The following is a 72,089-nucleotide window of genomic DNA, read 5'->3' on the forward strand; positions in this document are numbered from 1 at the left end:
CACATGAATTCCCAAAAAGGAGAAATGTAGAAGCAGAACATTCATTAGTCATGTGTCTCTTAACAACAGAGATACATTATGAGAAATGTGATATTAGGTTATTTTATCATTTTATGAAGTTAATAGAGTGCACTTACACAAACCTAGATTAAGTAGCTTACTATACAATTAGGCTATATGGGATTTCCTATTTCTCTTAGGCTACAAACCTATACCGAATATTATTGTACTGAACACTATAGGCAATTTTATCACAGTTGTAAGTATTTGTGTATTTTAAAATATCCAAATTGTACAGAAAAGTTACAATAAAATATAGCATAAAAGATAAAAAGTGGTACATTCATATAGAGTAACTTATCATGAGTGAAGCTTTAAGGACTGGAAGTTGCTCCAGGTGAATGAGTGAGTGCTGAGTGAATATAAAAGCTAAGGACATTACTATACTGAAAACATTATAAACACTGTACACTTAGGGAATACCATAACATAATATTTTTTCTTTCCCCAATAATGAATTAAACTTATCTAATTGTACCTTTTTTCTTTTTTTACTTTTTAAACATTTTGGTTAAAAAAAATGGGACAAACACACACACTGGCATAGGCTGACATAGGGTCAGGATCATTAATATCACTGTTGAACACCACCTCCACACCTTGTTCCAGTGAAAGTTCTTCAGGGCCAATAACATGCATAGAGCTATCATCATCCATGATACCAATGACTTATTCTTAACTACCTCCCAAAAACCCTACCTGGGGCTGATTTACAGTTGACATTTATTTTTTATTAAATCATAGCTGTGTACATTAATGTGATCATGGGGCACCATACACTAGTTTCATAGACTGTTTGAGACATTTCCATCACACTGGTTAACATAGCCTTCCTGGCATTTTCTTAGTTATTGTGCTAAGACATTTATATTCCACATTTACTAAGTTTCACATATTCTTCTTAGTAAAGTATCCCAAGAATGGAAGAAAAAGTATCCAATGTACTCAGCCCTACTATGAAACTAATTTATGGCTTTCACAGTTAACATTTTTTATATAAGTACATGGAATACATTCTAAACTAACGGTAAAAATACAGAATAGTGCTATTCTGTAGTAGTACTATTCTGTATAGTACTATAATACTATTCTGTATTTTTACATAAACCTGTAGAATAATTGTTTATTATGAAATCATATGTATTTTACATAGTTTTATGCAACCAGCAGTTTAGTAGGCTTGTTTACATCTGCATCGCCACAAACATGTGAGTAACGCATTGGACTATGACCATAGCAAGAGCTATAATATTACTAGGTGATAGGATTTTTCAGCTTTGTTATAATCTTATGGGCCCATTGTTGTATATGCGGTTTGTTGACTGAAACATCGTTATACAATGCATGACTGCACATTTATTTTCTGTATATTTTCCAATTTTCATTGCACTGCTCTTGATCTCTAAATTGATGAACTCCAATGTCAAATAGGCCCTCAGAACATTTTAATCAGTAATAACTTTGAGGTTGCACATACTCCTTAGTTTAAGTCCTCCAAACATAAGTTTTATTTCATCCATCTGCTACATCCTATTATCTGACAGTAGATTCATTTAGTGAATATCTAGCAGTGTGTACTAACCAGTGTTCTTTTTTCATTCAGTTTCCCTAACAGTGGTTATCACTTTATGTTCATAGACTTCCAGTATCTGCCATGATGTTTTCATCTCAAAGTCCAAATAATAGTCTATTATCAGAAATTCTCAGTTATTTCCTTGTTTTCCAGCCCTGAAAAGGCATTAAAAGAGGCACTAGAAAGGGTGAAGACAGAAGATATGTCTGTATCTTCTCTTCCTACACACATTGTTGGGTTTGATAATTTAACCAAAATTTAATTAAGGGAGACTATTGTGCTCCCTAGTCTACTACGAATGCTGTGTCATACAAACTGTACCCTTATTGTAGGCCTTTAAAATTTGAAAAATATAGACTGAACAGAGGAAATTGGGAGAGTCCAGGTCACATACATTTTTTCCTTTGGCCCTAGAGGGTGGGCAGTAACAAAAACAACTATTTCAGAAAAAAAAAAAAAAAAGCACAGGTAATATAAGCAAAGGATTCTGACTTCTGTAAAGGCCTAAATAGTAGGCCTACAATCTCACTACTGTGAGAGTTATAGAGAAACAGTACCTTTTATAATATTGTATTACATTAGTGATAATATATTTTTGATTTTATGACTTATAATTTAATTTTTTAATTTTCTTACGTTTTTCTTATCAAAGAAATACACATATTGCAGAAAATATATAATCAACAAAATTATGAAGAAAAATTCACCTGTGATTCCACCATTTATAGATAACTCTTATCACTTTCATATATTGGCTTTACGCATCTATTCAAGCCTTTCTCTGTATATACACAGGTTGCACTATTTTCATGGTTGTTCTCATGTTTTGTTGAAATTTTTATATTATTTAGAGACATAATACTAGTACACCACTAATAATAATAAATTACAAATATGTGTCATTCTGATTATTGCTGTATTTATGTTATCTCAATCACTTAATAACATCGGGAGATATATAGTATTATTACTTATACCAATTATGCAAATGAAAACAATGGTAAATGGTTCTTCATGATAAGTACACTTGCTCAAAGCTACAGTTCTATCTAGTGATAGACTCAAGTTATGATTCTAATAATTAATAGTCTGCTATACTATTTCATATCATCTAATTTTTTTCATAAAATTATTTTTTTGTTTTTTTTTATTAAATCATAACTGTATACAATGATATGATTATGGGGCATCATACACTCACTTCATAAACCATTTGACACATTTTTATCACAGTGGTTAACATAGCCTTTCCGGCGTTATCTCAGTTACTGTGCCAAAACATTTACATTCTACATTTACCAAGTTTCGCAAATACCCCTGTAATATGCACCACAGGTGTGATCCCACCGATTCCCCTCCCTCTACCCACCCCCCACCTTTCCCACTTCCCCCTATTGTTAAGTTGTAGCTGGGTTATAGCTTTCATGTGAGAGTCCCAAATTAGTTTCATAGTAGGGCTGTGTACATTGGGTATTTTTTCTTCCATTCTTGGGATACTTTACTAAGAAGAATATGTTCCAGCTCCATCCATGTAAACATGAAAGAGGTAAAGTCTCCATCTTTCTTTAAGGCTGCATAGTATTCCATGGTATACATATACCACAATTTATTAATCCATTCGTGGATCGATGGGCACTTGGGCTTTTTCCATGACTTAGCTATTAAAGATTTAAACTTAAGACATGAAACTATAAAAATACTAGAGGAGAATGCAGGGAAAACCCTTGAAGAAATTGGTCTGGGTGAGTATTTCATGAGGAGAACCCCCCGGGCAATTGAAGCAGCTTCAAAAATACACTACTGGGACTTGATCAAACTAAAAAGCTTCTGCACAGCTAAGAACACAGTAAGCAGAGCAAGCAGACAGCCCTCAGAATGGGAGAAGATATTTGCAGGGTATAACTCTGACAAAGGTTTAATAACCAGAATCCACAGAGAACTCAAACGCATCAGCAAGAAAAAAACAAGGGATCCCATCGCAGGCTGGGCAAGGGATTTGAAGAGAAACTTCTCTGAAGAAGACAGGCGCACGGCCTTCAGACATATGAAAAAATGCTCATCATCTTTAATCATCAGAGAAATTCAAATCAAAACTACTTTGAGATATCATCTAACTCCAATGAGACTAGCCTATATCACAAAATCTCAAGACCAGAGATGTTGGCGTGGATGCGGAGAAAAGGGAACACTTCTGCACTGCTGGTGGGAATGCAAATTAATACATTCCTTTTGGAAAGATATACGGAGAACACTCAGAGATCTAAAAATAGATCTGCCATTCAATCCTGTAATTCCTCTGCTGGGCATATACCCAGAAGACCAAAAATCACAACATAACAAAGATATTTGTACCAGAATGTTTATTGCAGCCCAATTCATAATAGCTAAAATTATTTTTAGTAGTCACATAATTTCCTTTATGTCAATGTGTCATATAATAGTTAATTGTTTCTATAGCAAGGGCCATTTAAGTTGTTTCTATATTAAGCAAAGCCTTTGAAAATAACTACATAAAAGGGACTGGGCCAAATTTTCAGAAGCCTTTTAGGCATAGTTGGTAGAAGTTTAACTTAGCTTCATTTATTTTATATATTAATTTATTTTTAAATGTTTACCTCTATTTTATTTATAATGGAATTATTCTCTTAAAATTTATATACACATAAAGCAATAAAATAAATGACACAATATTATATATATTGAAACTTAAAAGTTTTCTTCCTAGGCTTCCATCTTATTCTCTGTAACTGAACACTTATGCAATTGGATTTCAGCTATTCCACTGATTCTTTATTCTAAATAAGGGATACCTTTATTACTGATATTTGTACTTCTTAAGTACCAGTTTTTTTATAAATAAAGATTACCTATTCTTGTACCTCAGACTTCTTAATTGACTTAACTTTCCCCAATTTATGATATATATTTTTTGCTGGTATTAAATTAGAGGAATTTGAAAAAGTGAAAACTGAACACTTTTTCTCTCCACATATTTCTTTCTTCTTTATTTCCCCCTTACCTAAGTGATTATATATATATATGTTTGTGTGTGTGTGTGTCTGTGTATGTGCATGTTCATGTAATTGTGTATGTGCATATATATTAATATTTATATATACATACTTATATATGTGTGTATACACACATACACACACATGTAATCTTTCAGAATAAGAGGAGAAAGAAAATTATATGTAGTATAAACACACACATGAAAACAATTCTTCTTGATACTTGGCCATAATTTTCAAGTAGAATTCTTAAATATTTCTTATAGCTTTAAGAAATTTTCTTTCCCATTATTTTTTCTCTTCAAAAAAGTAAAACTTTCTTGATGCTTTTTTTAGACTATGTCATATGATTTCTTATTGGTTTCTTATTTTTTTAACTTATATTTTCCACATTTGTTTTCTATGATTTAAGGGATTTTTCTATGCTTCTAACATTCATCCAGCTCATTTAATGTGTAAAAGAATAACAAAACAAAATAAAGCATTTATGTTGTATCAATTTTTGCCTATTTTAAATAATGTGGCTGCGAACATTCTTTTACACATCTTTTGCTGTACATTCTTTTATGTGTGTAAATAAAAGTGTAATGTTAGGTTTATGCAGTATGAGTATGTTAGCCTTTTGTAGACATGGTCAGAGTTTTCCAAGATGGTAGTCCTTCTAATTAACTTTTTATCCACCTGAGTATTTCATAACTTGCCTAATACTTGGTATTAAAATAAGCTTGACTTATGGAAGATCAAATAATGGTTAGCAGCTGGGTTCATCTCTTGGCTCTCTATTCTGTTCCATACATCTACCTCTCTGTTTTTGTGCCAGTACTATGCTATTTTGATCACTATTGATTTATAGTATAGTCTGAGGTCTGGTAGCATGATTCCTCCTGATTTGTTTTTATTTCTGAGTAATGTCTTGGCTATTCAACGTTTTTTTCTGATTCCATATAAAATGAAGTATTATTTTTTTGAGATCTTTAAAGTATGAAAGTGGTGCTTTAATAGGGATTGCATTAAAATTGTACATTGCTTTGGGTAGTATGAACATTTTAACAATGTTGATTCTTCCCAGCCATGAGCATGGTATGTTTTTCCATTTTTTAACATCTTCAGCTATTGCTTTTCTTAGAATTTCATAGTTCTCTTTATAGAGATCCTTCACATTCTTTGTTAGGTAAACTCCCAAATATTTCATCTTCTTTGGCACTACTGTGAAAGAAATAGAGTCCTTGACTATTTTTTTTTCAGCTAGACTATTGTTGGTGTATATAAAGGCTACAATTCATGAGTGTTGATGTTGTAACCTGAGATACTATTTTCGATAAGCCAATTAAAAATATTCAGTGGGGAAAAGACACCCTATTTAACAAATGGTGCCGGGTGAACTGGTTGGTGACCTATAGAAGACTGAAGCTGTACCCACACCTTTCACCCTTAACTAAGATAGACTCACTGGATTAAAGATTTAAATTTAAGACATGAAGCTATAAAAATACTAGAAGAAAGTGCAGGGAAAACACTTGAAGAAATAGGCCTGGGAGAATATTTTATGAGGAGAATCCCCCGAGCAACTGAAGCAACACCAAAAATACATTACTGGGATCTGATCAAACTAAAAAGCTTCTGCACGGCCAAAAGCACAGTAAGTAAAGGAAGCAGACAGCCCTCAGAATGGGAGAAGATATTTGCAGGTTATGTCTCTGACAAAGGTTTAATTACCAGAATCCACAGAGAACTCAAACATATTAGCAAGAAAAGAAAAAGTGATCCCATCTCAGTGTGGGCAAGGGATTTGAAGAAACTTCTCTGAAGAAGACTGGTGCACAGCCTACAGATACATGAAAAAATGCTCATCATCTTTAATCATCAGAAAAATACAAATCAAAACTACTCTGAGATATCATCAAACTCTAGTAAGATTACCCCACATCACAAAATCCCAAAACCAGATATGTTGGCATGGATGTGGAGAAAAGGGAACACTTCTACACTGCTGGTGGGAATGCAAACTAATACATTCCTTTTGGAAAGATGTTTGGAGATCACTTAGGGATCTAAAAAAAGACCTGCCATTTGATCCTATAATTCCTCTACTAGGTATATATCCAGAAGACCAAAAATCACTTTATAACAAAGATATTTGCACCAGAATGTTTATTGCAGCCCAGTTCATAATTACTAAGGCATGGAAGAAGCCCAAGTGCCCATCCACCCATGAATGGATTAATGAATTGTGACATATGTACACCATGGAATATTATGCAGCCTTAAAAAAGATGGAGACTTTACCTCTTTTACGTTTACATGGATGCAGCAGAGATACTCTTCTTAGCAAAACATCTCAAGAATGGAAGAAAAGTATCCAAAGTACTCAGCCCTACTATGAAACCAATTTATAAACACCCATACTTTCATATGAAAGCTATAACCCAACTATAGCTCAAGAAGAAGAGGAAAGAGGAGAGTGAGGGGAGGGGAGGAGGGAGGATGGGTGGAGGGAGAATAATTGGTGGGACCACACCTGCGGTGCATTTTACAAGGGTACAAGTTAAATCTACTAAGTTTAGAACATAAATGTTTTAACACAATAACTAAGAAAATGTGGTAAAGGCTATGTTAACCACATTTGGAAGTATTTCAAATTGTATACAAAACCAGCACATTGTACCCCATAATAGGATTAAGGTACACAGCTATGATTTAATAAAAAAGTAATAAGCTTGAGCATGCATAAATAAACTATCTGTGAAAACTATTATTTTTGTTTTTCCTTACAATCTGAATATTTTACTTTTTTCTTGCCTATTGCATTGGCTAGTATCTTTAGAAAAATATTGAATAGAAATGATGATAGTGAATATCGCTGTCTCATTTATGGTCTTAGTGTAAAATCTTTCAATATTTTATTACAGAGATGATATTTTCTATAGGTTTTTTATATTCTTTATCAGATTAAAAAAATCCTTTCTATTAATATCTTAATAAGAGTTTCCTTTAATTAATAGGATTAATTTGAAGCAGTTTTATGCTTCTAGAAAAGTTAGGCATAAAGTACAGGACATATCAGCACTGGGTGCATGGCTCACTCCTGTAATTTTAGCACTCCCAGAGGCCAAAGTGATAGGATTACTTGAGCTCAGAAGCTCAAAACCAGACTAAGCAAGAGCAAGACCAGGTGTCTACTAAGCATAGAAAAATTAGTTGTTCACAGAGACATGTACCTGTCATCCCAGCTACTTGGAGACATTGAGGCAGGAAGATCTCTTGAACCCAGAAGTTTGAGGTTTCTGTGAGCTATGATAACACTACTGCACTCTAGCCAGACCTTATTGGTATTTTTAAGGGGCTGTCACATCATATCTATCTATAATTTTGATAGCACAATAAAGCTGTTTATGAAAACAGCAGAATAGATTTCGATGGCCCAAGGTTATAGTGAGATCATTTAATAGAGCAACATTCCTCGAATCAATGACATCAGCACACAAAGTTTGACCTATATTCATAGAGAATGACTTTCTTCCATTTCTGAGAATACAGACTGAGGAAATCATGTCTCTTTCTAGTTTTTTTAACCCTGCCTGTTTAATTGACACAGTGAAAATTAATTTGATACAGAAGGTCAAGTTCAGAATTTTGGTGGTTTAAGTGTATCAATTAAAATCATGTAGTTATTTTCAAGTTAGTTTTTATCTTCCCTTCCCCCTATTTTCAAGTGTTCTTAAAATTTGCCTTGCTGAATCTGTAAATACTCTTAGAAATATTGTGGAATAGTTTGTCCTTTTCAGGATTTAGTAATGTATCCATATATTCTTATTGTGTCATTATGTTCTGATCTTTTGAAATAGAGATATATTTGGAAATTTTGTAACCAAAAGTAAAGAGTATTAACTGAAGGCAATATTATAGTGTTTACATATATGCAGAGAAGGTTAGAATACTCTGTCCAAAATATATCTTAACTCTCTAGTGAAATTAAAATCTAGTTATTCAACAATCATATTAGTGGTAAAAATTACTTTGGAACTTTGGTAGAATCTACATGCATAATGTATAACTCCAAGAGGAAATCTCTATCATATACTAGTCTGTTTACCTGTCTAATGAAATCACTTGAGAACTGTGAGCATAGAATTTAAATTAAGTGAATAAATTTTGTCCATGTTTTAACAGTTGTACAAAAGTATGACCACAGCCAGCAATTCACTGACTGTTAATGAAGCTTTTAATAATCCACTGGCTGAACTCTCCTTTTAACTAGAAAAATATAACCTTTAAGTGGGTACTATCCTTTTAAATTGTTTTATCTTGAAGAAAAAATAAATTATTTTATCTTGTATTTTTATAACACTGTTTTTCATTCTTGCCACATGAAGTACTTTCTTAGTTTTAAAAAATACATATGTGGTTCCTAGAAGATAAGCATCAAAATTAAAAGTAAAACATATACGATTAATTTCAGTTATATTAACCATAAAAGATATGGACCATAATCATTAAAACAGAATCTTGTTTGCTGGATTTATTATCTTTTCCTCCAAGCTCATTAAGAAAGAGTCTAGCAAAGGGCTAAGGTCTCAATTAATTTTAATGGGCAAAACCAAGGTTTAATAGAGCATTTTAATTATCTTGAGATCAGGTGAAATTGTAGCCTTAGTTCCTTATTGATAAAAATGAGATTTTCATCAGAACGTACAAGAGAGTTTTCCAAGAGAAACTGATAAAAATTTGTCACCAATGTAATAGCATTGTTTTACCTAGAAACTATATTTATTAATATAGAATTCTAAAATAAATGAAGAAAACTAGGCAGGCAATATTATAGAATTGTTTTTCAAATGCAGGTGCTGATCCAGATATAGCAGGTGGTGGATGCAAAAACCCATCTGCCATCACATTGTCCATGACTATATTGGTAATCCATCCAAGGCTCAGAATATCTGTGTCATGGATAGCAAACAGTATAATTTGAAAACAGCCCCAAATGTATTTCTTATAGTCTTCAAACTAGGCAGTCAAACACTGGGGTAGTATACGAGTGTTTCTTTTACAAAGCAGCATTAGGTAAAATAATCTTTAATTGTAAGAGGTTTGAAATGTGGGTCAAGTACTTTTGGCCCATTGCCAATGAAATTAGTGCTGTAATGAACAAGTTCATCTTAAGTGCAAGTAGCTAAGCAAAACTGCCTGAGCATTTTAGACATTTTGGAAAGCTCAACCTCCATGAATAATAGAAAAAGAAAACAACCTACTCACAGGAATCCTACTTCTTTCTCAGTAGATAAACACATTAACTGTAATATGATTTTTTTTGTGAAAGAAAGAGCACATTTATCATAAAGAAACAAAGGAAAATTCTGTATTTTCTAATAATTGATGAATTTGCACATTTAAAAATTAATTATTTAAAAATGTACTTAAGTATCAAAACATGATTAGCTCATTTGTTTAGAACACAATGATAATGAAAACAGTGTTGCTAATGCTGGGTGCATTATGTATGTGTATTGAGGGACAGGTGATGTGTAACTTTATTATAGATAGGTTATGGTGCCTACTTGTTTGGTCAAACATCGGTTTACATGTTGTGTTTTTATAAGTGATTAAATTTATAATCAGTTCACTTTAAAGTAGAATACACTCCATAATATGGGTCGCTCTTATCCAATCAACTGAAAGTCTTATGACCAAAGGTTTGGCTTTTAAAAAAAGAAATTCTGCCTTGACACTACAGAAAAAAAATCATACCTAAGTTTCCACTGTACTGGCTTGCATGACAAATTTCAAAATTGTCAGCCTCCACAACTTTGTGATCATGTGAGCAAATTCCTTAAAAATAAATCAGTCATGGCGGCGCTTGTGGCTCAGTGAGTAGGGCGCCGGCCCCATATGCCAAGGGTGGCGGGTTCAAACCTAGCCCCAGTCAAACTGCAACAAAAAAATAGCTGGGCGTTGTGGCGGGCGCCTGTAGTCCTAGCTGCTCGGGAGGCTGAGGCAAGAGAATTGCATAAGCCCAAGAGTTAGAGGTTGCTGTGAGCCATGTGACGCCACGGCACTCTACCCCAGGGCGGTACAGTGAGACTCTGTCTCTACAAATAAATAAATAAATAAATAAATAAATAAATAAATAAAAAATAAATCGGTCACAACAAATAACTGGATAGATGCATGAAGGTGTTTATGGATATAGATAATATAGATTTAAATATAGATACATTTTATTGTATCTGTTTCTGCAAAGAACTCTGACTAAAACGGGTTATGCTTTATGCTGATTTTGCCCTAGACTAATGTCTCATAGGGAGAGGCAATTGATCCAAAGTGATGGTATGTAAGTGGGCATAACATATCAAAAACAACAACCACTGAAAAATCCCTTCAATTATTTTGTTATCCCTGTAGAGGGCAAGAGATGGGTAAAAAAAGGAATACAATAGAAAAACAAACAACTTTAAGAATAACCTATATTCAAACTTAAATGAGTTTTTTTCAATCATTATTTATTTATTATCTCAACAAAAGTTGCCATCCAACATAGATGACTTATAGGGGGCTAGTAACTGAGACAGTTAAATTTCGTAAATATCAGGCATACCTACACCTGACACTCACATAATTATGGAAACTTCTGCCTTGGGTTATCTTAACTGCTTGTTATGACTTACACAATGCCCAGGACTAATTTTGAATTGAAATCTACATCCAACTTGCTGTGGCAAACATATCAGTACAAAGATTAATTAGTTCTCAGATTTATATTCTGAATCTCTGACTTTTCCAGCTAATGGCATAGTTAATCCAATGGATTTGGATTATTTTTCCCTAACTGTAACAATGGGAAATGTGTGTGTTTATATGTCAGTGTGTGTTCATTTTTGGCACTCAGGCAGAGCTTGGTAATGACCATGGAATCAACATAGCTAGTTGTAAATGATGTATGAAATTAAAAAATCTCTGGCCAATTCACTCAGTGAATGCAAAGTAGAGAAGAAATGCTATGCAGAGCTGCTCTGGAGTTTAGTTTGTGCATGTCTCTACATAATGCCACATCAAGAAGAGGGAGATCGAAACTCAGAAAATTTCGGAGCACTACACTTTATTTCCATCTTTCTTATTTTTGTTTGGCTCTTGTTTTAAATTTATTTAACAACATCTAATAAACGTTTTAATTATGAAATTTGTAACATAATAGAAATTGATGGTTAAATCTCTAGAAAAATGAAATGGAAAAAGAACATTTGGGATTTTTGTCAGGTGCAGTTTACTTCCTCTCAGAGAGGCCTTTCTCACAATAACCTGTGTAACCTGAATAGTATGTGTCTACTAATTCATGTACCTTTATTGTCTTATTTTTTATTACTCTATCTTTCTCTGTAGGATCACTACGAATTCAAAATTCATAAATTTGATATCTGTTGATTCAGTACATTGAGTGAAATAAGTACTCATATTATTGAGGAAAAAAGAGTATCAAACAGTTATTTAATTAAATTACTGCTTTTCTAAGTCAAGAGTCAAGCTTTATTGTTTTAGTCAAGAGTCAGTCTTTAGGTAGGGTCTGCTTTCTGATACTTCAGAATACCACAGTTGCTCATAGTTCAAAAACTGAGGTCAGATTGCCAGGGTTTGAGTTCTGGCTTCTACATTTACAAACTACAAGCCTTAAAAAATCATCCATTCTTCCTGCACTTTGCTTTCCTAATCCACAAAATTATTTGTTATTAATACTTGCAACTTTTTTGTGAAGATTATTATTTGAAGTGTAAATGAGATGATATATGTAACATTCTTAAAACAATACTTGTTGAAAGAGTGCCAAGTAATAAGTGGGCTTATTATTATTGTCCTCTACTACTATAACTTTGTGAATTATCAATAACAAAGAAAGAAGATACGTGAAATAAGAAACATGTTTCAAAATTCAACAGTGCTTGTCTCTTCAGACTTTGAAAAAAGCGCAATTTTAGTACTATTGTAAAACACTATATGGTTAGAATAGGCATATTAGTTAAAGGGCTGGTCACATTTAGTACTTTACTTTGCTTTTGAATTACAGAGAATGTGATTATAATTTAGATTTTGATATTGATCGTTATATTTAACACTTTTACGAATTTCCTTCAAAGAAATATGACAGATAGTTATATCGGATGTGGCTGATATTTATACAAATTTGAAATGCTACGGATTAGGCAAAATCAATTGGGTTATCAAATTCCTTTACTTTAAAATTAAGGGGCAGCGACCTTACTGAAAGTCACAGTTCAGGGAGCACAGCAAGGAGGTGGTGAGCTGGATATAGCATATGATCTGGAGCAGTGGAAATCTGACAAATTGGGCCAGTGATTGCAAACCACTGGGATTGGCTGGCCTCCCACAGAGATCCAAGATGGGAGGAAGCTTTTCTGGAGTTTTCAGTTGGTGGGGGAAACTGTGTGTTGATTGGAAATTTTGGAAGAGTGGGCAAACTCAAACAGTAAACAGCAACCAGATTTGAACACCAATTCAAGTGGATTTGCCAGAGGTTTTGTGGCTGTTGAGGCAGCCATACTGAGAAGGTCTCAGCAGCCAGGAGGCTGCCACTGTAGGAAGGTTGTGAGAAGGTCTTAGCAGGGACCTAAAGCATGGCCTCTTTAATTCCACCTGCCAGGATCAGACTCCATTCTTGGGATAGGCTGAGGGACTCCTATTCCCCATGGGAACTGGAATCAGGGGGAACTATGAGATCTGCTGCTGAAGGATTCCTTCCCCTAATAAAAACAATGCCACCTTGTGTCCTGGCATCATATTGGCTTTGCTCAGGCTGAGGCCCCTTCAAGACCTAAATTCTGAGGGAAGGTAATTTGAACCAAAGGAGGACATGAGAAAGAAAAAGGAGGACAAGGAGGTGAACAAGGAGAAAGAATACATGAGGAGGAACCAATAGGAAAAAAAAAAAAAAAAAGTACCACCTCATGTCCTGGCAACATATTGGCTTTGCTCAGTCTGAGGCCCCTTCAAGACCTAAATTCTGAGACAAGGTAATTTGAACCAAAGAAGGAAGTGAGAAAGAAAAAGGAGGACAAGGGAGAACAGGGAGAAAGAAAACGTGAGGAGGAACCAATAGAAAAATTTGGTCAACATGAAAAACAAAAACAGAGCAATGCCCACAAGGGACCATAAGGCTTTCCTTCAGAAGACTCCACCTATAAAGAATTAATAGATTTGATGCGAAAGGAATTTAAAACATGGATGATAAAGACACAAAAGGAATGGACCAGAAAATGGGAAGACACAATCAAAAGTTGGACAAGAGATATGTAGAAGCCATCAGAGAATGTAAAGATGCAGTAGAAACTATCAAAAATAGGTTAGACCATTGAAAAGAAAGAAACTAATAGCTAGAAGATAAAGTTTTTGAGTTAACACAAGTAGTTAAAGTGGCAGAAAAGAAGAGAGAGAAGGCAGAAAAGGCACTTAGAGAACTATGAGCCTCCATGAAGCATTCAAACATATGAATAATAGGGACTCCTGAAGGGGAAGAAGATTGTCCCAAAGGAATGGAAACCCTACTGGGGACTATCATAAGCAAAAACTGCCCAAGTTGTACTAAAGACCCTGACACATTCCTTTAAGATGGATATCAAAACCCCAGATCATTTTAACTCAGCTTCTCAAAGACACATTATAATGGACCTGTCCAAAATCAAGATGAAAGAAAAAGTTCTGCAAACAGCCAGGGGAAAGCACCAACTACAGAGGCTGAACCATTAGGATGACAGCAGACTTTTCAACTGAAACTTTCCATGCCAGAAAAGGACAGTCATCCACCTTCAACACTCTTAAACAAAACAAATTTTAGCCAAAAATTCTGTATTCTGCTAAACTAAGCTTCAAAATCAATGGAGACATCAAATCTTTTGAGTATATATAAACTCCAAGAAAATTTGCCACAGTAAGACCAGCTCTACAAGAAATACTTAGACCTATCCTCAACACTGACCACCACAATGGACCACCACCAAAGTACACACCCAGAAGCTAAAGGTCAAAACTTACCTTTCATATTGGTGCAGAGGATAAAACTACACAATAGATTTCCACAAACTAAGATGAATTGAACTTCACCACACTCGTCAATTCTCTCAATAAATGCCAATGGATTGAATTCACTGCTGAAGAGGCACAGATTGGCTGATTGGATAAAAAATCACTATATTCTGTCTCCAGGAGACACACCTAGCCCTCAAGGATAAATCAAGACTCAGGGATAAAGTATGAAAAACAGTATTTCAAGCAAATGTGAATGAGAAGAAAGGAGTGATTTCAATCTTATTTTCAGATACAAGCAGATTTACAACAACTAAAGTTAAGAAAGACAAAGATGGACACTGCATACTGGTCAAAGGAATAATACAACAATAAGAAAATTTAATTTTAAATATTAATGCATGCAACTTAAATGCTCCCAGATTTATGAAACAGACTTTGATGGGTCTGAGTAATATGATATCCCATAACACCATAATAGTTGAGGACTTTAACACACCTCTGACAGAACTGGACAGATCCTCTAAACAGAAAGAAACAAAGATATAAAGAATGTAAATGTGACACTATTAACAAATGGGATTAATAGACAGATATAGAACACATCATCCCAAAGCTAAAGAATATATATTTTTCTCATCAGGCCATGGGTATGTACTCTAAAATAGACCACATCCTAGGAAACTAATCAAACCTCAGCAAAATTAAAAGAATAGAAATTATACCTTGTATCTTTTCAGACCACAAGGCAACAAAGGTGGAATGAGTTCAACTCCAACAAAAACGTTCATCCCCAGACAAATATGTGAAAATTAATCAACCTTATGCTGAATGATAATTGGGTTCAGGAACAGATAAAAGAAGAAATCATTAAATTCCTCAAATATAACAACAATGAAGACACAAGTTATCAAAACCTGTGGTATACATAAAAAGCAGTCTTAAGAGGGAAATGTGTAGTATTAGATACCTGCATTTGAAAAACAGAGAGCTGATCAACAAACTTATGAACCATCTTATGGAATTGGAAAAAGAACAATCTAATCTCAAATCCACCAGAGGAAAATAAATAATCAAAATTAAATCAGAGATTAATGAAATGGAAAAACAACAGAATAATTCAGATAATTAATGAAACAAAAAAATTGGTTTTGAATAAATAAATAAAATTGGTAAACCTTTGATCAAACTAACTAAAAACAGAAAAGTAAAATCTCTAATAAACTGAATCAGAAATGATAAAGGAGAAATAACAACAGATGCCACAGAGATATAAGAGATTGTCTCTGAGTACTATAAGAAACTCTATGCCCAGAAATTTAACAATGTGGAGGAAATAGATAAATACCTGAAATCACACCCTCTCCCTAGACTTAACCAAGAAAAAATAGAGACTCTTGAAGAGATTGATTTTTGAAACTGAGAATGAAGAAACAACAAAAAATTTCCCAACCCCCAAAATGCCCTGGTTCAGATGGCTTCACACCAGAATTCTATCAAATTTTCAGATAAGAGCTTATACCCATACTGCAGAAATTATTCCCCAAAATTGAGAAGTATGGTATTGTAATCTTATGTGATCACCTTTGTATATATGGTCTATTGTTGATTGAAATGTCATTCTGTGGCCCATGACTATATATTTGTTTACAGTTCATCTGCAATTTGGATCAATTTTTCTTATAATTATTCCCAGATGCATTATGATTGGATGGACAAATATATTATTTGAATTATTAAAAGCTCACATCCCACAAATATTCCTTGAAGAAGTCTCTCCCCATGTTCCACCAACAGCGCTGAATTTTACTTTTGAAAGCTTACTGAGAGATGTAGCTAGGACTCAACATTTTCTGTGACATCCAGCATGTCTAATTCTAAGAGTTCAAGATCAAATTAAAAAAAAAAAATCAGAAATCATTAGAACATTGCCTATAGCTTAAGATTCTTGTGATTGCACTTAACCAATTTGAATTAGTTTAAACAATGAAGAAATAATTTATTGTAAATAAACAGGATTTCTCAAGGAGCTTAAGTGCTGAAGGAAAATAGGAACTAGAACCAAAACATGCTATCAGAGTTTTCGTTTTCATTCTTTTAGACTATATTCTGTGTGCTCTCTTTATTTTTCTCTTTCTCTGTGGAACAACTTTCTTTGCTTCGCCAGTTCACGTAGCAGAGTTTATATGTTACAGGTACAGAAACCTGAAGTGAAACATATCATTTCTTTAATTTGCAGTTGCAAATTTCTGGAAAAAGGGTCTCTGATCAGTCCAGCTTTCATCAGATGCCCATCCATTCTCCAGTCAACTGTGATAGGATCAAATTCTTCCAAAAGTCTTCTTACTCATAAAATGATGTTCTTAGAAAAATAGTACATGGTCAGAAAGTCCAATGGGATTCAATACAAAAAAAAAAAAAACAGAGACTGTGACGCTAGTAGCATGAGATGTTTTAATTATCAAAAGCTGTCTATGGTCTCAAAATCAAACATTTCCTCTTCAGAAATGAGGAAGAGAGATTTGTCTTTAGTCTATAACCTTCCATTAGCTGGAAGTCTTTTCCCAACTATCCTGAGTATAATATGGTTACTATTTCCAGAAACTGTGTACTAAAGCATCATATTATATCTATCATTGGAGTTTAATGTTTAATTTCACAGTGAAACCACGCATTGTTATAGACTTCAAATCATTCATGGAAACTTTTGTAGAAATAAAGTGATTCATAAATGTATCTTTGTAGCAGGTATTGAAATAATATTCTTGGATTTTTAATATGATAAGAACTCTCTCTCTCTCTACCTTCCATATGCAAAATTCAAATTTTTCATTTTTCAGAAAAAAAGTTAAGATACAAATATATTAATTACTTGCTCAAGACCACACATATATTTAGAAGCAGTGTCAGGACTGATTGCTTGTTGTGCCACTGTTTTATTCAACAAATAATATTTATTTTTGTGACCTCTGTGAAAGAAAATGTCATTTATGTATCTAACATAATTCATTAACATTTTTGAATAATTAACTGAGGCGCATACACAATATTCAAAAGATAGAAAAAGCAAGGAGTTGAAAAGAAATGCCACGTCAGAACATACACATGTTGAATGATTAGAATCCCGGAGATCATCTTTCATTAGACTTCTAGAACACTGGCAGCCAGACCTTTAACCTTCAGCACAGAGAGGAAGAACCTTCCCTGGGAACATGAATTCAAAAGAAAAAGAAACAGAAAGTTATTTTAAGGAATAAAAATGTCTTAAGCAGGGTTCTCCAGAAAAGAATTGAGATGAGATTCTTATAAAATTACTGTTGAAGTACTTGAAAAAGAATAGCACTGAAGTTTTGGACTGGAAACAAAAAAACAAAAATACCCTTTGGTCTTGATACCAGAGTTTTGGGTTCTTGGTCTCGGTGATTTGAAGAATAAATCCGTGGACCACAGATCAGTGATAAATCAGAATTTATTTACAGAAAAGAATACAAAAACATTAAAGCTCCTGGCAGGGAGAGAAATCCCAAGTCGGAGACAAAAGCTCTCTCTATCTCTTTCCCATCTCTCTCCCTCCCTCTCGGATATATATGGGTGCATGGATGAGGCCAGGAAATGAATGGACACAGTCCCTTCCACTGGGGCAAGGTGAATGAATGTATTAATTAATGGACACATTCCATTCATGGAATTGAGGCCTAGGAAACTTACACGAAATTGACCTAGGCATAGGAAATCGGGGTTTCCTATTCAGTCATAAGTGCAAGGGGAAGGAGACACCAAGGTGTCGGTGTCTCCCCAGCAGTTGTTCAGCCCCTTTGGCTATTGGAGCCTCTGGTGGGGGTGGGAAGCCCCCCTCCTTGCCTACCCTCCAGCCTGCTGGTTCCTCTGCTGGCTGCCACCACCAAGATGGCCGAGGCAGAGGCAGTAGGTCTTTCAGTTCAGCTCCGCTGAGCTAGCTGGGGCACCACTGCACCACCTAACCTGTATCAGTCTCAGCCATAGATTTCATAAAGCCCAATCCCATTGATACAGGGAGGGTGCACCCTAGCCAAGTAGGCCGACCTGAGTGGAGGACCTGCCGCCTCCACCCAGGTGGTGTTAGCACAGCAGCAGCTAGCAGAGGAACCAGCAGGTTGGAGGATGGCAGGGGGAAGCAGGATACTCCAGTAGCTGGAGTGGCCCGATGACTGCTGGAGAGACACCAGCGCACTAACTTCTCCTTCACCTTGCACTTAGGACTCTACAGGGAACCCCTTCATTTCCTACGCATAGTCAATTTCCTGTTAATTTCCTAGGCCTGGTCAATTTCAGGTAAGTTTCATGGGCCTGGACAATTTCAAGAATGGACTATATCCATTCATTAGTGCACTAATTCATCTTACCCTAGAAGAAGGGACTGTACCCATTCATTTGTTACCAAGTTCTGGACTAAAGTAACTATAAAGGTCCCATGTGACTATATATACCCCTAAACAAAGAACTCAGGGAGAGGGAGAGAGAAAGAGAGCTTTCTTTCTACTTGAGTTTTTCTCTCTGCCTGGAGCTTTGGTGTTTTTCTCTCTGTATTCTTTTCTGTAAAATAAATCCTGTCTTACCGCTGATCTGTGGTCCACGGATTCATTCTTTGAATCACCAAGACCAAAGGCCTACTGAAGACGCTATTCCGGTATGACCATGAGTACACGAGGCATAAATGTGCCATACGTTTAGTCTTGTTAGCAGCCTCCAAATAGAGTTTTTTCCAGGTTCTTGGTGATAACTGAGAGAACAGTATTTCAGGGTACAACACATAAGACAAACAAAATGCTTTTTATTGAAAAATTGAAAGTGAAGATAGACATTCAAGAAAAGAGAATGGGTAGGATCCTAAAGAACAGCTGCTCATGGAGGAAGTGTTTTTTTTGTCTTTTAAAGTCTTACTCATGGAGGGGAGCAATATTCAAAAATAAGGGGGTGGCTTTTACTAAGAATTCCCATTTTCATAATTTATATTATTGTTTTGGAACTGTCATGATGGTTTTAAGGGCAGAGAAAATTTAAAAACACTATGTAAATGATATTGTAATTCGACAAAGTTCATGTATGGTAAAAGAAATAACCACCAAGCCAGTTGAAGACAGAAATTATCATTACATCCTCATAAAAGTAAGTTTGCATTAACTGCATTAGTTAAAATTCTCTATATGCCATGCATTGAAACTGTAATAGCATTTCTTTTTTTCAATTTAAACAAAAAATTTCCAATATTTATCCATTGGGACATGGACATTGACATCCATTGATGTCAATGAAGGTTTTGGTCTCTTTTTTTTTTGCAGTTTTTGACTGGGGCTGGGCTTGAACCTGCCACCACCGGCATATGGGGCCGGTGCCCAGCTCCTTTGAGCCATAGGCGCCACATGGTATTCTTTTTTTTTTTTATCATTTCATTTTTAAGAAGCATATATTGGGTGATGCCTGTAGCTTAAGGAGTAGTGTGCTGGCCCCATACACTGGGGGTGGCGGGTTCAAGCCCAGCGCTGGCCAAAAACTGAAAAAAAAAAAAAAATCAAATATTCTATATATGATTGGACTGCATTTTATATTACCATATGACAAATTTTTGGTCATGTTTATGTGAAAGTGGTCTGCAACTTTCAGATATGTAAAGTACTTGAGAGATTTTTCAGTCATAATTATTTGGACTCATCAAAGGGTTACTGGTTTCAGAAAGAAAGGAAACATAAGCAGAGTAAACTACAATGTCTCATCTGCAAAAAGGAAGTTAATAGAGAGCAAAAAATAAAAAAAAAATGTTGTAGAAAACATATAATAGTCATGTCCCCATTAAATAATTTGAACTTATTATTTGGGAATGGAAAGAAACATATAGAATGTGTTGTTTTTTTTTTTTTTTTCAGATGTTATGGTTCTGAATGTAGAAAATTCAAGAGTTTTTAATTTTGTAGTGCTAATCAATTAATTTGCAACATTTTTTAATAAAAATCCAAGGCATAAAATCAACACATGAATAGAAATAAAATTTTAAAAGTATAGCATTTGAAATAGCATGAAATATAAAATACCTAGGGATATATTGAACAGCATATGGGTAAGTCTGCCACACTAAAATATATAAAACAATATTGAAGAAAATTAAAGAAGATTGGTATAATGGAGGAGATGGAGGAGTACATAATGTTTATGGAGTGAAAGACAGTATTAAACTATGTCAGTTGCCCCCCCCCACAATTTATAAATTCAACATAACTACAATTGAAATCCTGAGAAAGGACCCATGGTCAAGGTGAATCTGAAAGAAGATCAAAGCTAGAGAACATACATTACTCGATTTCAAAAGTTTTCATAAATTTATAGTAATAAAGACAGAGTGGTAGTGGGGCAAAGTTATACAAAATGAATAATGGAATAAAATACAGTTCAGAAACAGATGAATGCACTTATAGAAAACCAATTAGCTGTAAATACAATATTAAAGATCAGTAGAAGATGGTCTGTATTTCCAATAAATGGTGCTGGATCAATGGAATAGCCATCTGGAGAAAAATATTAACCATTATTTCATACCATATACAAAAATCAATCTCAAGATGAATGGATATCTTAATGTTAAAAGTAAATAAATAAATAAATAAACCTTTCATAAAAGAACAGGAGAATATTTTCATAAACTTCTAATAGATGACAATTTCCTTTTTTTAATTTTTTAATATTATTTTTTCTTTATTAAACCATGACTATGTACGTTAATGCATTTATGAGGTACAATGTGCTGATTTGATATACACTGTGTAATGCTTACATTGAATTGATTAACATAACCATGACCTTACTTATTTGTTGTGGTAATACATTTATACACTCTTCTTAATAGTTTTGAAAAATACCATTGCATTATAAACATTAGGTGAGGGTCCCCAGTTGACAAGCCCAGGTCCAGAGTTCTAATCCAATTGTCCCAGGCAACACAATCACTGTTCAAATGGGAGCATTCAGAGGTGTCCAGCAACCTGACAGCAGGGATCCACAGGCAGCTCCATCCAGGAACCCGGAGAGGCTGGAGCTTCCCCACCTTCCTTCCCCACCTCACTCCAGTCCAGGGGGATAGGCACCTCCTTCCACACCTTACTCTGCAGCCTCCCCCTGCCACTGGTAAACCTGTGGTGCTGTGGCTCCTTTCATTGAGCAATGGAATCAGGGATATGAGCCTAACAGAGTTAAAGGGGATCCAGTGTTTCCTCCCACACTGCACTCTGCCACCAGGGCAACCTGAAGGAGCTGAAGCCTGGCTCCCTCCAGAGCTCAACAGCATCTAGGGAGTGCTCCACCAGAGTCAGTCCCGAGGTGTAATCATCGCAGTCCATGGATGGGTACAGTCACAGCCTGTATTTCTCTCCCGCAGTGTCTGCATCTCTGCACCAGCAGCATTCCACCACTGGCACCCACAGAAGTCAAGGCCCACTCCCTCAGGTAGTCAACAGAATCGGAAAGTGTTTCTCCAAAATCTAACCTGGGGTGTGAGCTCTGCTGTAGCTGGATACTGTCATGGGGCTGTGTTTCTCCCTCTCCCACTTGTCTCTCTCTACGCATGCCCCCCAATTTCCATTCAAGTCACTGTTTCAGCACAGTCATGCAGTGGCCCACACAATGCCCAGACCTCTCAGGGAATTGCCAAACCCTCTGGGCTCTGCAGTGGACAGGCTTTCAGACCAACAGGTAAGGAGGGAAGAGTGGACTGTGAGTTCAGAATTGTGGAGAAAATATTTGTTCAGTTTTATGCCAAGCAGAAGAATGCCTAGGCTCATGGATGGTACCTCTCTGGAGAAGGAGTTCCAGTGTTTAGCTGCTCTCTCCCATGGGGTAAAATAGGTCTTCTGAACCCTGCTCACTTTTAGAAAGCACACAGCAAGCCACTCTTGTGGGAGAGGGGTCTCTCATCCACTTGGCAATGGATTTTGTACCTGGTTTGTTTCCTTGGAGTCACAGCTTGCCTCAGCAGGGATGATGTGCACTCATCAATCTTCGTTCTTAGCTCAGCTCCCAACCTTCAACTTCATTGAGTTCATTCTGTCCATTATCTCTTCCTCTGGATGGGAGCCTCTGTCAAAATCTGGCTCCTGTCTAGATGACAATTTCTTAATTAGGGTAGAAATCCTACAAACCAGAAAAGAAAAAAATAGATGTATTTATTTATGTTAAAGTTATAAATCAATATAAAGATACCATTAAAATATTAAACAACAACTCTCATAGTGGTAAAAGATGTGTGTGCAACTAAAAAAAATTTGTATCAAGTACATATTAAGAAATTCCATAAATTCAAGAAAACTAAACTAAACTCTTAAGAAAATGGACAGGAGAAATACTTTGCAAAAGAAGGTAACCATGTGCCAAAAACAAGAACAAGAACAACAACAAAAATACACACACATAAAAAGGAATTACACTTTATTATTTTGAAGGGGAAAATTAAGTCTTTGAGGCAATGTATACCCTAATTGCCCTGATTTGATTTTTATACATGCTTATAACAAGATTTCACATGTACCCAGTAAATATGTATATGTATATTATATATTTATAAAAATTAAATGAGGTCCCACCAAATACCCTCCCTCCTCCTAATGTGCCCAGCACAATGGTACATTTCAAAACTATTAAGAACAGAGCATAAATGTCTTACTGATACCGGAATTTCATTCTTCAGTAGGTCCTTAGTCTCAGGGATTTAAAGAATGAACCCACAAACCACAGATCAGTGGTAAGATAGGACTTTTATTAGAAGTTAGAAAGGAATATAGAAGAAGTAAAAAAACACCAGAGCTTCTGGAAGTGGGTAAGAACTAAAGATCTCTCTCAGGATTCTCCACGTGGGCTCTTTTATCTAGAGGTCTTAAGTCTAGAGGATTACACATGGTTGGCAATTGGTCCTTTACAGTCTTTGTCCCTGAGAAGGAATTAGGGTGTGTGCTCATATCCAAGGTTGAACCACCCAAAAAAACTTCACAGGCTGCTTTGTTCACGATCTTATCAGAACCCAGAGGGTGCATCCTGTAAAAGGCACTCTTCTTGGGCTTGAAAATGGGGGTCTGACCTCTGAACTCACCTGGGCCTAGAGGATGGGGCAGATCCCTGTCTAGCCCTAAGTGGTAGAATCCTGTATTATTACCACAACAGATAAGTAAGTGAGGAGATGGTTATGTTAATCAGTTAGATGTAAGCATTCCACATTGTATATCAAATCAGCACATTGTACCTCATAAATACTTTAATGTACACAGTTATGATTTAATAAAGAAAAACTAAAATGTAAATATTAAAAGAAATTGAATGCACAATACAATATCACTCTACACCCATGAGAATGGCAATTATAAAACAGAAAGTATCAAGTTATAGATTTTTATTTATGATCCTAGTCTGCCTCTCTAATTTTATGTATTGTTTCTCTCCTCACTACCTATACTTTTTTTAACTTTCTTTTTTTTGCTGGGTTTATTTTTGTTCCCCAAATATTTTCTTCTTGGAATTCATGTATGGATGTTCACATGGCTATATCTTACTCATCGTGTGTATTTCAGTATATGTGTCACCTTTTAAAAAGAAACTATTTGCATTCCCACCAGCAGTGTAGAACTGTTCCCTTGGTGGGAATGCAAATTAATACATTCCTTTTGGAAAGATGTTTGGAGAACACTTAGAGATCTAAAAATAGACCTGCCATTCTATCCTATAATTCCACTACTAGGCATATACCCAGAAGATCAAAAATCACATCATAACAAAGATATTTGTACCATAATGTTTATTGCAGCCCAATTCATAATTGCTAAGTCATGGAAAAAGCCCAAGTGCCCATCGATCCACAAATGGATTACTAAATTGTGGTATATGTACACCATGGAATATTATGCAGCCTTAAATAAAGATGGAGACTTTACCTCTTTCATGTTTACATGGATGGAGCTGGAACATATTTTTCTTAGTAAAGTATCTCAAGAATGGAAGAAAAAGTATCCAATGTACTCATCCCTACTATGAAACTAATTTATGGCTTTCACATGAAAGCTATAACCCAGTTATAACCCAAGAATAGGGGGAAGGGGAAAAGGAGGGGAGGGAGGGGGGAGGTGGGTGGAGGGAGGGCGATTGTTGGGATTACACCTGTGGTGCAACTTACAAGGGTATATGTGAAACTTAGTAAATGTGGAATGTAAATATCTTGGCACAATAACTAAGAAAATGCCACGTTAACCAGTGTGATGAAAATGTGTCAAATGGTCTATAAAACCAGTGTATGGTGCCCCATGATCACATTAATGTACACAGCTATGATTTAATAAAAAAAAAAAAATTAGATCGAACTTTTCCAGGACAATAAATAAATAAATAAAAAGAAACTATTGTCACTCTGATTTATATTTTATATTTGGTGACTCCTCTCAAATTATTTTATCTCTTTGGTTATGTATTTCCATCTTGCTTTGTAGAATATAAAATTCATAAGATGAGTACTTCATCTTTCCTGTTTACTACTGTGTTTCAACCATCTAATTGGTGGCACAGAAATAGTTTTGAGTGAAAGATTATATTCAGAAATAACATGTTTACCTCTTCTATAGTTTGAGTGTTTGTCCCTTCCAAAACTCACATGTTGAAAACTTAATCCCCCACTGTAGCAGTTTTGGGAGGTGGGGGTTAATGAGAGATGTTTATGTCATAAGGGCTCTATCCCCATATGTAATTTAATGCTGCAACATAAAGGTTTTTTGAAATTGAGTTTGTCTCCTTTTGCTATTATGCCATGTAGAGAACAGTGTTCCTTTACTGTGGAGGATGGAGTTTCCAGATGTCATCTTGGAAGCAGAGACCTAGTATTTATCAGATGGTAAATCTACTGGCACCTTGACTTTGGACTTCCCAGCCTCCAGAACTGTGAGAAATAAATTTATGTTATTTATAAATTACCCAGTTTCAGGTATTGTCTTACAACAGTAGAAAACAGACTAAGATAATCTTCAACATAAATGCCTATGTTAGCTTCAGAAAAATATAAACAATTGTCTATTTGTTATTTCCACCTGAGTATCTCAAAAGCATTCAAACTTAACATATTTACAATAAGCAATTCAAAATCTTGTGCTATTTAGTTTTGTCCTATGTAAATCAATAAGGTAATTATGCATCCATTTTTCAAGTTTGGCTGTTGTATTTGGCACTTATCTACTGTCCTTCAATGCTATTCCAATCTAATTAATCACCAAGTCCAATAAATATTATATTCTAAACATCTCTGGAGTTTATCCTATTTTCCATTTTTATCATCAGAACCACATTAATGCAAACCATCCTAATCTGCAGAATAAATTATTACAACAATCTACTACTTTCCCCCACTCCACACCACCCCTATCTGGTCTTATCCCTCTACAGTCCATTAGCAATTTTGTAGTCCAAGGGTCTTGAAATAAAGATTGATTTGTATCATTCTTCACTGCACCACTTCGCAATCTTAAGGTACTTCAATTGTGTATTATTGTTCTAAGAATAAGGGAAAAAATAATCCCTGGTCTGGTCTTCACCTGATCTCTGGCCTCTTTTGTCAGAAACTCCCTGCTCTAGCAACACTGGATTTTCTTAATTTCTTTCAACATTCCTTATTCTCATTTACATATAAGTCTTTTCATTGGATACTTCTTCCTAGAATTTACACTCAGTCCCTGCCTACTTTTTTCAGATAATTCAGGAGAACATCAGTTTCTGGGATATGTCAGATCTCCATAATATAGCCTTGCCTTCGTAGACCTTATTATATTTGTGTTTATACACTTAGTTGACTTTTTACAAGTGTAATGTATATATCCTTTACAAAACTTTAAACTCCTGTAATGTAAGATTCATCTCCTGTCTTTATGTTCTAACCATTTATCTCCAACACCTAGTACAGCACTTGACACACACCAAGCATTCAACCAATATGTCTATGTTAAAGAGTTCATATTGCTTTTTACAGAAAGTGAGTCAAGGATCATTTAAATGCTACACTAAATATTTCAAATAAAGATAATTTTATAAAGAAAATTGCTTTTTCCCAAAATATATTTTGAATATGTAAAAATTTATGTGTATTGTTTTATTCAGAGAAATCTACATTAATGGGTTATTTTTTATGTTTGCCTCCTATTACACCTAGAACTCTAGAAATGTTAGTTGGAAAAGTCTGTAATACAAATACTTATAGAGATTATATACAAGAACAGATTGCAGAGAAAGAAACAATATTATTATAGATGGGATAAATTAATAAATTTTCACTATGAAAGTAAGCACACAAAATTTTCATGTGAGATATAATAGGCCAGTTGGCAAAATAAGAATGATAATTTACTCCTGAAAAAATCCATTCATCTATTTTATAATCAGGGTATCATCCCAATCAAATTTGAGCATTTTTCATGCATTTTATCTCAAAATAAATTCAAAAAAAATGCAACTGAAAAATGAAAAAATAGCTACAGTCTTTCAATATGACACATTTTAAACACAGGAAGATGAAAATGACATGCCTGACCTTAAAATGCAATAGTCCTTTTGTAGATAATTCTGTTTGTGTTAGGCATGTCAATCAAGTATTTCATGAATATATTTTGGCAACTGTGAAATTTGATTAAAATTTAATATAGGCTCACTTCTTGCCTAAGTCAAAATGAATTTAGATGGTCAACTATCTGTGAAATTATGGTTTTACTTGTTAATTGCTCATGATCTTTTAAAGAAGTGAACTTACATTTACTTTGTTCTAAAAACTGATAGGTATTACTGATCACAATTTGATTATCTACATATTCCCAACATAGTGTATAATAAGTAAAGTTATGTGTATTAATTATATTTTCTTCATGAAGATAACAGTGTACACTTATGTGAGTACACACAGTCACACACACATGCATATAAACACACTTCTGAAAATTCATTGTTCCCAGAAAATTCTTATGAAAAATTATACTAAGAGAAATGTTTGCTTAATGAGCAAGGGTAGTATATAAATTAATGAACCTTTGTAACTTGTGATATATCAAGACCTTAGAAAAAGCAAAATAACATTTCCCATTATTTACTATAGGAAGATGTCTAAGGAAAGCAAGTCACAAAGCAATTACTAATGGTGAATACAAAATGCTTGTCCTTCCTCATAGGGTGCAAGCATAAGTAATTACTCATATAAGGAGAGGAAATACATTTTATATCAGAAGTGGCATCTTACAATACTTGCAACCTTCCTCATATAGGACTTTTTAACCCCATTTATATTATTCTAAGCCCATTATACAAGATTACAAGAATCCTGAATCTTGTTGGGGAGAGAAAATATGAATATTAAGTGGAGCAAGCAACAAGTATAAGTGGATCTTGGTACTTCACTTATTTAATTGTTCATGATCTTTATTTTATCATCTACTGTCATCTGTGTGCTTCAGATAGGACTTGATTACATGTTTTAAGTGATTTGCAAGATACTATGGGAGATAAGAATCATGAAATAATTAGGAAACAAGACAGTGTATTAATTTTCTATTGCTGTGTAATAAATTATCACAGACTAAGTGGCTTAAAACAGCACTCATTTATTAGCTGATAGTTCTGTAGATTAGAAGCTCAAGCAGGCTTGACTTGGTCTGATGATCATGGTATGAAAAGTCTAAACTCAATGTGATAGCCAGACTGGACTCTAATCTGAAACCTTTAGAACAGACTATATTTAATGCTGGGAAGAGTAGCAGAAAGGGAAGGCTAGGGAGAAATTTGTTAAAGATTATGAAATTTCAGGTAGATAGAATAATATCTAATGTTCTATAGCACTGTGCTGGCAGAATGGGGACAAAAGATCCCATTCTTGGCGAGGGAAAACACCCCCAGAAAAAGGGAAAAATTAAAAAGTAAGCTGATGGGTGACGCGTTTGGCTCAAGGAGTAGGGCGCTGGTCCCATATGGCAGAGGTGGCAGGTTCAAACCCAGCCCCGGCCAAAAAATCACAAAAAAAATAAAATAAAATAAAATAAAGTAAGCTGAGTATGTTGGAAAGAAGAAAAGTCAGCTAGTTAACTTTATCTGAGCAAGTTTCCTGCTTTTCTTAGAACTCTGGCTTATTGGGAACACAGCTTATAAACATCCCTGATGGGTCTGAGAACACTCTGAAGATAATAATGGCCACAGAAGATGCTGTGGCAAGGCCTGGCAAGATTAACCAGGCCATTTCCTGCCCAGCAAACAGTCAAACCAAATACTCATTGTGGTGATTTGTATTTAACTGGGGCAGAGATCAAGGGAACAGCTCAAGCCCTGAAATTTGGGTAAGAGGGATTATATTCCTTATTGCACAGGAAGAACCTCTGTTGTGGTGATGAGAAGAAAATTGCTCTCTCCCACTGATACTTCAGAGGAGATTGACTCCAGTGGTGTTTTAATCCACAGTGAACTAGTGGGATTAACACTTCCCTAAGAATCTGTGTGTGTGACCACAGACAGAAGGCTGCCTACACACAAGGCTTAGGTTCCAGATTTCTCAAGACTGCTCAGATCCTTAATGATTTTGGAAACAACAAGAGTTGATATGCTCACTTAGAGAAACTACTGGTGTCTTTGTTCCCTTCCTCAGTTTATCCTCTGAGCTCAGGAAAAAATAGCCTTAAATAAAAACTGAGTAGAACTGATACTTGGGGCCACTGTCGAAACTAGACAAAAGGGTGGTGGTCCCCTGTGTTCTCACTTTTAAAAATTTTATTCTGTGTGTCTTATCTATTTCTTTCTCATCATTTCTAACTTTATATTTCTTCAGTCAGTTGCCACTAGATCCACAGGTGTTAAGGGATGCTACACCTGGGGTGGGATTCTGGCACCACTACTGAATGACAATACTTAACAACAATATACAATATAGTTTCAAATAGCTAGAGGATATTGAATGTTACCAAAAACAACAACCAAAAAGTACATAAATTATTTCCGTAGGCAGACGTCTAGAAGAGTTTTTCTATATTATGTTCTTGAATTCTTACAATTTTAAGTATTTTTTTCCATCTGAATTATTTTTTGTGAGTGGTGAGAAATAGCGGTCCTATTTTGTTCTTCTGTATGTGGTTACCCAATTTTCCCAGCATCACTTATTGAATAGGGTATCTTTTTCCCAAGTGTGTGTTGTTGCCTGCTTTGTAAAAAATCAATTGCCTGTCAGTAGATGTATTTATATTTGTGTTCTCTTTTCTGTTTCTTTACTCTATACCTCTATTTTTGTACAAGTATCATGCTATTGTTGTTACAAAAGTTGTGTAATATAGTTTAAAGTCTGGTAATGTGATACATACTAGCTTTGTTCTTTAGATTTAAGATTGCTTTGGCAATTTAGACTCTTTTCTGGTTCCAGACAGTGTGTAGAATTATTTTTTGTAGATCTATGAAATATATTGTTGGTACTTTGATGGAGATTTCACTGAATCCGTAAATCACTTTGGGTAGGAGGGACATTTTAACAATGTTAATTCTACCTATCCATGAGCATGATGTGTCTTTTCATTTGTTTGTGTCCTCTGCAATTTCCTTCCTCAGGATTTTGTAGTTCTCCTTGAGATCTTTTAACCTCCTTGGTTAAGTATACTTCCAGGTGTTTTATTTTCTTTGTAGCTAATGTGAACCTTTTTCAGCCTTCGAGATGACTCTCAGTTTGAGTGTGAGTGGTATGAAGAAATGTACATTGATTTTGCAATCAAAGACTTTGCTGAATGTATTTATAGTTTCTAGGAGTCTCCTGGTGAAGTATTTGAAGTTTTCTAGATACAAAATTATATTTTAAGTGGAAAGTGGTAGATTGATCTCCTCTTCCCCTTTATTTCTTTCCCATGCTTGATTGTTTTGACTAAGACTTCCAGCACTATGTTGAATAGAAGTAGTGACAGTGGACACTCTTTTCTTTTTCCGGTTCTTACAGAGAATATGTTTGACTTTCCCCCATTTATCATGATGTTGGCTGTGGATTTGTCATATATGAAAATAATTTTGAAATAGTTTCCTTCTATGCCTAGTTTGTTCAGAGTTTTTATTGTGGAAAGATACTGAAATGTATTAAATACTTTCCTGCATCTGTTGAGATGCTCATGTTAGCTTTACTTTTGCTTCTGTTTATGTGGTGAATCACATTTAGTGATTTATAGATGTTGGGCCATCCTTGCATCCCTGGGATAAACCCCCCTTGGTCACAGTGGACTACTTTTACTTTTTGAGGCAGAGTCTCACTCTATTTCCCCAGGCAAGAGTGCTATGTGGTCAGCTAGCCTACAACTACCTCAAACACCTGGGTTCAAGCTATCCTCCCGCCTCAGAATCCCAAGTAGCTGAGACTAGAAGCACCTTCTTCAATGCCCAGCTAATTTTTCTATTTTAAGTAGAGGTGGGATCTCATTATTAATCAGTCTGGTCTCAAACTCCCGAGCTTAAGCAGTCATCCCAACTTGGCCTTCCAGAGGCCTGGAATTATAGTCATGAACTGTGCCTGGCCTATGGAGGATTATTTTTTATTTTCTGATGTGCCATTTAATTTGATTTGTTAGTAATTTATTGAAGATTTCTGCATCCATATTCATAAGGGATACTGGTTTGCATTTTGCTGTTGTTGTGTGTCCTTTTTTAGCTTTGGCTTCAAGGTAAACTGGCTTCATAGAATGATTTGGGGAGGATTCCCTCCTTCTTTGTAGCTATTGTAACTGTATTGTAAAGTAGGAATAATTCCTGCAGTAGGTCTGGTGGAATTCAGCTGTAAGTCAGTCTGGTTTGGGGCCTTTTAAAAATACATTTTATTATTTTTTTCTATGTAACTACTAGTTATTTGTTTGATCTGGAGTTCTATTTCTTCCTCATTGAATCTTGGAAGGTTGTGTTTACAGGAATTTGTCCATTTCCTCTATATTTTCAAGTTTATGTGCCTAGAAAGTCATACTATTCATGGATGATGTTTTGTATTTCTTTGGTATCAGTTGTCTAGCAATAACTGTCTATTTTGTTTTGTCTTTTCAAAGAACAACCTTTTTGTTTCATGGATCCTTTGTAGTTTTTTGTTTGTTTTCTATTTAGTTCTGTTTTAACCTTTGTTATTTTTCTTTTATTATGCAGCCTTTGGGTTTCTTTTGCTCTTCCTTTTCTTGTTGTCTGAGACTTGACATTAGGTTGTTAAATTGTGATCTTTTTGTCTTATTGATGTAGACATTTAAGGCTATGAATTTTTCCCTGAGGAATGCTTTTGCTGAATCCAAAAGATTTTGATAGCTTGTGTCCCCTTTGTCATTCAGTTTAAAGAATGCTTTGATTTCCATCATAGCTTCATTCTTGATCCAATTATCATTCAGCAGGAGGTTGTTTAATTTCTTTGACTTTGTATTGGTTTTAGTGTTTATTGTGTGATGGATTTCTACTTTTATTCCATTGTGATATGAGAAGATACACGGTATGCTTTCAATTTGGGGGGATTTATTGAGAACTTTTTTGTGGTCTAGGATATGATCAATCTTGGAGAACGTCTATGTACTGCTTGGAAGAACATATAATCAGTACTTTGGGGGAAGAAGATTCTGTAAATGTCTGTTAGGTTTATTTGATTTATAGTCCAGTTTTAGGTCATTGTTTACTTATTTATTTTCTGTTGATGATTTTTCTATCTCTGACAATAGAGTGATGAGATGTCCTCCAATTACATTGGTGCTATTTATTTATTTCCTTCACTCTAGTGAATTTTGCTTTATGTTTCTTGGAGCTCCTGTGTTAAACATAATTTAGGACTGTTATGTCTTCTTGCTGAATTGTTCTCATTACCATTATATAATGACTCTCTCTGTATTTCTTTACCTTTTAGGTTTAAAATCAATTTTACCTGATATGAGAAAAGAATTTATATTCAGTAAAGTGTGCTGAGAAAATTGAATACCTACATGCACAAGAGTGAAACTGGATCAACTGATAAAAGACTTAAATGGAAGACATGAAACCATAAGAATACCAAAATTAAATAATAGGAAAGCTCTTCTAGATATCAGTCTTAGCAAAGAATTTATGACTAAGACTCCAATAGCAATTACAGCAATGACAAAAATAGATAAATGGAATTTGATTAAACTAATATGCTCTGCACAGCTAAGGAAATAATCAGCAGAGCATGGAGACAACCTACAGAATGAGAGAAAATGTTAACAAGCTATACAGCCAATAAAGAGCTAATCAAGAATCTACAAAGAATTCAAGCAAATCAGTAAGAAAAAAATAAAAAGTGGGCAAAAGACATGAAGAGAATCTTTCCAAAAGTAAAGAGACAGATGGCAAATAAACATATGGAAAAAATACTCAACATCACTAATCATCAGGGAAATGCAAATTGAAACCAAAATGAGATATCACCTTATCTCAATTAGAATGCCTTTTATTAAAAAGTTCCAAAACAATAGATGCTGGTGTGGATGCAGAGAAAAAAGAATAGTTACACACTCTTAGTAGGCCTAAACTTAGTACTACCTCTGTGGAAAATAGTATGGAGATTTCTCAAGGAACTAATAATAGACTTACCATTTGACCTAGTAATTCCACTATGGGGTATCTACTCAAAGGAATAAGTCATTTTTATCAAAAAGACATCTGAACTCAAATGTTAATTGCAGTATAATTTGCAATTGAAAAGATTGGAATCAACCCATGTGCCTGTCAATTTATGAGTTAATTAATAAAATGTGGAATATGTATACAATGGAATAGTACTAATGTATAAAAAGGGATAACTTAATGCCTTTAACAACAATTTGGTTGGAGCTGGAAACCATTTTCCTAAGTATTTCGAGAATGGAAAAATAAACACCACATGTACTCACTATGAAATTGTAACTAATCAATGAGTACACACATACACAGAGGGAAATAAAATCCTGAGGAAATCAACTACTAATAGGGGGAGGAGTAGAGAGGTAAAGAACTATCTAACAGGTACAATGTACACTATTTGAGAGGTCAGAACACTTTTATCTGTCATTTAAGCTTAAGAAATGTGATTCATGTAACCAAAATATTATGTTTCTCCTATGCCTAGTTATTTATTTATTTATTTTTATTAAATCATAGCTGTGTACATTAATGAGATCATGGGGCACCATACACTAGTTTCATAGACTGTTTGACACATTTTCATCACACTGGTTAACATAGCCTTCCTGGCATTTTCTTAGTTATTGTGTTAAGACATTTACATTCCACATTTAGTTTTTGAGGGTTTTATTGTGAAGAGGTGCTATATTTTATTAAATTACCTGTATGCTCTATTGGTATGATCATATAGCTTTTGCTTTTAATTTTGTTTACGTTGTGAATCACATTTATTAAGATACACATGTTTAACCATTCCTGCATCTCTTCATTGAAACACATTTGATTATGATGAATTATCTTTTTTGATATGCTGTTCAATTCAGTTTGCTGGTATTTTGTTGATGATATTTGCATCTATATTTCTAAGGAATGTTTGTTCATAGTTTTCTTTTTTATTTTGGTTTCAAAGTAATATTGGCTTCACTGGATGAGTTAAGTAAGATCCCCTCATTCTCAAGATTATGGAACAGCTTTGGTGGATATATAGCTGTTCTTTTTTATAGGCCTGGTAAAATTTGGCTATGAATCCATCTCATCCTTCTCATTTTTTGTTGGAATGCTTTTTAAAAAAATTGTTACCTCAATCTAACTACTCATTATTGATTTTTTCAGGATGCCTATTTTTTTCTTATTCAAGCATGGAATATTTTGTGTTTACATAAATACAGAAATTTCCTCTAGATTTTCTAGTTCATCTGCAGAAGATTTTCATAGTAGTGTTGGAAGATATTTTCTATTACTATAATATCAGTTAGAATGTCTCCTTTTCCATTTTTGATTGTACTTATTTAAATTATTTCTCTTCTACTTCTAATGGTCTATCACTTTTATGTTTATAAAAGCCAATTATTTTCTTCAATGAATTTTACAATTTGGGAGAAGTTTCCATTTCATTTAGTTATGCTTTTTTAAAAACATTTTTTCTTCTGTAAACTGTCAACTTTTCTCTTAACACTGCTTTTACTATATTCCAGAGATTTTGGAAGTTGTATCACATTTGTAGTTCAATTCAAAAATTATTTTATTTCCATTTTGATTTCTTTATTAACCCAAGGATCACTTGGCAGCATGTTGTAATTTTCATGTATTTGTGTAATTTTGAGATTTGTTCTTGAAATCGATCTCTAGTTGTATTACACTAAAGTTTGAGAAGATACTTGGTATGATTTTGATTTTTCAAAATTATCTGAAGTTTATTTTGTGACATAATAGAAGATATATATTGAAGAATGTCCCATATGTTGATGGGAAGCATGTATATTCTGGAGTTTGGGGTGAAATATTCTGTAAATATTTGTTAGGTCCAATGTTTTTCTAGGGTCCCTTATAAGTCTCATATATTTTTGTTGATTTTATACCTCAATTCTATGTTTAGTTCTGTCTGGGGAGTGTTCAAGTAACTGGGTGTTAGAATGTCACTGTTTATGTCTTTCCTTATAACTGGTAAAATTTGTTTTAGAGTCTGTGAGCTCTGGTTGTAGGTGCATACACATTTATGATTGTTTTATCCTCCTGATAAATTGATCACTTTATCATTATATAATGACCATCTTTTATTACCAAAGTTGATTTAAAGTCAATATTATCCAATATGAGAATAAATACTCCTGTTCACTTTTTGTTACCATTTGAATGGAATACTTTTGTTACCATTTGAATGGAATACTTTTTCCCTTCCTATTACTTTGAGTTCATAAGAAGCTTTGCAAGCTAAATGGGTTTCTTGAATACTGCATATATTTAGGTTTTTTGTTTTTGTTTTTGTTTATTTTTATCCATTCAGCCAATCCACATATTTTAAGTGGGATATTAATCATTGATACTCTTTACACTTAATGTTAGTATTGGTATGTTTGATATAGTTCTGGTTATCATGTTGTTTGTTACCTAGTAGCTTTGTTTCCTGCCTTGTGTTACTGTTTTGAATTTTCTAAACCTTTTGGGTATTTTTATACAGGCTTGTATCAATTTTTTCTCTACCATGTATAGAGCAATTTAAGCATTTGTTTTAGGGTAGATTTAGTGCTGAAAAATTCCCTATTGTTTGATTGACGTGAAAATATTTTCTTTCTCTTCATTTATAAAACTTAGTTTTGCACAATACAAATTTTTTGCCTTTATTCTAGATACAAAGAGTAAAAATGGGACCCTAATCCCTTCTGCTTTATAAAGTTTCTGCTAAGAAGTCTGCCATTAGTCTGTGGGATTTTCCTTTGCATGTTATTTGATGCTTTCATCTCCTGGTATGTAGGATATTGTCCTTCTGTTTGACTTTGGCCAGAATGACAACTATGTGCCTTGGTAATATCCTATTTGCTTTGAATCCTCCATGTGCTAGCTGATCTTCTTGTATCAAAATGTTTAAATCTATAACATTATCAGGGAAATTTGGTTCCAATATTCCATCAAATGTGTTTTCCATGCTTTTTGCTTTTTCTTCTTCTTCCTCATGGATAGCTATGGATCTCAGGCTTTTCTTTTTACATAATTCCTTATTTCTTGGTTAAATTGTAGATTCTTCCTGATTCTTTTTCTTCAGTTTTTACTGACTGTTAATTTAGAAGCCTTGTTTCAAGTTCTGAAATTCTTTCTTCCACTTGGTCTATCCTGGTGCTAGATCTTTCTCCCATGGTTTTTCATTTGATAAATGACTTTTTCATTTCCAGATGTTCTGTTATAGTGTTCTTATATTATCTCCCTCTTTAAATCAATGAATTTTTCACTGATATCCTTACTTTTTGTTTCTTTGTGTTGGTTTTAAACTTGATCTTCATTCCAGTAGATCTTACTTACTATCCATATTTTGAATTTGAATTCTGTATTCAACATTTCAAAAGTTCCTTTTTGGTTGGAGTACATTTCTGGAGGACTACTGTCATCCTTTGTGAGTTTTAGGTGTAAAATAGCCTATTATTTTATGTTGCCAGAGTTTTTATGCTGGTTCATTCTCATTTTGGACCACTTCTCTATGTTTAAATAATGTAGCTTTGCAGAACACCTGTTCTCCCCTGTTGGGAATTGTATTGCCCAATAAATAAAGAAAGAGGTTCCTAGATGAAATGTTTGAGTTTTTATCTAGAAGACTTTGAGTAAGCAGGAGAGGGCTGTATGCACATTAACACTGCTGGCCCCTACGTTTCCTCATTCCCCAGTAGTCTTCATGAATAAGAAGGGGACATAAATCTCATGGCCAGTGCTCAACACATGGCAGATACTTGATTTGTAGTCGGAAAGTGGCAGCCTCATTGTTTCCTCTACCCAGGTCCTCTGACAGTAGTCCCACCCAGGCTGTGGTGGCAGGAGCCAGGGGCCATAGATGCATGCTACACTTGGGTTCAATAGCAGCTGTGGGTAGACAAGGTCACTCAGGCAGCTGCAGTGGGCACAGGGACTATGGGCACTTCTGCTACCCAAGTACCCTGCCAGCAATTGAGATTCATAGCACCTCCCCATAGGGTGAGTTTGAATTCCTGGCCTCTTTCCTGTCTCTCCAGTCTGGCAGGAGTAATGGGAGGTGGCAGCAACATATATTATCCCTATTTACATGCAGCTGTTTGAGGATGACACCTCAAAATGATGTTAGCAATAATATCTAGACTTTGGTAAGCAGTGAAACTTTAATATGCTATTCTCTTCAAAGCAATGTCATAGCACAGCCTACAATCAGCAACCTGTATTGGATCATAAGCCTGCTGCAGTGGGAGGAGCCTCCACAGCTCTTACTGCATCGTCTGTGAGGGCAACATGGGGCCCTAGGGTTCTACCTCCTGACTCCTCCCCATGTACAGATGCCTTACTGTGTATCTCCAGCCTTGCTGAGCAGATGATCCACTTTCCTCTCCTTCACATTGGGTGCCTCCCATCATCACTCTGTTGATTCCCAGTGCTCTCTCCTGGATGACTGGTCCAAAGATGCGTATTTGCTCACACTTTTCAATCTTCTCCATGATAACAGTATGTGAAGTCTCCTAGTTTGCCATCTTAGCCCCTCCCAAGGTATAATTTAGTTATATATTCTATCTAAAATGTATACAAAGAGATAGATAGATGAATTTGCACCTATTCATGTTGAGTGATAATATAATTGAGGATTCCTTGAACACAATCAGTGATTTTTCTTGCTGCTTTCAATATTCTCTCTGTTCTTGCTTTTTGGAGTTTGAAGTATGGATCTCCTTAATTGTGTGCTACTTGAAGTTTTCTGAGTTTCTCTTAGGTGAATATTTATTTCTTTTATTTTTGTGATTTCTGGTCCTCAGATTGAATAATGTCAATTAGTCTACCTAACATGAGTCTGTTTGTTCTTTCCTTAAATAAATCTCCTAAGTAACCCTAGAGAATTTTTCATTTCAAGCACTGTCCACTTAAAGTACAGAATTTCTTTTTGGTATAATTTAATATTTAAATATTTATGTTGATATTTTTTATTAGTTTACAAATTATTTTATAATTCTTTCAATTCATTAGACATGGCTTCATACATACATTCATATATATACTTATATCATATATAGATGTATATTCATATATACATACATTCACATACACACATATATACATATGTATTCATAAATACGTGTATAAAGTTTTCTAGTGAGATGAACATCTGAGTGTTCTTAAGGACAATTTTTATTGACTGATCATTTTTCCTATGTTTTGGCCACATGGTCTTGTTTCTTTGCATAACTTAAAATTTTTGTTTGAAAATTGTACCTTTAAAAAATTAAATGTGGCAAGTCTGGGAATAAGACCTGACTCCCCTAGACTTGTTGTTGGTTCCTCTGTTGTCTCTCTGTTATTGCTATTTGAGATTTTAGTGACTTCAGTGGAATAATTGCATAACATTTCTATTTCCTCTTGTGTGTGGACACCAGATTCTCTGATCAATTAGTTTACTGGTCAGCTAGTAATTAGAGACTGATTTTATTAAGGGTCTTGAACAAATATGTCTTCCGGTTTGCCAATGAGCTCTGCATGCATGTTCAGGGTTGTTTTCAATGACTAGCATGCAACTTTCAATTCCTCCTTAGCCTTTACTTTTTGTTTATGTAGGTCCTCAGACTAAACTATTGGTGAGAAGTTACCTTTTGAGGACATTCCTTGGCATATGCACAAGGTACACATGCAAATTGCCCTCTATGCAAATTGAACCATAAATATGGTGGAGTTCTCAAAGCCCTCTATGAAAATCTCATTCTTCAGAAAATCTTTTTAAGTTTTGAAGACAGCCTCATATTTGACCCAACTGGTGCCATTATCTCAAGCAGTGGCAATAGTAAACAATTACTTCTAATTGCTTACAAAAAATTGACATAGAGCATGGGACATCCACACTGAAAGAAGTGAGTCACATAAAATAACAAGAAGCCCTACAAAAGGATCTTTTCAAAGAAACATTCAGACAAATCAAATAAAAATAATACTCTTTAGATAATACATTTAAGGACATCCAAAACTGTTTTTCCCTTTTTAGTGGCTCCTGGTCTTCTGGTTTTCATAGCTCTCTTGGTTTCAGAGTTAATGATTTTCAAGGCTGTTGTGGTGCTGGAAAGAGGGAGTGAGAATAGAACATGTTAAAATTCCATGAAGATCACAAACATTTGGCTGATATTTTAAAATAACTAAGTATAGGAAAAAAGCATGAGTTTTCCTATCATGGCAAGCTTTTCTTTTATTGCCAGCATTATAAAAGATTAAATTTTGACATCTTTTGTTACTGTTCCTACTGTTTTTATTGAAGAGGAGATTTTTAGAGCTCTTATTTCTCAGTTATAGCCATTTGCTCCATTGTAGTCTTAATTTTCATTCCTAGTTCATGCACTGATCCTTTTTAGTATTGTGAAGTGTCTCTTTCCTTGTCTTACACATTTTAATTGACATTAATATAATCACTTGAATTTTCTTGCACTCACTATTGCATGATGCATTTCCCCCATCTTTTTGCATACATATTATACCTTCAACATAACTGTGTCTTTGTATATAATGTAAGTCTCTTGTAGGGAACATGTACTTGCTTGTTGCTTTTATTCCTGCCTAACATTATCCAACTTTGTTGTATTTAGTTCTGCCATTCTGCTATTTGCTTCCAATTTATCTTATCTTACTTTGTCTCTGATCCTCCTACTCTGCTTTTATTTGTATTAAATATATATTTCAATGTTCTATTTTAATTCTTCCATTGGCTCTCTAGCAGTATCTTTTTGTTTTGTTATTTAATGGTTGTGCAAAGATTTTAGTGGGCTTATTTTCCTTGACACAATTTATGTGGTTTTAGTATTGAATCACTTCAAAGAACATATAAGAATCTTGTATAAGTGTATTTCCATTAACCCCAATTGTTATTACTATCATCATAAAGCATTTTTTACATATATTAAACATTATGAGTTTCCTTAAATACAGTTATATTTTTTCTTTAAAAAGTCATATGTCGTTCAATGAATTAAAAGAAAAAATGTATGTGTAATATTGTATATTAAGACAGATATCTGTAATGTTCAAAGACCTCTATTCATGTTGACCTAAATTGCTTCTACTAACATTACATGTCCCTTTAGCCTGAAAAACCTCCTTTAGGATTTATTGCAGTGCTGGTTTTCCAGAAAAAACAATCCATTTTTATCTGAATATGTATTTTTGCTTTTCTTTTTGAAGATTTGTCTTTATATTTATACAAATTTTATGTGACAGAATTCTTTCATCCCTTTGAGTATGTTGTTGCCATATTTCTGTGCTCCATTGTTCACAATGAGAAAACACATCCCAGTAATGTTGTTTTCTCCTTTTATTTTTAGGATGTCATTTATATGTTTAGAATTCTGTAGTTTAATTTTATATGTCCAGGTGTAGTAGTAATGCTTTTTTTAGCTCTATAATTTCTATTTCTGATGTTTCTATCTCTCTGTTAAGGTTTCCTATCTTTTTATTCACTAAAATGAATAATTTTATTAATACTTCTTCAAAATATATAGTCCTAATTTGAATTTAGTTTGGATTTATTTCCTCTTATTGAATTTTCTATCTCTGATAATAGATCACACTTTCTTGTATCTTTTAATGTCAAGTAAGTTTTGAAAACTGGTGATAGTATCTTTTAGTGGCTCAGGGTTCTGTTTTATTCTTCATGGGATTTTTACTGTTATTTTTCTTACAGGCAATTGCTTTCTTTTAACTCAAACATCAAATTGTATCCATCCTACAGTGGGCAGCAACTTTATTCTTTGCTTTATTGTTACAACTTCCCCTGCTACATTTTTAAACCTAGCTCCCTGGGTTGTCCCCTGAAAATGTGTAGTTTGTGCTTAGTCAATGTTTTGGATTGGGTTTATAAGCAGATATAGGGGTTAATACGCTCTATGATCACCATGATTCTGGAGACCCTTCTTTAAATCTCCAAATTATTGCCCAGTCTTAGACTCAAGCATTTAATACTCAAAGCCAATATTTATTTTGTGCTTTCCAACGTGGCTTTGGTAAGGGGAATTAATGCTGTTAGCAAAGGAACAATCTCAAAAGTATCATCTAGTGCTGCCCTTTTAGTGAAACATTCCTCCCTGAATGCTTATTTTTGTTTCTTTCTATGTTTATTTGGGGGAGGGATTGTTTCCTTTGGTTTTCTTAACTGGGATGTTGCCTGTAAATGTGTACTTTAGTGGACACCAGAGTTGATACTAATATTTTGGATCTAACTTTTTCTCATGTTTGTTTGCTTCCAGAGTTTCCATCTTAAATTTCTGGCTGATTTTCCAGTCCTGACCTCTATTCTAGTCTACCTCAAATAGGTAAGGCTACCATGGCTTAACATGCCATGGTTATGTGGTTTCGGGTGTTCATTCACACAATAAAACTTTACATAAAATTATTTTTTTTCTTTTCCTTTCCTTTTTTTCTTTCTTTATTTTTTCATTTCTTTTTTATATTTCAGATTAATGTGAGGGTAGAAATCACAGTATTTGAATTTATTATGTAGTGTTCATTTTGTAGTTATTTCTTGTATCCAAAAGATGTTTCATGTACCCTACATTGTGCACATTCTGTGGGAGCACTCTAAACACCCCTCTCCTCTCTCACCTCTCATTCCTTCTCTCCCCAATATGCATTGAAATGAGATTTTCTCCCATGTGGGCATGAATTAGATCATATATTGGCTTCATACTACTACAGAGTATGTTGAATATTTTATTCTCCATTCTTTTGATACTTTACTGTGAAAAATGTGTTTAAAATCAATCCAGGTTAATACAAAAGATGTAAAGTCTCCATGTTTTTTAATGGCTGAATAGTATTCCATAGTATAGATATATCACAGCTTGTTAATTCATTCCTGGGTTGGTGGCCATTTAGGTTGTTTCCACATCTTGGCATTACAAATTGAGCTATGATAAACAGGCAGGGGTCCTCAAACTGAGGCCTGCGGGCCACATGAGGCGGTGTGATTGTATTTGTTCCTGTTTTGTTTTTTTACTTCAAAATAAGATATGTGCAGTGTGCATAGGAATTTGTTCATATTTTTTTTTAAACTATAGTCTGGCTCTCCAGTGGTCTGAGGGACAGTGAACTGGCCCCCTGTTTAAAAAGTTTGAGGATGCCTGGTCTAGAGCATATGTCCTTATGATAAAATTAGTTTTTTTTCTTCTGTGTAGATGCCTAGTAGTGGGATTTCAGGGTCAAGCGGAGGTCTAATTTAAGTTATTTGAGGATTCCCCATACTTCTATCCAAAGAGGCTGTATTAATTTGCAGTCTCACCAATAGTGTGAAAGTTTTCCCTTTCTCCATATCTGTCCCAGTACAGGCAGCTTTGGGATTTTATGATGTATGCTAATCTTACTGGAGTGAGGTGATATGTCAGGGTAGTCTTCATTTGTATTTCTCTGATTATGAGGGATGATGGGCATTTTTTCATATGTTTGCTAACCATTCATCTGTTTTCCTCAGGGAAGATTTTCTTCATGGCTCTTGCCTAGGGATAGATGGGATTGTTAGCTCTTTTTTTGGTTGATTAATTTGAGTTCTCTATAGATCATATTTATCAAGTCTTTGTCATATTAATAACATTGAAATATCTTTTTCCCACTCTGAAGGTTGTCTGTTAGCTTTGATTATTTTGTCCTGAGTTGTGAAGAAACTTTTCAGTTTAATTAAGTCCCACTAGTTAGGACACGGCAGTGTGACTCGTGCCCGCAATTCTAGCACTCTGGGAGGCTGTGGCAGGTGGACTGCTTATGCTAAGGAGTTCAAGACCTGCTTCATCAAGAGTGAGACCCTATCTCTAAAAATAGCCAGGTGTTGTGGTGGGCGCCTGCAGTCTCAGCTACTTGGGAGGCTGAGGCAAGAGAATCTCTTGAGCCCAAGAGTTTGAGAGTAAAAAAGTGAGATTCTGTCTCAAAAAAAGTTTCATTTGTTAATTTTGTTGTTGTTGTTGCAGTTGCCATGGAAGTCTTCTTCATAAAATCCTTCCCAGGCAGACATTTTCAAGAGTTTTCCTACACTTTCTTCTAGTATTTTTATCATTTCATAGCTTAGATTTAAATATTTTATCAATTTCATATATGTTTATCATTTTTTTAATTTTTTATCAATTTCTAGTATTTTTGTCACTTTATGCCTTAGATTTAAATCTTGAATCAATTTTTGTAAGGTGTGAAAAGCGCAGATCAAGTTTCAGTCTTTTACATATCATTGTCCAGTTCTCCCAGCACCATTGTTGAATGGGGATTTTTTCCCCAGTGTATGCTTTTCTTAGGTTTATCAAAGACCAGAGGGTTATAAGAGATTGATTTCATCTCTTGATTTTCTATTCAGTTCCAAATGTCTGTGTCACTATTTTTGTGACAATATCATGCTGCTTTGATCACTATGGACTAGTAAGATAGCCTAAAGTCTGGTCAGTGATGCCTCTGGCTTTATTTTTATTACTAAGAATTGCCTTGGCTATATAGGGTTTTTTCTTATTCCATATAAAACAAATAACATTTTTTCCAACTCTTCAAAGTATCATGTTGGTATTTTAATGCAGATCACGTTGAATCTGTGGATTGCTTTGGGAAATATAGACGTTTTAACAATGTTGATTCTTCCCAGTCAGAAGCATGGTACACTCTTCCATTTATTAATATCTTCTGCTATTTCTTTTCTTAGATTTTCATAATTCCCTTTGTAGAGGTCCTTCGCCTCTTGTGTTAGGTATATTCCTAGGTATTTCAATTTGTTTGAAGCCATTGTAAAGGGAATTGTCTTTCTGATTAGTTTCTTAACTTGGCTGTTATTGACATACACAAAGGCTCCTGATTTGTGGACATTGATATTATACCTTGAGACATTACTGTATTTCTTGATCACTTTCAGGAGTGTTATGTTTGAGTCTTTGGAATTTTCTAAGTATAAGATTATATCCTTGGCAAAGAATCATATTTTTGCTGCACCCATATGGATGCCCTTCACATCATTCTCTTGCCTGATTGCTTTGGATAGAACTTTCAGCACTACGTTTAATAGTAGTGGAGATAGATGAAATCCTTGTCTGGTTCCAGTTCTAAGTGGAAAAGCTTTCAGTTTTACTCCAGTCAGTGTGATATTATCTGTGGATGTGTTAAAGATGGCTTCAATTAGTTTAGGAAATGTGCCATCTATGCCTATTCTTAAGTGTTCTTCTTAGAAAAGGATGCTGAACCTTATGAAATGCTTTTTCTGCATCTATTGATAGGATCATATGGTCCTCATTTTTGCTTCTATTGATACGGTGAATTACATTTATGGATTTGAGTATGTTACACCAGTGTTGGATTCCTGGAATGAAGACTATTTGTTGAAATGTAAATATTTTTTAATATATAGCTATAATCTATTGCATAATATTTTGTTGAGTATTTTTTCATTGATATTCATTAGCGAAATTGGTCTATAATTCTCCTTTAAAGTTGGCTCCTTTCCTGGTTTTAGTGTCAGGGTAATGCTTGCCTCATAGAACATGTTTGGGAAGTTTCCTTCCTTCTCAATGTTTTGGAACCATTTCTGCAGTATGGGTATAATCTCTCTTCTTTGAAGGTTTGATAGAATTCTGGACTGAAACCATCTGATCATGGCCATTTTTTTGGGGGGGGAAGATTTTTTTATTTTTTCTTCAAACTCATTTCTTGATGTTGATATGTTCAAGAGATCTATTTCTTCTTGGTTAAGTCTAGGGAGACGGTGTAATTGCAGGTATTGGTCCATTTCTAGCACATTGTGTAACTTCTGGTTATAGAATTTTTTGTAGTAGTCAGAAATAATCTCTTCTATCTCTGTGATATCTATTGTTATTTCCCCTTTTTGATTTCTCATTGAGGTTAGAAATTTTACTTTTCTGTTTCTAGTTAATTTGGTCAATGATTCACTAATTTAATTTATTTTTTTGAAAAACCAACTTTATGTTTCATTAATTTTCTGAAAGATTCTAGTGTTTTCAATTTTATTAATTTCTTACTTAATTTTGGTAATTTCTTTTCTCCTGCTAGATGTGGGATTAGAATGTTTTTCTTTTTCTATTTCCTTAAGACAATTCATTAGGTTGTTGATGTTCTCTCTTCCTATTTTTCAGATATATGCATCTAAATTTCCTGCATTACCTTTTTTAGTAACTAGTAGCTTCATTGTTGTTATGTTCAAGGAATTTAACAATTTCCTCCTTTACTTCTTCCTGGACCCAACTGTAATTTAGCATAAGGTTGTGTAATTTCCATGCTTTTGTGTGGGGATGAACATTTTTGTTGAACTTGAGTTCCACCCTATTGCCTTGTGGTCACAGAAGATACAAGGTATAATTTCTATTCTTAAATTTTGTTAAAATTTAATTTTTATCCTATGATATGATCTATTTTTGGACTATTTTCCATTGGCTTATGAGAAGAAGTTATATTCTCAACTTTGGGATGGTATGTTCTTTTAAGGGATGGTCTATTAGCACACTTTTTCCCAGGGTCACCTTTAAGTCCATGTGTCTTTGTTTAGTTTCTGATTGGAGGATCTGTCCAGTTCTGTCAGAGGGTTGTTATATGCCCATGTATTATGGTGTTATGAGATATCATATTGCTCATTCATCATGTTCTGTTTAATATATCTAGGAGCATTTAAGTTGGATGCATAAACATGTAAAATTGAAATATTCTCTTTTTGTATTGTTCCCTTGAGAAGTATGAAGTGACCATCTTTGTCTTACTGAACTTTAGTTTCTTTAAATTCATTTTATCTGAAAATAAGGCTATGACCCCTCCTTTTTATTTCTGTTTGCTTGAAATACTGTTTTCCATCCCTTTACCTTGAATCTTGATTCATCCTTTCTATATGGGTGTCTCCTGGAGACAGTATATGAATGGACTATACTTCTTTATCCAGTCAGCCATGCTGTGCCCCTCAGAGAGGAATTCAAGCCATTAACACTTAATGAGAGAATTGATAAGTGCAGTGGAGTTCTTGTCATCTAATTTTGTGAAAGTCCATTGCTTGGTTTTATCTTTTGTGTCATTGTCAAAATTATATTTTGTCCTTTAGTTTCTGAGTGTGTACTTTGCTGATGGTCCATAGTGATGGTCAGTGTGGAGAATAGGTCTAAGTATTTCCTGTAGAGCCAGTCTTAATGTGGCAAATTTGCTCAATGTTTGCATATCAGCAAATGATTTGATTTCTCCATCAATTTTAAAGCTTATTTTAGCAGGATACAGAATTCTGGGTTAAAAATTGTTTTGTTTAAAAATGTCCAAGGTAGATACCATTCTCTTCTGGATCAAAAATTTCTAGTTCAGAGCTCTGCTGTTAGCCTGATGAATCTGTCCCTGTAGATCCGCTGGAATGTACACCTGACTGCTTACAGAATTTTCTCCTTTGTCTTGGTTTTGGGCAAGTTCATTGCAGTGTGTCTAAGAAATGCTCTGTTTGTGTTGTGATCACCTGGAGTTTGCTATTTCTCTGAAAGGAGTGTTTCAGATGGTTTAGTGAAACTTGGAAAGTTTTCATGTATGATATCCTGTAGTAGGGCTTCCATTCCTCTGGAACATTTTTCTCCTTCAAGAATCCCTGTAATTGATATATTTTAACACTTCATGAATCCCCGTAATTTCCCTGAGTGAATGCTTTCCTGTATGTCTCATCTTTTCTGCCTCTTTAACTACCCGGGTTATTCTATAGCTCTTAGATTCTTTCTTCTCCATGGTCTAATCTGTTATTGATACTTTGTACTGCATCATTAAATTCCCTGATTTACTCCTTCATTTTCTTAAGCTCTGACACAGTCTTCCTATATTCTTCATATCATTCCCCCATTTATTGGTTCTGTTTTTCCACTTTGTCATCTATTTCCTCTATTCTCATTATCGTTCATATTTTAAATTATCTTTCTGTCATTTCCATTTATTCTTTATATTCCTCTGTAGTAGCTTTCTTATGGTCTCTTGAGGTGTTGCTTGATTTTGGTTTTTCATGTTGCAAGAATTTTCCTGTTTATTCCTCCTCATGTGTGGTTTCTTTTTGTTCACTTCCTTTCACTACTTTATCCTTCTTACTGCCTCTTTTGCTTTTAATTGCCTTGTCTCAGAGATTAGGTGTTGAAGTTTCCTCTTGATATAAAACCAAAAAAAAAAAAAGAGAGAGAGAGAGAAGGGTAAAGAGAGAGCAGTGAAGGGCAGCATCTGTGGCTCAAAGGAGTAGGGCGCTGGCCCCATATAAAAGAGGTGGTGGGTTCAAACCTGGACCCAGCTAAAAACTGCAAAAAAAAAAAAAAGAGAGAGAGAGACAGGGAGAGGGAGACAGTAGTGAAAACGGAGAGAGAGAGAGATAGAAAGAAATAAATAAATAAAGAAAGAAATAAGATATATGAAAAAGAAAAAGAATTGGAGAAAAGGGGAGATGAAGGGAAGAAAGAAAAAGAGTGAGAGGAGAAATGGTATGGTTCCACAGTGTGCTATGGCCACATCTGCAAGTGAATGACTTTGGAGTGCTGATCTGGGTGGGTCTTCAAAATTTAGAATTCCTTACCAGTCTGGGGAAAAGCAAGATCCTACCACCCACAATTATTGGCCAAGAAAGAGAATTTAAAAAAGAAAAGAAAAGAAAGAAAAATTCAATAGTAGGTTACAGTGGGAACATGTCAGTACTAATTTTCCTTTTTCAATTTTTTTTTTATTATTTTAGAGACAGAGTCTCATTTTGTCACCCTTGGTAGAGTGCCATGACATCACACAGCTCACAGCAACCTCCAGCTCTTGGGCTTAAGTGATTCTCTTGCCTCAACCTCCCGAGTAGCTGGGACAACAGGTGCCCACCACAATGCCCAGCTATTTTTTGTTGGTTTTTTGTTGCAGTTTGGTCAGGGCTGGGTTTGAACCTGCCACCTTCAGTATATGGGGCTGGCACCCTACATACTGAGCCACAGGTCCTGCCCAGTACTAATTTTTCAATGGCTAAAGCTAGAAAGACACCCCAGACTGTGAGCTTATGAGCTCTTTGAGCCAGGCCACTTCCATGACTTCCTAGTGAAACAAAAACTGTGACCTCTCACCACTCAGAAAAAATTAAATATAAATAAAAATAGATAAAGATAAAGTACAATTATATAAGGTAAATAAATAATAAAAGGCATTTCTTAGCTGTTTTATGAGAAATTCGTGTGAGAAAATGAGGAAAGTGGAAAAATTTCAACCTAGAGAGAATGAAGGAGAGAAATAAAAAAAAAGTGAGAATAAAATGAATAGGGCTGAAGAAAATAAAAATGAACATTAAGAATAAAATCAACAAAAAATTAAAAAACAAAAACAAAAACACAATACAAACACCAAACCAAGAAAAAAAGAGGGAAAAAAAAAACTAAAAAATTTGGGAAAGGGAGCAAAAAAAAAATAGAAATATATGCATGTATGCATAACTGTAGGTATGTATTGCACTGTGTATGTCTGGAAACCAGGTTCCACAATGGTGTTAGGAGGTGGAGAACACATGCCAGAAATGACTCTAGTTTTTGAGGAGATTGGGTCTTGTCTTCTGATTTAGTTGCCCTCAGTCAATGCCTCTTTATCTTTAGTATTCAGTCTATGAGGGGCTGGGGTCTTAAAATTCTCACTGCAATCCTTAGGAGGCAGATCTCTCAGTGACCTCTGACAATTCCTGGAGTTGTTGGAGCTGCTCAGCATATAGAGTGGAACACATCCAAGAGTGGATGCCTAATCTCATCAGGTGTTCCAGAGCCAGCCATATACTGGGACTTTGTGGACAATTTCTCCTGCATGACCTTTCCACAAGGGTGGTCCAGCTAGCAGGTACAATGTTCCCACAATGGTGACACCGTTAACAGCCAAGCAGGTGGGAGATCCACTCCACCAAGTATTCAAACCCAAACTCTTGACACAGAGTCCACCCACTCATCTAAGACCTCCAAGGCATTTCCAACGTGCAGTCTACCGCAAAATCAAAAATGTGTAGGACAACACCATTCCATCTCTAGTCTTGCACTTGAGGGCCAACTGGCTGCCCGATGTCCACCGGTTTCCATGCACTCACCTTCTGTGCTAGCTTTCCTCAGCTCCTAACCTTGGTGTCTCTTGTAGTCCACCACTGTATCAGTGTGCTCCTGGAGTGAGGAATCCAAGTAGGTTCCCCGTGGTGGAGATGATTGTTTTTCTTTTTCCCTTGCCTTGCCAGGAGCAGGCTAGTAGGGAGGTGTTTCTAGTCCACCATATTGCTCTGCCCTCTTTTTAAATGCAATTCTTGCTTCTTATAGATACAATTTTTCAAGTGAAAATTCTCCTTTTTCCTCTCTTTTTTGCTCTTGGATGCTTTTCAGTACCATTAATATAGATGCTTTTCACTGTTACTCCAGATGTTATCATTGTTATCTACACATAAACCCTTCACTCACTTTTCATTAGGGAATTTTTTTCCCAAGAAATAATTTTTAGAAAAAAAAAGGAATTTTTAAAAATGTTTGATTGCTATTTGTCTGTCTTCCTCAGAAAACCTTCTGTTAATATTTCTTTCCCAGTGGTAAAGGGGATTGTTACTCTTTTTTCATTGATTAATTTGACTTCTTCTTTTTTTTATTAATTTGACTTCTCTATAGATTCTAGTTATCAACTCTTTGTCAGATTCATACCATGCATACATCTTCTCCCATTGTGAAGGTTGTCTTTTTGCTTTACTTCTTGTGTCCTTGGCTGCGCAGAAGATTTTCAGCTTAGTTAAGTCCCATTTGTTTATGTTTGTTGATGCTGCAATTGCTGCTGAAGTCTTTGTCATAAAATATTTTCACAGTCTAACATCATCTGGACTTTTTACCACACTTTCTTCTAAAATTTTTATCACTTCATGTCTTAGTTTTAAATATTTTATCCATCTTGAGTCAATTTTTGTAAGTGGTGAAAGGTGCAGTTTATTGTCCCTTAACATCAGAGAGATTCAAATCAAAACCACCCAGAAATATCACCTAACATCAGTGAGAATAAATATCCCAAATCACAAACTCTTAATGCCACAGATATTAATGTGGATGTGGAGAGAAGGGAACACTTTTATATTGCTGGTGGGACTGCAAACTAATCCAACTTCTTTGGAAGGAAGTATGGGGAGATCCTCAAGGAACTCAAATTAGACCTCCCATTTGTTCCTGCAATCCCACTACTAGGCATCTATCCAGAAGAAAGAATTATATATTATAAGGACATATGTACTAGATTGTTTATTTCAGCTACATTTACAGTCGTCAAAATGTAAAAGCAACCTAAAAGCCAACCAACTCAGAAATGGATTAACAAACTGTGGTATATGAATAGCATGAATTACTATTCAGCCATTAAAAAAGATGGAGACTTTACATCTTTTGTATTAACTTTGGTGCAGTTGAAACACATTATTCTCTGTAAAGTAGCACTAGAATGGAGAAGCAAAAATTCAATGTATTCAATTCTAATATGAAGTCAGTAGATGATTTAATACATGCCAACATGAAGGAAAAACTCATATCAATTCAAGTTGGATGGTGGGATAATGAAGGAATGAGGAAGTGGAGGAGGGAAGGGGATGAGTGTGATCCCACTTAATATGCACAATGTTATGGTGTATGGCATACCTCTTGGGGGTGGGGCACAATTATAAGAGAGACTTTACCTAACAAATGCAACATTGTAACCTAATTCTTTGTACTCTCAAATTAACCTGAAACAATAAGTTGAAAATAGCCATATGCATGTAAACAAGTTCACTGTAGCATTATGTATCAGTAAAATTTGAATAACAAAATAATTTGTATAAAATCATATCAATGCCATATTCTGCATTGAGTGAGATTATAATTATGAAGACAGTACAAAACATAAAATGTGTACAATGTAATATTAGCTTATTATAGCAGAAGACAAAATTACACCTTCATACATATTAACAATAGCTAGTAGGGCATGTGGAGAACTGGAAATCTTATTTATTAGGAGTACAGGATTATAAGAAACTTATTTTTACCCATTTAATTATTTATTCAGCAGACATGGTCAGTGGTCACTAACCACAACTGTACATATATAACTAAAACAAAAATATCACCATTCCCAAGGAACATAAAATCTATTGGAAGTGTATATACACTTTTTATAATGGACATAATCAATGTAAATGTATAATCAATGCAACATGCAATTGGAGTAGAAACAAAACTGGCTTTCAACTCCTTTTGATTCATAATTTAAATAATTACATTTATGATTCAAAAAGTAATGCATAGTATGCTCATTTTAAAAATAAAAATAATATATATTTTTATAGAGGTAAGTTTGGGTGATTTTTAAAGGAAAATTATACTTTATCTAATTGACTGAGTTACAGAACAGAGAGACAATTGTGGATCTCTATTTATGCTCTGTATTAAATTTATAACTAAACAAACACAATACACCATCACACAATAATATAAAGCTTTATATACTATAATTCTGTCATTTGCAAAGCAGAATTCATATTCATGGCTTCTGTTTTCAGCTTGTTTATAATTTAACAGTACTTACTTGAGTGAAAATTATATGAGGCATAGCTTGCAGAAAATATAGTGTTTGTTTTATAGTTTATTAAAATTTTTCTTAAATTAAATCTAAGCTTTCAACTACGGCTAAGAATAAGTTGACTCTGGAAGGATCAACTTAGAAAGTAAAGGAGGTTTCTGTAGCATGTATTGTAATCATTTTCTTAATCAACTTCTATTTTACTCCTTTTTGCATATTAAGCTCCTTGAAGAAATTGGTTATATTGAATTCATATCAATTTTGTATGAATTGGTATGATATGAATACATAAAATACATTAAAGAAGTACTTTATAAAAATCCTTTTTTTTTCATTTGTATATTTCAGTGGCATGATATATTTTACCTTCTTTTATTTCTGGTCTTTCAAAAATTAATATATGTTTTTGTAAAATTAGATTGTATTATTTCCACAACTCTTTAAATTTATTAAAAATTGGTGAATCTAACATTTATATTTTATTAAGAAAATCTTTAACTAAAAGTAGGAAATATGCCTCTAGAATAGTAGAATCTTTTTTATTGTTGAGTTCACTTGAAAAATACAACAAACAATATTTGAAATTATTTTAACCACTGTCACCATATCATTAGATTCTTTCTTCTATCTGCACTACCTATGTCTCCATTTAATACTACAGTCAAATGAGTTATCTTGCAAACAGTATATATGGAGTGAGAATAAAAAGAATTTAATATTGGTGACACTAAAGGAGTACTTAGGGCATGTGTGAAATAAACCTAAAGTTAAATATTCTTAAACAAATTCAATATGTATTTCAAGGTTGTTTAAAAGAAAAATCTGTCCCTAGCTATTCATTTATAAAGCTACAACTGCTTTGATTGAAGAACTATTTAAAAATTAAAAAAAAAAAAAACATTCAGGGCAGTGCCTGTGGCTCAAAGGAGTAGGGCACTGACCCCATATACCAGAGATGGTGGGTTCAAACTTGGCCCTGGCCAAAAACTTAAAACAAACAAACAAACAACAACAGCAACAACAACAACAAAAAAACATTCAGGTTAAGAAGAAAGGTCTAGCTATTTGATTTCAAGATTCAATAATAAAGCTAGGCTGTTTAACATATCTCACAAATGATTTAGTTTAAACATAACCTTAATAAGTTAGTATAGTAAATTTTAGTTTGATTATAGTGATATACAACTATCAGTTACAAAATATTTACTAAGCCTTGATATGTACCATGTTTTATTTTAGGTGCTGTGTTTAAAATGGTGAAATAGGCATAGTCTTTATCATCATGAAGCTTATGATTTAGCAATCATAACTATTATAATATTTACCTTTGTTCGTAAGTCAATAAAATACTGCTGTTTACCTAACAAAGTTATCATTGTACAAGAAATAAATACTACTTGCTAGAAAAGCTTAAAGAGGCATGGTTCAGCTGAAAGTCATATTTAGAATAGTTTTTCTGCTAATTGCAATAATAGTAATAGTTACTATTTAATGATTGTCTGCCACTGGCCACAGAATGCTCTAAAACTTGGGTAAGCATTGACTTATTTAATCTTCACAATTCTTAGAGATTTATACCACAATTATCTCCATTTTACAAATGAGGAAAATGAGTCTTATATGTATTAATAAGTTGTCCAAGATCATCTAGCTAGAAAGCAAAAGATCTTTTGTAACTCATATACTACAGTTCCAGGGTCAGTGCTTTCAATCGTGCTTCAACTCACTGGATTTCTAGAACACACAAAGATTCACATAGAGGTTTATTTTATGTCTGTCTTCCAAATGCACTAAGAACCATTCAAGTATGCTTTCATATTAACATAAAATGGATTCAAATAAATTTGTATGAATATGTTTGTAAAAGATTAGAAGAAACTATTACAATTTCAATTAATTTACTGATTTCGTTGAGATTTATACAACCTCATTTCAAATAACACTACCAGTTAATATAATTACTTTGGTTAAAAATAATTATCTTATAATATTGCAGTGATCTAATCCTTAGTTGTGTATCTACATATGTATTTCTAAGTCATTTTGTGTACTTCTGGTATATACTATATACCAGACACCAGAACTGTAAGAGGCTTAGAGGCTGAGGAATAAACAGGGGATCACAATGCATTTCAGGTTAATTCTAATGAGAACCATATAGCTGTTCAATTGGAGCATAAAATTTTCAAGATTGCCATTGATTTCTAATAAACTTTTAATTCTGGGATGGTTTTAAGTTTATAGACTCATTACAAAGATAAGACAGAAACTTCCTATATATCCACACCCAATTTGATTGTCAAACACTGTATATGGGTAGTGTACGGTTCCACAATTCTTCAACCAATATTAATGAATTATTGTCATTTAAACCATATATTAATAGTTCATCTTGAATTCCTCAGTGAATTCCATTCAGAATACTGCATTACATTTAAAAATAAAGTTTCCTAAGACTCCTCTTAGCTTTGAGAGTTTCTCAGATATTTGTTCTTTTCAATAATCTTGGTAGGTTTTTTAAAATTTTATTTCAAGTTAATACAGAAGATACAAACCATAAGGTTACAATGCTTGTGTTTTTTGTTTTTTTTAGGTGAAGTCCCTGTTGTAATTGTGTCCACACCCAGGAGGTGTGCCATCTACATTGTACCCATTAGGTGGTAACACCAATACTCCTCCCTCATACTCCCCCTTCTTCCCTCTTCTCCCCTCCCCAACTTGAATTAAATTGAGTTTTTCCTCTTGTGTGAGCATATAATAGTTGTATATTGGCTTCATATTAGTGCAGTACATTGGATACTAGCTTTTTCCATTCTTGTGATACTTTACTAAAGAGAATGTTCTACAACTCGATCCAGGTTAATATAAAAGTTGTAAAGTATCCATATTTATGGCTGAATAGTATTCCATGGTATACATATACCATAGTTTATGAATTCATTATTGTGTTGATGAACACATGGGTTAATTCCACATCTGGACAATTGCAAATTGGGCTGCAATAAAGAATCTAGTGCAAATGTCATTATGATAAAATGATCTTTTCCTTTTAGGTAGAAGGCTAGTAATAGGATTGTGGTATTAAATGGAAGGTCTATTTTGTGTTATTTGAGGATTCGCCATACTTCTTTTCAAAGAGTCTGTATTGGTTTGCAATCCCACTAACAGTGTTTAAGTGTTCCTGTCTCTCTTTCTACAATCATGCCAGAATCTATAGCTTTGGGACTTTGTAATGTGGGTTAGTCTCACTGGAGTTAGGTGATATTTCAGGGTGGTTTTTATGAGCATTTCTCTGTTGATTAGAGATGACAAACATTCATTCATGTGTTTGTTGGGCATTCATCTGTCTTCTTCAGAGAAGATTCTGTTCATATCTCTTGCCAAGTGATAAATGGGGTCATTTACTCCCTTTTTGTTGATTAATTTGAATTTTTGGTAGATCCTAGTTATCAAGTTTGCCAGATCTGTGACATGCAAATATCTTTTCACATTCTGAAGGTTGTCTAACTGCTTTAATTGCTGTCTTCTTAGCTGTACAGAAGCTTTTCGGCTTAATTAAGCCCCATCTGTTTATTTTATTGTTGTTGTGATTACCAAAAGAATCTTCTGCATATAATCATTCCCTGGGCTTAAATCTTCAAGAATTGATCCCACTCATTCTTCTAAGATTACTAATATTTCATGTCCTTGATTTAAATCTTTTATCCATCTTGAGTAACTTTTCATAAATTATGAAAGGTTTAGGTCCAGTTTCAGTCTTAACATGTGGTTATCCAGTTCTTCCAGCACCATCTATTGAATAAAGTTTTTTTTTTTTTTTTTGCCAATTTTATAATTTTGTTTTGTTTATAAAAGATCAAATGGTAATATGAGTCTGGTTTCTTCTCCAGGTTTTCTCTTGTGTTCCACATGATTATGTTTATATATTGGTGTCAATACCATGCTGTTTTGATTAGTGTGGACTTATAGCCTGAAGTCTGGTTGAGTGATGCCTCCTATTCTGTTTTTATTATTAACGATTGCCTTGACTATACAGGTTTTTTTCTGGTTCCATACAAAACAAAGAATTATTTTTTCAATTTCTTCATAGTATGATATCGACATTTTAATGAGGTTTGAAATAAATCTGTAGATTGATTTGGATATTAAAGATATTTCAACAATGTTGAATCTTCACAGGCAGGAGCATGATATATTCTCTCATTTGGGAATGTCTTCCGCTATTTATCTTCTTAGGGTTTTATAATTATCTTTGTAAAGATCCTTCATCTCCTTTGTAAGGTAATTTCCTAGGTATTTAAATATTTTTAAAGCTACTCTGAAGGGTATTGTGTCCTTGATTTGCTTCTCAACTTGGCTGTTATTGGTGTATATAAGGGCTACTGATTTGTGGGTGCTGATTTCATACCCTGAGATGTTACTGTATTTCTTTATCACTTCCAGGAGTTTTGTGATTGAGTATCTGGGGTTTATCTAAGTGTAAGATCATATTATCAATGAAGAGTGACAATTTGACCTCCTGTGCCCCCATTTCAATGCCCTTAATATTCTTCTCTTGGCTGATTGCATCACTACAATTTCCAAAAATTGTAGGAAGGGATAGGAAGTTTGTGGCTTGCTGGATTGTTCCAGCAACAACTTCAGCCTCAACAAACAGATTCAAAAGTTTAGTGTTTTTGCCAAAATTCCCCAATGAAACAAATTTTAAAATGCCATGGCCCTGGCCTAGAATTGGAGAAATAGTCCTTGTAGCATTCCCTCAGCCTCCCAGGCCTTCCCAGAGTGGGGTCACCTGAGTCTATGCCAGTTCCTCTCTAATTCAGGTGGAGGAGTTTTGGGGGCTGAGCCTTTAGCACTGGCGCATTGGGCATAGATGCCAAACAGAGCCAATCTAGTGAGTAGAAAAAGTTCCTCCTTAACAGGATGGAGACTCAGAAGGGACTCCACACCAACTGAATCAGTGCATACTACCTACTATTATCTCCCATATCGGGAGTGGGGGCACACTCAGTTCACTGGATAACACAATGCAGAGATACATCATATTTCCCACCAGACACGTTGGCAGAGCATGTCCTGTCCCCCTTTCCTCCATGGTCAGCTAAGGATCTGTTGGTGACAGGCACAGTGTCCTCTGTAACCATTGCTATTTCAGTTGTTCTGAGGGCTCTGTAGGATCCAAAGCACTTTCACTTTTAATGCCAGGATGTGGGGAAGTCCCACCGGGCTGTCTGGGCCAGGCTAGCATGCCAATTCTCCCACTAGCAGGGGGTAGTCTGCCAGGCAATTGAAAAGAATGGGGTAAGGGCTGTGCTTGCAAGCCAGCTGGAGCCAAGATTATTCCTTATTCTGTAAGTCAGGATGGAGACCCAGAGAAGTATATGCATAGGTGCAGGAAAATTGGGACTTTTTGCTCTTTGTGTGACTCTCCCACGGAGTGATCTTGTATTTTGCAGCTCCAGAGAGTTCCCCAGGTTGGGGAAAGCTCCCTTACCCTTTTGTTCAATTCTGAGCTCCTCCAGGATGGTCAACTCTGTATCTATACTCTGTTCTTTTTCTTCCTTTTTCTCATCTTTGTTCTCACAATTTGTCCCAGTGGGGATGCTGAGAACCTTAATTTTTTTCACCTTGTGATCTACTCTCCTCCAATTTCAACTGCTCCGAGTTAGCTTCAGTAAAATTTTCCTCCTTCTGAATGAGAGTTTCCGACAAAAGCTGCCTCTAGTTGGAAATCTTTTCCCCTATCTCCTAATGCTGGTAGTTATGAAGACTACTGATAATGTATTTTTTTAAATGTCCCTCAGCTGAAATATTTATGTTGTTTTTATTATGAATATATGGGGGTTATTGGTTTTGGGAGGAAAATCATGCAGATTAAGTGTCATTCTTACCACATCCTATCAAATGTATGTGATATCCACATGACATCATGGTTAACATTAACCTTGATAACTTGGTTGAAGTAGTGTTTGTAATGTTTTTTCATTATAAAGTTTCTCTTTTTCTCTATTTTCATAATATATATATATTAATTTCAGATTAATACAAGTATACATAAAATTAGGATACATTGTTTGTGTTTGTTAAGTAAAGTTCGAGTTGTAGTTGACTCTTTCACTCAGGAATTGTGCCATATATCCCTACATTGTACATGTTAGGTGGGAGCTTATCAACCCTCCTCCTCCCTTTCCAACTCCCCCTTTCTTGTTTTATTGTGTTTTCCTCTCATGTGGACCTGTAGTTGTTCATTCACTACTTTCAAACTAGTATTTATTACATAGGATTCTTGATTTTTCAATTCTTCTTTTTATCTCACAGCATCTATTTTTATTTCAAATTAATATGAGGATATAAATTAATAGGTTACATTATTTGCATTTGTTAGATAAAGTTCAAGTTATACTTGAGCCCTTCATCTAGGGAGTGTACTCTATATCCTTACTTGTGCCCATAGATGAGAGCTTACCAATCTCCCTCCCTCCTCCTCTTTCCCCTTTTCATCCTACCCCCTCAGCCACATTTAATTTAACTGTGTATTTCTTTCTTGTGGGCGTGTCATGTTTTATCTATTGGTATCATATTAGTATTGTGTACATTGGATACTTGCTTTTGTATTCTTATGATACTTACTAAGAAAAATGTTCTTAAACGCCATCCAACTTAATACAAACGATGTAAAGTCTCTTTTTCATTGCTGAATATTATTTCATGATGATTTTATATGTATATATATATATATCCATTCATGAGTTGATGGGCACTTGAGTTGATTACACATATTGGCAATTATGAAATGAACTGTGTTGAACATTCTAGTGCAAATGTCTTCATGGTAAAATTATTTTATTTTTCTTCTGGATAGATGCCTACTAAAAAATTGCAGGATCAAATGGAAAGTTACTTTTAGCTCTTCAAAGATTATCCATATTAATTTCCATAGAGGCTGTTTTGTTTTGCAATCCACTAACAATTTAAAAGCTTTCTCTTCTCTTTATATCCATGCCACTATCTGCATCTCAAAATACTGTCATGTGAGCTATTCTCATTGGGCTTAGGTAATATCCCAGGGTGGTTTTGATTTGGATTTCTCTAATAGTTAGGGGAGATGAGCATCTTTTGTTGTTGTTGTTTGATCATTCATTTGTCTTCAGAGAAGATTCTGTTGATATCTCTTGCCCACTTATAAATGGGATTGTTTCGTCTTTTTGTGTTGATTAGTTTGAGTTCTCTGTACAGTCTAGTTATCATCCCTTTGTCACATTCATATCTTGCAAATATCTTCTCCCATTCTTAAGGTTGTCTGTTAGCTTTAGTTGTTTCTGTAGCTGTGCAGAAGCTATTTAGCTTAATTATGTCCCATTTATTTATTTATGGTGTTGCTGCAAATTCCAATGGCATCTTATTAACAAAATATTTTCCCAGGCTAAAATCATCAATTTTTTCCATGCGTTTCTCAATGATTAATAATTTATTGTTTTATGTCTTAAATTTAAATCTTTTACCCAGAGAGAGTCAATTTTTATAAGTGGTGAGAAGCGCAGGTCCAATTTTAGTCTTCCAAATGTCTGTCGTTTTCAGAGAAGTTTCTGTTCAAGTCTCTTGTCCACTTATAAATGGGATTGTTTGCTCTTATTTTATGTTGTTGATTAATTTGAGTTCTCTGTAGATTCTACTTATCAGCCTTTTGTCAAATTTATAGCATGTAAATATCTTCCCCAAGTCCAAAGACTATTTGCTTTAATTATGGCACCCTTAGCTGTGCAGAATCTTTTTAGCTTGATCATGTCTTATTTATTCATTTTTGGTGTTGCTACAATTGTCAAGGGAATCTTCCTCATAAAATTTTTTCCCAGGCCATTGTTTTCAAGAATTTTCCCCACATTTTCTTCCAGAATTTTTGTTGTTTCATGTATTAAATTTAAATCTTTTATCCAGTGATAATCAAATTTTGTCAGTGGTGTGAGGTGCAAGCCCAATTTCAGACTTATTCATGTGGCTTACTGGTTTTTTTCAGCACTATTTATTAAATACGGATTCTTTTCCCTAGTACACGCTTTTGTTTGTTTTGTCAAAGATCCGATGGCAATATGTGGCTATGTTCATCTCTAGGTTTTCTAGTCTATTCCATGAATCAATCTATTTTTATGTCAGTACCATGCTGTTTTGTTCACTATAGACTTGTAGCATAACCCAAAATCTTGTAATGTGATGCCTCCAAATTTGTTTTTATTTCTTAAAAGTGTATTGGATGCCCAAGGATTTTTCTGGTTCCATATGAAATGAAGTCCTACTTTTTCAAATTGTTCAAAGTACAACCTTGATGCTTTGATGAGGATTGTACTAAATCTGCAAATTGCTTTGCATAGAATGTACATTTTAAAAATGTTACTTCTTTTCAACCATTAGCATAGTATGTTCTTCCATTGGTTAACACTTTCTGCTATTTCTTTTCTCAAGTTTTCATGGATCTCTTCATAGAGATCTTTTACACCCTTTGTTAGATATATTTGCAGGTATTTTCTTTTCTTTGAAGCTACTCAGAAGGATATTCTGTTCTTGACCTGATTCTCACCTTGACTGTTATTGGCATACATGAAGACTATTGATTTGTGGGTATCAATTTTATAGCTCAAGATGTTACTATATTTCTTGATTATTTCTAAGAGGTTTGTAATTGATTCTCTGGGATTTTTCTGGTATAACATCATGACATGCACGAGGAGAAAGATTTAGCCATTCTCTGTCTCCATATGAATACTCTTGATCTTCTTCTCTGGCCTGTTTGCATTGGCTAAAGCATCCAGCATTATGTTGAATAACAGTGGGGATATTGGGCATTCTTGCCTGGTTCTATTTCTAAGTGGAAATGCTTTTGGTTTTACTTCATTCAACATTATATTGGCTGTGAGTTAGAATCTTATTGAATATTTTTCATCAATATTAATTAATCATATTGGCCTATAATTTTCTGCTTTTGTTTTGTCCTTTTCTGGTTTTGGAATCAGGGTGATACTTGATATGTATCACATGTAGGGGAGCATTCCTTTCTTCTCTGTTTTGGAATAGGTACTAGTTTCTTTAAGATTTGGTAGAATTCTGGTGTGAAACCATCTGGTTCAGGGCTTTTCTTTATTTGACGATTTTGTATTATTGATGCAATTTTAGGGCTTGACATAGGTCTATTCAAAATTCCTCATTATTTGTGCTTGAATTTAGGAAGGTGTTGTGTTTTCAGGAATTGGTCTATTTGCTCCACATTTTCAAATTTCTGGTAACAGACTTTTGGTAGTGATTGCTGAAGATCATTTGTATGTCTGTGGTATCTGTTGTTATTATCCCTTTTTCATGTCTTAGTGCGGTTGTTAGAGATCTTATTTTTTTGTTTCTGTTAATCTTATCAAGGACCTATCAATTTTACTAATCATTTTTAAAGAACAAATTTTTGTTTCAGTGACCTTCCAAATGATTCTTGTGTTCTCAAATTTATTTAGTTCTACTCTGATTTTGGTTATTTTTTTTTTCTTCTGCTACATTTGGGGTTGGATTGTTCTTCCTTTTCTAGTTGCTTGTGACTGTCTATTACATTACTCACTTTCTGTCTTTCTGTATTCTGGATGAAGGCATCTAATGATATAAATTTCATCTTAAGACTGCCTTTGCAAAATCACACAGATTTTGATAACTTGTGGCTTCATTATCATTTTTTGAGAAATCTAATGATTTTCTTCCTAATCTTTTCCTTCGCTCAGCTTTGTTCAGCATAAGATTACCTACTTTCTATGATATTATGTGGATATGAATATTTCTGTGGGGGTTGAGTTCAACTTTTATTCCATGATTGTCCAAGAAGATATAAGGAATAATTTCTATTCTTTTAAGTGTCCCTAAGACATGATCAATTTTTGAGGATGACCCATATACTAATGAGAACAATGTGTACTGGTATTATTAGGATGAAATGTTCTGTATATGTCTGTTAATTCCATTTGTTCTAGGGTTGTGTTTAAGTCCATCACTGTTTTTTTTTTGTTTCTGCTTCAAGGATCTGTGTAGTTCTGTCAGAGGGGTATCCATCCTTGAATTTCTTTATTTTTGTTGGTTTAAATTCAATTGTATCTGCAAATAAAATTGCAACTCCTACTTTTTTCTCATTTTCATTTGTCTGAAATATTTTTTTCCATCCTTTTATCCTGATTCTTATTTTACCCTTAGAGGTTATATATGTTTATTGAATAAGCATATCGGGTGGTGCCTGTGGCTCAATGGAGGAAGGCACCGGCCCCATATGCCAGAGGTGGCCGGTTAAAAAAAAGCATATATTTGATTTCAGCTTTTATATACAGTCAGCCAGTCTCTGCCTTTTTAGTGGTGATTTCAAGCCATTCACATTTATTTAGAGAATTGATATGTATGGTGAAATTATGTTTGTTTTGTGGAGGTTTGGTGTTTAGTTTTATCATGTGCACAATTGCAGGAGTGAGGCTTTATTCTTTAATATCCAGGTGTGTTTAATTTGGTGATGGACCATCATTCTGTTCAGTATGAAGAAGGGGTCTAAGTACTTCCTGCAGAGCTGATCTAGTTGTGGCAAATTTCCTCAACATTTTCATGTCATTTAATATATTTATTTCTCCATTAAAAATAAAGTTTGGTTTAGCAGAATACAGGATTCTGGGCTAAAAATCATTTCATTTAACAAGATTAAAAGCTGATGATCACCCTCTTATCCTTTGTAAAGTTTCAGCTGAAAGGTTTGTCATAATCCTGATAGTTTTCCCTAGGTACTCAACACATAGATAAGTTTATTTAAAATGTGATTACTTAAAACATTTCAAGAATCATACTTGTTCATTATCTGATCAACTTTTGAATAAAACACAATGTTGCTCCACAAATGAACAAGAAAATGTTCTTAATTTTCATTATAGACTAGGTAAATTATGTTCTGGGAAAAAGGTAGAAGCTGTGCAAATACATCTCACAAGCATTTTTTTTTTTTTTTAATTTGGCCGGGGCTGGGTTTGAACCCGCCACCTCCGGCATATGGGACCGGCGCCCTACCCGCTGAGCCACAGGCGCCGCCCCTCACAAGCATTTTTAAATGACGCTTGCTTTACCAAAGTCACTGTGAAAAAATATATTTGTCAAGTTTTTAAAAGAAAATATTTCATAGTAGAGCTGAAAATAACTTATTTAGAAACTTATTTAATACAGATCCATATTTTTTGTAATTACATTAAAAGATGTTATTAACAACTTAGTAGATATAGATGTTATAATATCTCATGAGGGTGCTTGTTAGTCTTATATTCCAATAGGTGACCAGCACAAAAAACTAGAAGTGACACAAGTGCTTTTGAACTCACTGTCAGCAGATCATCACCTTTAAACCATGCAACCTAATGACATCTGCCTATTATTACTGTCTTTTAAAGAATGTCCTACTGGAAAATATAATTTATGGATTACATTTTCATAGAAAATTCCTGTCTGGCAACAACAGCTCCATACCATCATAGTCATTTCCCATAATTCTGTGCAATTTACAAGTGCTTTCTTTCCTGAACATGATTAAAGTCATATATCATGGGTGATTGCATAGCACCTCCACACCTTTATGTGCAAGGAGTAAATAGGAGCAATTTTTCCTTCAATAGACAAAAGTGAATAAATAAGAAGTTTACAAACTTACTTTAAAAAAAAAAATCACCCAATTAGTCTTTTCTTTTCCTTTTTTCCCTTTTCTTTTCTCTTTTATTTCCTTCCTTCCTTCCTTCCTTCCTTCCTTCCTTCCTTCCTTCCTTCCTTCCTTCCTTCCTTCCTTCCTTCCTTCCTTCCTTCCTTCCTTCCGTCCTTCCTTCCTTCCTTCCTTCCTTCCTTCCTTCCTTCTTTCTTTCTTTCTTTTTCTTGTTGTTGTTGTGTCCTTTCCTGGCTTTGGTATCACGTTGATGTTTGCTTTGTACAAGGAGTTAGGGAAGATTCCTTTCTTTTCTGTGTTATGAAATAATTTCTCCAGTATAGGTACCAGTTCTTTGCAGGCCTGGTACAATTCAGGTGTGAAACCATCTGGTACAAAACATTTTTTTGTTGTTGTTTTTAGAAGGATTTTTAATTGTTATTTTTATTTAATTACTTGATATTTATTTGTTTGGGAGTTCTATTTCATCCTGATTGATCTTAGGGAGTTTGTGTGTTTCTAAGAATTTATCCATTTTTCTCAACATTTTCAAGTTTATGGGCACAGAGATCTTTATAGTAATCAGACCTGATATTTTATATTTCTGTGGTATCAGTTATAATATCTTCTTTTTCATTTCTGAATAAATTTATTTGGATCCTTTAATTTCTATTTCTGCTTAATCTAGTGCTTTGATTGTCAACTATGTTTATCTTTTAAAGAAATACCTTTTTCTTTCATTTGTATTCTATATAATTCTTTGGTCAGTGATTTCATTTAGTTGTGCTCTGACTTTCATTATCTCCTTTCTTCTGCTGGATTTAGGATTGGATTTCTCTTCCTTTTCCAATTCCTTGAGATGATCTTTCTCTGTTTTGGATGTGGGCCTTTAGGGCAATAAAATTTTCTCTTATAACTGTGTTTGCTGAGTCCCATGGATTTTGATAACCGTATCCCCTTTGTCATTTAGTTCAAAAAATCTTTTGATTTCCAGATTAATTTACTCCTTGACCTAACTTTCAGCCAGCATTAAGTTGTAGCTTTGTGTAAAGATTCAACAGTTTGTTTAATTTCCATTACTTTATGTAGAGATTAACATTCTGTTGAAATTGATTTCTAGTTTTTCTCCACTGTGGTGTGAGGAGATACACGGTATAATTTCCACTTTTTGAATCTATTGAGACATATATTATAGATTAGGATGTAATAAATTGTAGAGAATGTTCCATAAACTGATGAAAGCAATATATATATATATATATATATATATATATATATATATATATATATATAGTATTTCAGTGCTTTGGGAGTAAAATGTTCTGAAAAATGTCTGTTATGCCCATTTTTTTCTAGAGTTGAATTTAAGCCCCTTGTTTCTTTTCTGATTTTCTGCTTGATGGATCTGCTCTGTTCTGATAGTGGAGTGTTGAAGTCCCTAGTTATTATGATGCTGCTATTTATCATTTTGTTTAGATTAAGAAGGGCTTGCTTTGTGAATCTGGGTGTACCTGTGTCAGGGAAAATATATATTTACAATTGTTTTGCCTTTTTGTAGAATTGCTCCCTTCACCATTATACAACAACCATTTTTGACATTATTTTTGTTAATTTAAGGTCTATGAGGTCTGACAGTTGAGTTTGTGATCTCATCCAAGGAAAAGTTCTACATACTTCATTGCTGAATATTACTATAGTCACTTTTGAAGGACTCACCTTGGGAAGCTATGCACTAATGCCAACACCTAGTCTACCCATTAAAGCAATTTTGGAATGCTTTTTTCAGGATTGGGCATCAGAACTGTCATCATATAGCACATAAAAAAACACACAATAATAAATGCCACTCAACATGACACTACCACACGTCAATACCACCACAATTGTGAGAAACTCATATATCAAGGTTTTAAAATCTTAAAAATTTATTCATACAGTGTTGCCACTATAAGTGCATGGTGGCAAGTTAATGAACTTAACTCTTTCCAATCCATTTTTTTGCCACCTGAATACTCCCTAGCTCTTATTTATTTTGAGTGGGATAGATGCTGGTGAATTAGTTGTAATTGTCCCACATTTTTAAAAGAGAAAAGCATAAATATGAACTCACCTAATGATTTAATTATCTATTATAGGTATAAAATAAAGTGTTTTGTGTTTATTTTTGTTTATAATTCTTTTGAGTGTGATACTTCTTGAAGCAATTTACAGGATGAAGTTCAGGCTTCCTCTTGCATGTCTTACAGTAGAAAATGGATTCACTCCTTCCAAACCTTTCTCATTTCTTCTGCTGCAAACCATGCAATCATTTGTTGATTTTTTTTTAAATTTTGAATTACAATAAGTATCTTCCTATTTAGACATTTCTCAGTGTCAGAAGATGATAGTCCTCAATTCTTTCTTGAATTTCTGTTCTTCACATTGCTCATAAGCTAGGTGATAAGATTTATCTTGTATGAAAGGTATCTCTACATTTTTTTCCACTCTCTTTCTTATCTAATGAGTAAAGGATGTAGCTATTCACAACTGCAGCTTGCATCATCCAGAAGAATAATTTTCCACCATATTGAGGACCTCCTACAAATTGATAACATCCCTTGTATTGCTCATCTCTGTCCACTCTTCCCATAAACTTTGTGTATTCTAAAATAATTGTCAGTTTTTCAAATTAAACGGGATGTTTCTTCTGATAATAAGTGATTAACTGTGTTTGAGGGCAAAAAGTACTCAGCATTGTCACTAAACTCGTCTCATAGAATGTGAGGCACATAAATTTCTTTTTTTTTTCTTTTTTGAGACAAAGTCTCACTGTGTTGCCCTCAGTAGAGTTCTGTGGAATCTCAGCTGACAGCAACCTTCAACTCTTGGGCTTAAGCAATTCTCTTGCCTCAGCCTCCCAAGAAGCCAGGACTATAGGCACCCACCACAATGCCCAGCTATTTTTTTGTTGTTGTTGCAGTTGTAATTGTTGTTCAGCTGGCCCAGGCTGGATTCGAACCTGCCATCCTCGGTGTATGCATCTGGACCCCTACCCACTGAGGTACGGGCACTGCCCTCAAATCATTTTCATATCACATTGATAGGCACACAATTCATATTTCTGGAGTATCTTTTTTTTCCAATGGAAAATCCTTCCTAGTAGCCGTAACTATGGCTGTGATATGTATTTTCATTTTGTTTAATCCCCAAATTGAAGGCTTATGTAGAATGTAATAAAAAAATGTGTTGGGCATCTTCTGGCATTGGAGAAGAACAGGAAAATCATTATATCAGATGAAGTCCAACATAGAATGGAAAAGCATTAATTGTCAGATCCTTGTACAATGACAGCTCTGATGGTCATTCCACAAAATGATTTCCACAGTTGCCTTAAAGGTGGACTAGGTGCTTGCATCAGTGCATAGGTTTATAAGAGGAGTACTTTGAAGGACTATAGTGATACTCAGTAATGAGGTAGAAATTTTTCTAGGATGAGATTCACAAACTTAATGTCAGACCTCCTATTTTATCTAATACACAAATAACTATTTTGGTTTCCATTTGCATAGAATATTGTTTTCCATCCCTTCACCATGAGTGTAAATACATCATTGTGGGTTAGATGTGTTTCTTGAAGACAACAGATATTTGGTATAGCTTTAATTCATTCAGATCAATATCCCTTATGAATATAGATGCAAAAATTCTCATTAAAATCTTTGCAAACTAAATTTAATTGCACATTAAAAAAAATAAAATAAAGTACCAGAACCAAATGGACTTCATCAAAGAGATGCAAGGGTGTTTCAACTTATGCAAATCTAAGATATAATTCACTACATAAATAGAAGAAAAGAAACAAGACTATATGACACTCTTGTTGAATTTGTTAAAAGCATTTGAAAAATAAATAAATGAAAGCATTTGAAAAAATTCAGTGCGCTTCTAAAAGAACTCTCAATAAAATAGAAAAAGATGGAACACACCTCAAAGTTATAAAAGGTGTACAGGAAAAATCTATGGCCAATGTCACAGTGAACTGAGAAAAATTGAAAGCATTCCCGCTTATAACTGGAACTTGACAAGGTTGCCCACTGTTACCACATTGGTTGGTTCAATATAGTGCCAAAAGTCCTGGCCAGGGCAATCAGACAAGAGAAGAAAATCAAGAATATCCAAATAGGGAAAGAAGAAATCAAACTATTTGTCTTTGCTGGTAATATAATCTTATTTCTAGACAGCCCCAAAAATTCAACCAAAAGACTCCTCGAAGTTATGAATAGTTCAGCAAAGTCAGTTTCCAAAACCAATGCATGCAAATCAGTAGCATTCCTATAAACTATCAATAATCAAGCTGAGAATCAAATCAAAGATTTAGTACCTTTCACAATAGCAACCAAGAAAATAAAATACCTAGGAATATACTTAACAGAGGATGTGAAAGATGTCTTTAAGAACTACCAAAGACTGAGAAGGAAATTTCAGAAGAGGTAAACAAATGGCAAAACATATGCTCATGGGTCATCAGAGTCAACATTGTTAAAATGGCTGTACTACCCGAAATGATCTACATATGCCATGCAATCCCCATTAAAATACTAATTTTATTCATTTCCACATCTAGAAAAAAAGAAGAAATATATATATATTACATTTATATGTATATATAAAATAAATAAAATACTAATTTATGTATACATATAAATGTATATATACTAAATAAATACTATAGTAATATATATATATATATACACAAATACACACACACATATTCCATATATTCTATGCTGTGTATGGAACCAGAAAAGTCTCCAAATAGCCAAAGCAACCTTAAGAAAAAAAAAAATACAAATTAGGAAGCATCACTTTATAAGACTTCAAGCTATACTAAAATTATATAATAACCAAGTCAGCATTGTACTAATACAAAAAAAGAGACAAAAACCAGTTGATCAGAGCAGAGAACCAAGGTATAAAGCTTTCCTCATTGTCATTTGATCTTTGTCATTGACAAAGCAAAAAATAGTATACAATAGGGTAAATAATGTCTATTCAATAAACAGTGCTGAGAAAATTGGATAGCCACATGTAGAGAACTGAAACAGGATCTCCAACTCTCACTGATTCAGGTTTTCCCCATACAGGGCTAGACAAGCATCCTCCTATTTTCTGGACCTAAGTAAACTCAAAAATCTGACCTATCATAGACCCCATCTCTAGACACAAACAGGCTCTTTGTAGTCCATGTTCTCTAGATACAGCTTGCCTGTAGCAAAGACCATAAGGACTGCATTACTCTGTACTGTGGCTGTTTTAATATTAATTTCTGCCCACAGGTCCCTGGCAGAAAATGATTGTGTCATGTTTCATACATGCATTCTGCCTTCACCTGCCTGTAGGGTGAACAAAAACTGTATATAAACCTCTAGACAAAAAGCCCAAATGGGCTACCCACTCAGGTCCTCCTTCACTGCAGTGGTAGCTTCCTTATCCATCTTATCTATCTGTCCATTAATAAAAACTGTCCTTTCACTTATTTACATGGTTCATGGACTCATTCCTCAGATCTCCAAGTTCAAGGACTCAGCAGAGAGATACTTCAGCTATATATTTTGGGACTCTTGTGCAGGATTTGACATCTTCTGTGGTAAACAATTGGATCCCTGCTTGACTATATCCTCCCCCCCCCCATAACTTGTGGAGACAATAATACCAGGCACCTCTCAGCCAGTAACAGTGTGCAGCATGGCTTCCAACCTCCCAGTTCACAGGTGAGGGGCTACTGAGGATTGGGCCTTTGTGTCTCCCTTAACCTCCGCAAAGGATGTAGCCCCAGCAAAGGCTGTGGCCCCTTCCAAAAAGGGTGCAGAGAAAAGGGATGTGAAGGAATATTTAAAAGTTCTTGAACTAATTCTGTTTCCACTGTCTTTCTCTGGTTCAGTGCCAAAGAGTGAACAGAAATAGTAGACAGTATATGTCTTCTTTTCTCTCTGGAGATCTAAGACTTTTGGGAGGACTCAAAATGCCAACTGATCAGCCCTTATATATGGTCCATGGACAAGCATTTTTAACCAATTTTTTAGGAGGCGTTCCCTATAAGACCACCCTGTCTTAGGGAATCACCATAGGAAACCATCATGCAATCTCCTGGGGTCTCCAGCAATGGTTGTAACCCCATGGCACTGACGAAACTTCTGGCAAAACTCTTAATGTGTACCTCTAGGCTTTGTGTCTATCAACCCATGTCTCCTTGTTTCCAAGCCTTTTTATGCTTATTTCTATAGACCAATGATAACGTATCCCTTCCACTCTCAAAAAGAGACCTGGCTTTCTTTCTAAGGCAGTGGTTCTCAACCTTTCTAATGCCGCGACCCTTTAATACAGTTCCTCAAGTTGTGATGATCCCCAACCATAAAATTATTTTCATTGCTACGAATGTAATTTTATGGTTGAGTGTCACCACATCATGAAGAACTGTATTAAAGGGTCGTGCCATTAGGAAGGTTGAGAACCACTGCTTTAAGGTGTGTTTTCCTTGTGGTTTATGCTTGCGCTTTGCTTGTTGAGGACTGTGTTGGTAAGAGACTGCTTTTTGCATGTTTGTTTTTTTCTGGTGGTTCCTAGTTGCTTTAAGTGCATTTTAAAGGGTCTTCTTCATTGGCTTTTTCTCCCAAAGTTAAATCTCAATTGGCTTTTCTGTACATTTGCAAAAGAAGTTGAACTATATTGCTATTAGAGAAATGAAAACCAAGTTTCTTGGCTCCAAATATAAGAGACATTTTATTTCTCCACTGAACGCAACCAGGAGACTGTATAATGGTTTCCTATGGTGATGCCCTAAGGCAGTATGGCCTTATAGGGAACACCCCCTAAAAAATTAATTAAAAATGCTTGTCCAGAAAACATATATAAGGGCTGATCACTTGGCATTTTGAGTCCTTCCAAAGGTCTTAGATCCCCAGAGAGAGAAGCTAAGACATATAAGAGGGTAAGACCAGGTCAGTGGGTGACACCCCAAGAAGCTCCACCCACATGCACCACACTTTGGATTAATGCACACTAAACCTTAGACTGCATTTCAGCACTTTCTTAAAAAAAATGGTAAAGAAGAAAATATACTTTTAAAATGAGGAAAGGCAAAGAAAATGATACTGGGCATCCTATTTGGGTTACTGGTCTATTTGGTGTGCCTATGTAAATGGAAATGTTCAAAGGCACGCCCAGTTTTCTAATAATTTAGTTGGTTGTGGCTAACTATAGTGCAAAAATTTTTACTAAAGGAAATGGTCAACCTATTGCTATTGTGTTAAAATGCATCTAAATATCAAACCCACCTCTATGGTATTAAAATACCTCTTAATTGTTAACCCACAGCTATGATGTTAAAATGCCTCTCAAACGTGTCTCTTTCAACTCTGATTTTATTAAGTTTGATCACTATTGCTTTTCTGAATTCTGTAACAAAACAGATGGTGGATGTGTAATGCTTATCAGTATTCTCCCAGACATAAGGGCTTTTCTACCTCTGTGACTGACAAAAGACTTATTTACAATGGAGTAATGGAAGGCACATTCCAGGGGACTCCCCACTGGAATTCATCCTCAACAATTAAAATGTCAAAGTTAAAAAGTCTGAAAATAAAAGTTTGCTTTCTTTTATATCTTGTAACTGGGAATTTTGGGAAAAGACTGTAAAATATGGAGATGTGTCTTTGCAAAGAAAGGTTTAAAAAGAGAAATGAATTTGTGTGAGAAAGGAAACAGTAAGTAGAAAAGAGAGATGTGAATACAAAAGGTATAAAGAAAGAGAATAATATTTTATAGAAAGAGATCAGATGGGAGATATTTTATCCAGAAATAATTGATGGTCTAGAACAGTGTTTTTCAACCTTTTTTTAGCTCACAACACACTTGAATCTATAGGTAAACTTACATGGCACTCTTCAATTATGTTGATTATAAAAAGAGTGAAAAAAATTACTTTACTTTGAAGTTATTTTGAAAATAATTTAATTAATGACCTTTAAAAATTTTAGTGAACACTTAAGGTCTTCTTATGACACAACAGTATTTCCTGGCATACCAGTTGAAAATCACTGGTCTAAAATAAAGACTTGGGGACAAAATGACAGAAGGTCCAAGAAATATTGAGATGTTCTTCGTGAGGTTCAAGAATTTATAGAAGTAATTATGGAGTGGAATATGTGTGAAAAGGGGAAGTTTAACTTTTCAGACTCCATTTTCTTGCTGTTCTGAAGTATCGATTAAAGCTGAAAGGTTACATATGCTCAGAGACAAATACAGGCTCAGCTTAAATGGACAATGGGCCTGATCATATCTATTCATCTCCAGGGTTGGGCTCCAGAGCTTGTCTCCACTTTAATCACAAGGTGTATTGTCAAAATCACTGAACAAGTCCTTCAAAGGACTCAATGACAGGTACAGACAGGACTTTCATCAGGGTAGACTGACTCCAGATTTGGAGCAACAGCCCCCAGTACTTGATTATCAGTCCATGCTGCCTGCTGTAACAGGCATGGAAGGGCCCATGGATGTAAAATCATTACACTGATAATTA

This window comes from Nycticebus coucang, chromosome X, assembly GCF_027406575.1.
Source record: "Nycticebus coucang isolate mNycCou1 chromosome X, mNycCou1.pri, whole genome shotgun sequence".
Taxonomy (NCBI): domain Eukaryota; kingdom Metazoa; phylum Chordata; class Mammalia; order Primates; family Lorisidae; genus Nycticebus; species Nycticebus coucang.